Source organism: Eptesicus fuscus, chromosome 24 (genome assembly GCF_027574615.1).
Source record: "Eptesicus fuscus isolate TK198812 chromosome 24, DD_ASM_mEF_20220401, whole genome shotgun sequence".
Lineage (NCBI taxonomy): Eukaryota > Metazoa > Chordata > Mammalia > Chiroptera > Vespertilionidae > Eptesicus > Eptesicus fuscus.
Window position 1 is genome coordinate 14,014,682 of NC_072496.1, and position 71,470 is coordinate 14,086,151.

Genomic DNA, 71,470 nt, shown 5'->3' on the forward strand with positions numbered 1-71,470 from the left:
TATGGTCAATTTGCATCTTTCTCTTTTATTAGAGTGTATATCATCTCATATCATATTACATTATATTAACTGAAAAGGCCCATTAGTGAAACAATGGCCAACACAGTAGCAATGAGCATCTTTACTACAAATTATTATTTTGACATAACATTTCCCACTGAAACAAACCAAGGCTTCTTGATGATTCCTGGTTTGGGGCAGGACATGTACACACTGACCTCTGTCATATCATCTTGTCATATCAGATCACAGTGAAGCGATGGAAGACCACTAGTCCCGTAAGAAGAATGCAGGAGCCAACTGCAAGAGGCATCCATTGCCACAGATGGGGCGATTTCTGCCTAAGTCCAAGGGTTGAAATTGTTTAAGTCCATAGGCTCACAATTATATGTTTTTTAAGTTTAAATAATCACATTTGGGGGATGTAAGGAAGCAACTTGAAACACTGGTATATAAAGTAAAAGAATCAAGCATTTTTCTTGCCTTTCCTACATCAGTTGTACCACCAGGAAACCAACTGCTAAAGGGAGGCATCTCTATGAAAACATTACCACTAATAATTGGAAAGGTGGTAGCATTAGAATAGTACCAGTTTGCATCTCCCAGTGAATGAATGGATGTAGGTATTAAGCATCCACGGTTGCTTACATAACGAAAGGGAGTCCACCAGAGGTTCGCGCCTCCTGTTCAAGGTCACGTCACCACCTATGGCCTTGCCAAGGAGGTGGAGTCTGACTCCCCAAGCCTCAGCTGCCCCCCAGCTGCCACGTGGAAGGAAACCCAGCCGCGCTGACCTGCACCAGGAGCGTGTTCCCAGCAACAGCCCAGCGGCAGGAAACGTCCCAAGTCAAGGACTCGGGTTTCTCAAGAGGTCAGTGGTGAGGCTGAGAAAGGGGTCAAGGAGGAACTTGAAGATTTAGAGACTTAACATCAAAAATTTTAAATGGACAACGACAGAGTCCCAGGGTGTTTGCTTGGGAGAAAAAAACCATAAAGACGCACAAGCAAGTGGCTATCTTCGTGGTCACTCGGAGGGAAGGATGCGATTGAAAGGAAGCACAGGAAAGGCCTTCTCGGTGCAGAAAAATTCTGTCTTGATGTGGGTGGGAGTTCTATGCCTTATAACTACATATTAATAAGTTAATGCTAATATGAGGCTAAATAAAATTAGATTAATTTTGATTTAATAACTTAATATTAAATATTATATATGCCTTATAATTCATTAAGTTATACACCCATTTTGGTGAGATTTTCTGTGTCTGCATTTCGTCTTTCAATAAAAAGTTTTAGAATAATATACATAAATTGGATGGCAGAAATTTGTAGAATCTCTTCATAGCAACACACATACACAGGGAGTTTTTGTAGCTGCTTTTACACTTAACCTTCACGGTTGGTGATGTAATGGTAATTACTTGGATTGGCCACGAGGGCGAGCTCTGTGCTGCCACAGGCCCTGTGCACACTGATGAAAAGGGGATTTTAATGTTTATGTAACCATGAGTATTAGGATAAAACAAGCAAGTGTTCATTGTCCTTTGATCACAATCTACGTAAGGGAGTGTCAGCTCTGGCAATTTTTATTTGTAAATACTGACAAAACTGTAGCTTTCTCCTCCTTTAAAATGTCCTACTTTATTTAATAAGTTACTATGATAAAACCCCAGAAACCATCATAACAAAATATTAAGAACATGTGGTGAAAAGTTTTCTAATAAGTTGTCTAGCATGGATGGACCAGGAAAATATTATACTTAGTGAAATAAGCCAAACTGAGAAAGACAGATATCACATGATCTCACTTATTTGTGGAATCTAATGAATTAACCAACAAAATAAGACCCGAAGCAGCGAGGCATGGAACAGACTGACATACCTGGATGTGGGGTTAGGGGGATGAGAAGAGATAAACCAAAGAACATATATACTTACTAGTGTCCCAGCGCATGGATTACGTGCACATAGAAAGGAAATTAATTAGAGGAAATATTTTTATATCGCTGTTCGCCCTTTCTCTATAATAGAAGTGTCAACCAAATTCACGATTGACAATGACAGATGGAAACACACACGTGCGATTGGCACCAGCGAGAGCTTTATAGGTATTGCACACACGCACAAGTCAACTTAGCCATATATATATATATATATATATATATATATAGATACTAGGGGCCCAGTGCACGAATTCATGCACCTTGAAAGGAACTGTGGGCTGCGAGGCTGCGGTGGGTACATGAGCAGGTCTCGGCCCATCCTCTGCGCCCCCACCCGACCCCTCCCGCCATGGCTCCCGGTCCTCTGTCTGCCGGCAGCCCCACTTCCGCCACCGCCGCTCCCACGCACTGGCGGGGTCCACCAGGTTTGCACCCACTGACAGCGCGGAGAGATTGGGGCTAGTGCTGTCAGCAGGTGCGAGCTGGCAGCTGCTGCCCCAATCACCCCTCAGGAGCAGGCGGAGGTGAAGCCCTGAGGAGCGATTGGGGCCGGCGCGGGGCCAGGTGTGAGCAGCAGCTCTGGCACTGGCAGCGGGTGCGAGCGCCAGGCGGGGCTACAGTGTGCGGGAGCAAAGAATTTTCAGTAACCACCAGAGGCTCGCCCCATGACAAGAACCGGTGTCCCACCTTGGTCTGGTGCCCCAGCTCACCTGCTCCACCATCCCGCCGTGGCCGACGCCCACCATGTTCCACGTTCTGCCACCTGCTGCTGACCCCCGCCATGTCCAGCCTTTCATTACATAGGACATGCATAGCCCACGGACACGGCAACAGGGTGGTGAAGACCTGGGGAGGAGGGTGGGCAGGGCTGGGAGGAGGGAGGAATAGGAGATACCTGTAATATTATCAACAATAAAAAATGTTTTGCCAAAACCGGTTTGGCTCAGTGGATAGAGCGTCGGCCTGTGGACTCAAGGGTCCCAGGTTCGATTCCGGTCAAGGGCATGTACCTTGGTTGCGAGCACATCCCCAGTAGGGGGTGTGCAAGAGGCAGCTGATTGATATTTCTCTCTCATCGATGTTTCTAACTCTCTATTTCTCTCCCTTCCTCTCTGTAAAAAATCAATAAGATATATATTAAAAAAAATGTTTTCTAATAGTTTACCGATAGCCCACTGGTGGTGGAGATACAAACACCTCCTCCCCTCATTAACAGCACAGCGTGGGGCCAATGAAGATGGACAGGTGGTCCTTGACGGGCCAGGGCCTTAGGACAGCGGCGAGGCGAGTTGTGAGCCTAATCCAAGAGCCCTCTTCCTTACGTGCACGTGAGAAGGCAGCTGCTCACAGAATTCCCTCCAGGAGCCCAGGCTGAGCTTGGCAGGCCCGCGTCTTAGGTTTGAAGGAGCAGCTCTCCTGGGACAGCTGCTGGTCTTTTTCCAAAGGGGGAGAGCAGGTGGTACAGCCTCCCTCTGTGAATCAATCCGGCCCTCGGAGGCTTTGTGTTGCTGGGGAAATAAAAAGCGTCTGAATTGTTCACAGGCTGAGCCCTGGCTGGTGGCTCAGTTGGTTGGAGCACCGTCCCAGAAACCAAAAGGTTGTGGGTTCAATTCCTGGTCAGGGCACATATCTAGGTTGCAGGTTCATGCACATGGGAGGAAACCAACTGATGTTTCCCTTTCAGGTCGATGTTTCTCTCTCTCTCTGTCTGTCCCCCCTTCCTCTCTCTCTCAAATCAATAAACATATCCTCGGGTGAGGATTTTTAAAAAGAAAAGCTTATGTATTGTTCACAGGCTAAGAAAAAGAGGTATTCTGAGTTTTAGCCTTTTTCTGCAAGAATGCAATGGATAGTACAACAATAAATCTTAACCTTTGACCCTAACTGTTATGTCATTTTGCCATGCCTCTCCAGCCATCCCAACAGTGTAATACAGTGTCCATGGGCATGTAAGTATAAATTTATAATGTATACATTTCTTTTTAAATATATTTTTATTGATTTCAGAGAGGAAGGAAGGGAGAGAGAAGGAGAGGGAGAGAAACGTCAATGAGGAGAGAGAATCATTGATTGTTTGCCTCCTGCACCCTCCACACGAGATCAAGCTCACAACCTGGGCATGTGCCCTGACTGGGAATTGAATCGTTCATAGATGGACGCTCAGCCACTGAGCTACACCAGCCAGGCTGATGTTTCTGTACTAATAAAAGCCTAGTGGTCCTAGTGCCCTCATGCAATGCCCTCACATCGCCACCAGATGGCTGCCCTCACGTTGTCACAAGATGGCCGCCACAAGGTGGCCGGCAGGGGAGGGCAGTTGGGGACGATCAGGCCAGCAGGGGAGCAGTTAGGCATCAATCAGGCGGCAGGGGAGCAGTTAGGGAGTGACCAGGCTGGCAGGCAGGCAGGCAGGCGAGCGGTTAGGAGCCAGCAGTCCCGGATTGTGAGAGGGATGTCTGACTGCCTGTTTAGGCCTGATCCCACCAAGTGGTCCCAGATTGGAGAGGGTACAGACCAGGCTGAGGGACAGCTCCCCCCGCCCCCATCCCCGTGCACGAATTTCATGCACCGGGCCTCTAGTACATTTATCGTAAGAATGAGTCGTTCTGGTTGCTGGTTGAGATCTCACTTTGGTTCATTAGAGATGCCTTGGGCTCTGGTATCCTTTCTGCGGTGATGACTGCCTCTTGGTGGCAGACAGCTGGGAGGCTGATGGACAGTGACAGCTGCAGAAGGTCCTTCTGGGTGGACACCAGGGCTTTCCCCTGATCCCTGGTGTTTTCTCAGGATCCCATGCCTTGCTCCAGAGCCGAAATCCAGCCTCTCATTCTAGGGCTTTCCCAGGTGCCTCAGAAGCACGCTCAGTCCAGGCCCTGCCCCTAGTCTAGGCGCCCCACCCTCCGCTGCCAGCCTCAGGCCCCAGCCGGCCCCCCCTGCACCCAGAATGCGTCCTCTGCACTGCTCTTCCGATGCATATGCAGCGGTTAAGCAAATGGGCTCTGGCCTTGGCGAGAACGGAGTTAGAATCCTGGTTCGGCCTTAGGCAAATTAGTTAACCTCCCTAAGCCCTGGTTGCCTTTCCCATTAAGGGTAACAATACTCACTTAACACGGATGTTTGACAAAGCAAACACTCCCCTGTAACCAGCATCCAATTAACTCGAACAGCTGGCACCCAGCCACAGACCCCACCACTTTTGGCCACAGGTTTAGTTGGTCTGTTTTTTTTAAATATATTTCTTTATTGATTTCAGAGAGGAAGGGAGAGGGAGGAGAGATAGAAACATCAATGATGAGAGAGAATCATTGATCGGCTGCCTCCTGCACGCCCCCCATTGGGGATTGAGCCCGCAACCCAGGCATGTGCCCTTGACCAGAATCGAACCTGGGACCCTTCAGTCCGCAGGCTGACGCTCTATCCACTGAGCCAAGCCGGCTAGGGCTAGTCGGTCTGTTTTTGAACCTGAAATAAATGCTAACATACAGCATTTTTATTTTCATTTCTGTTTTTTCCCCCTCATCCTTCTCTTTCTGAGATTCACCCAAGTCGTCACATTGGCAGTAATCCTTTCATTCTCATGCTGCTAGTTGAGCACGTGGGGGCATTCATTTCCAGTTTGGTCTAGTACCAAGACAGCTGTTAGGAACATGCCAGATGTAGTGTCAAGCAGTAAAAAAACAAACAAGCTAATACATCTCTCCTGAACTGGGGTGGAACAAACTTCTAGACTTGTATATTACAGTACAGAATTCTTACTGACAGGTAACGTGGCAGGCTGGAAAAGAACCAGGGTTTTAGAAAAGACACACTTATCCCTGAATTCTGAACCTTTCATGTCCTAATAGTGTGGCTTGGGTGGTTACTTGACCTTTCTGAGAGTCAATTTCTTCATGGGCAAAATCATAATAAAAATGTCTCCTGCATTTGGCGGTAGAGAGGGTCACCTGAGACGGTGTCTGCAAAGACCCTGGCAGCGTGCCTAGGGCACATGAAGGTGAGTTTGCACACGCCCTGGCCACATTTTAGCGGCAGGAGGAGAGCAGGTTTAAAGGGAGGAACCTTTTCTCTCGTGGATGCGTTTACTCAGCGTATTTATTCAAACGTATCTCCTGGAAATGTTTTTATTACAAAATTAACAAAAGGCAGAGAAATGTTTATATTTTCGAAATGTGTGACCAACTGAAGCAAATGCTTCTAACTGCATATCCAGTTGGTGGCACATCCACAGAGAGAGACTAAAACACAGCATTGACCCCACACCCCTGGCGGGTGGACTCTAAGGACAAAAAGTAGATAGATAGATAGATAGATAGATAGATAGATAGATAGATAGATAGATAGATAGATAGATAGAATCATTATATTGATATCTTTTTAAAAATATATTTTATTGATTTTTTACAGAGAGGAAGGGGGAGGGATAGTTAGGAACATCGATGAGAGAGAAATATCAATCTGCTGCCTCCTGCACACCCCCAACTGGGGATGTGCCCGCAACCAAGGTACATGCCCTTGATCAGAATTGAACCTGGGACCTTCCAGCCCGCAGGCCAACGCTCTATCCACTGAGCCAAACCGGTTAGTGCTGTATTAATATCTTAGGAACCAAGATTTTCAGCATAAAAGAGACAGGAGTTTAAACTTCAGAAAAGTTAAGTAAAAATCCTCCAAGCCAAGCATGTCAAACTCAAAGGCTAACGCGAGCCATATAAATGAGGCATGTGACCCGTGGGCCGCGAGTTTGACATGCTTGCTCCAACCCATTACTACGTACTATTGTACAGTAGGCAGTAACTAAGGCCAAGAAGTGCTGACACCTAATAGCAATGGGCATCACTAGTGCCCAGGTGTAAATGTTCTAATTTGAATAAAATATAAATTCATGATGTAACATTTTTCTTTCCGCCTCTACCCACTGAGCGAGCCTAGGAGCAGTGGCACCCCGTCGCTTCTTGATTTCCAAATATTATACCCACAAAGAAAAAAAAACAACAGCTCTTTGGAGAAATAGTTGAGTCCAGGTCCACAGCACAAAATGTACAAGATGTTCCAGGGACACCTTTTGTGTCAGAAAGTAAGGAAATTGATGCCTGGCTGGTGTGGCTCCGTTGGTTGGTTGCTGTCCTGTGCACCAAAGGTTGCCGGTTCAATTCCCGGTCAGGGCACATGCCCAGGTTTCATTCAGGCTTGGTCCCTGATTGATGTTTCACTTTCACATTGATGTTTCTCTTTCTCCCTCTTCCTTCTTTCTAAAAATCAATTAAAAAGAAATCAATCAGCAAAATCCAACGTGTTTTTCCAATCCATAATCTTCTCATAGGTTTATCTTTGCTCTGATTTATAATTATGTCAGATTTATAATTATACTATTGTTGGGATTAGCCCCCAGTAGAATATGGATATTTGCGAAGAATATATGGCCCTTCTGTGGCTCAAAACAAGAATTCCCTTCTATTTTATTGGCTTTTCAAATATGCTCAGTTCATTACACAATGTTTAGTCTTTTTAAAAAAAATATATTTTTATTGAATTCAGAAAGGAAGGGAGAGGGAGAGATAGAAACATTGATGAGAGAGGATCATCGATTGGCTGCCTCCTGCTCGCCCCTCACTGGGGATCAAGCCTGCAACCCAGGCATGTGCCCTGACGGGGAATCCAACTGTAACCTCCAGGTTCATAGGTCAACCACTGAGCCACACCAGCCAGGCCACAATGTTTATAGTAATCTTTAATATTGTGTAGGAGAAGATAAGCACCATGCTCTAAATCAAGTATAAGCTTCTTTTTTAAACAATGAGATTCTAGTCATGTTTCACAATAAGGTCTAATACAAAGCACTAAGCAAATACATTATTAATGAGCTAGGATTTCCTTATATTAGTTACTGTAGAAGAGTCTATGGCAGTGATGGCGAACCTATGACACGCATGTCAGCACTGACACGCGTAGCCATTTCTGATGACACGCGGCCGCATGCTGAGGATGAAACATTTGCTGCTCCTGAGGATGAAACATTTGCAACTAGTCTTGGAGTTAGTTTTTTCCTCAAAGTGACACACTACCCGAGTTATGCTCAGTTTTTTGGCGAAGTTTGACACACCAAGCTCAAAAGGTTGCCCATCACTGGACTATGGTATAAGGTCAACTGAATAGTTTTAAAAGAGTTATGCTTTTTTTTTTATATAAGGGAGAAAAGATTCCCAAACTGGTAAAATTCTGCAGCATCTCAGCACAAGTATTTGAGGACCTGCTTGAAAGCGGTGGCCCATGGCATGCAACCCCCAGAAGCCATTGGAATGAGGTTCTGTCATAGGATGCATTTTGCTTCCTTTTTAATTAAGTTTATTGCCTTGGCTGATGTTCAGTGGTTAGAGCATCGGCCTGTGCCCCGGAGGGTTGCAGGTTTGATTCCCAGTCAGGAGTTAGATCCCCAAGTTCCTGTTGGGGAGCCTGCAGGAGGCAACCAATCAATGTCTCTTTCACATCAATGTTTCTCTCTCTTTCCCTCCCCACTCCCTCTCTCTCTAAAAATCAATGGGAAAAAATATCCTTGGGTAAGGATTAACAAAAAATAAATTTTTTGGGTGACATTGGTTAATAAGATTATACATGTTTCAGTGTGCAACTCTATGATCCATCATCTATTGCATTGTGTGCCCATCACCCAAAGTCTCATCTCCTTCTGTCACCGTATTTTTTACTCTTTTTACCCTCTTCAACTTCCTCCTCACCACTTCCCCTCTGGTAACCACCATACTGTTGTGTCTAGGAGTTGTTTTTTTAACCCACAAGTGAAATCATATGGTCCTTGTCCTTTCCCATCTGACTTATTTTGCTTAGCATTATGCTCTCAAGATCCATCCTTGCTGTGCTAAATGGTAGTATTTCATCTTATGACTGACTAGTATTCCATTGTATACATGTACCACATCTTCTTTATCCAATCATCCTCTGAAGGACACTTGTTTCCATATCTCCATTACTATTAATAATGCTATAATAAACATAAGGGTGCATACATCTTTATAAACTAGAGGCCCAGTGCACGAAATTCATGCACTCAGGGTGGGGGGGGGGTGTCCCTCAGCCCGGCCTGCGCCCTCTCACAGTCCGGGAGCCCTCAGGGGATGTCTAACTGACTGCTTAGGCCCTCCCCCTGGGGAGCTTGCCTAAGCCATCAGTCGGACATCCTTAGCACTTCCACAGAGGCGGGAGAGGCTCCTGCCACGGCTGCTGCGCTCGCCAGCCGTGAGCCCAGCTCAGGGCTTCTGGCTGAGCGGCACTCCCACTGTGGGAGCACACTGACCACTCCCTCTGTGGGAGCACACAGCTCCCACATTGAGCATCTGCCCCCAGTGGTCAGTGTGTGTCATAGCAACCGCAACCAGCCGTTCCACCGTTCGGTCAATTTGCATATTAGCCTTTTATTATATAGGAAGGATACTACTATAAATTGGCTGTACCAATTTACATTCCCACCAGCAGTGTATGGGGAGTCCTTTTTCTCCACAACCTCTCCAACACCTGTTATTTATTGTCTTGTTGATAGCCATTCTAACAGGTATGAGGTGGTATTTTGTTTGTATTTCCCCGGTAGCTAATCAAGTTGAGCATTTCTTCATAAAGCTATTGCTCCTTTGTATGTCTTCTTTAAAAAAGTGTCTGTTGCCAAAACCGGTTTGGTTCAGTGGATAGAGCATCGGCCTGCAGACTGAAAGGTCCCGGGTTCGATTCTGGTCAAGGGCATGTACCTTGGTTGCGGGCACATCCCCGGTGGGGGGTGTGCAGGGGGCAGCTGATCAATGTTTCTCTCTCATCGATGTTTCTAACTCTCTATCCTCTCTCCCTTCCTCTCTGTAAAAAATCAATAATAATAATAAAAAAAAGTGTCTGTTCAGGCCCTCTGCCCATCAGAAGAAAAAACAAAAGATTCCTCCTTGTCTAGTAGTAGCTCAGCAAATGAGACTGACATAACTCAGCCAATGAAGAGTTCACTGTACTTTGAACTTCCAGTTTCCTCCAATGGGCTCTTTGTTTACAGCAGCCTTTCCCAAATCCATAAAAGAGCCTTCCTCTCCCTTGTGTCTCTGGACTACTGTGTAGTTGCTTCACCATCACACTGCACGTCGGAGTTGCAATTCCTTGTTGTTTCTGGGGAAAAACATATTTTGCTGGAGAAATATCTGGCTATTTGTTTAAAGTCAACAACTCCATAAACAAAATTAAATAAGTGAACTAGAAGACATTTACAAATATACTAGGTGTACCAGTTAATAATGCAGATTTTTTTCCATAGATGGAATTACACATATGTTGATATATATGCGATTTGATATGTATGCTATTTTGTTGTATTGCAACAAGCTTCAAAACTTCCTATGTCAAATTTGCTGAAGGTGTTAACATCATAGGTATTTTTACACTTAAAAATGTCAAATTTCATGCCAAAAAAAATGCATTTTGCAGGAAGTTATAATTCAGTACTTTATTTTGAAGAAAAGTGCTGCTGAATACTTCAGGAAGCTTATGGTGAACATGCTCCATCTCAAGATACTTGTGAACGCTGGTTTAAACGCTTTAAAAGTGATGATTTCGATGTGAAAGACAAAGTCCAGGTCTACCAAAAAGTTTGAAGACCAACAATTACAAGCATTATTGGATGAAGATGCGTGTCAAACTCAAAAACATCTTGCAGGAAGATTAAACATTGCTCAGCAAACAATTTACGATCATTTACAAGCAATGGGAAAGATTTTAAAGGAAGGAAAATGGGTGCCACATCAACTGAACGAAAGACAAATGGAAAACCGAAAAGTCATCAGTAAAATGTTGCTTCAATGGCACAAAAGAAAGTCTTTTTTGCATCGAATTGTGACTGGCGATGAAAAGTGGATTTATTTTGAGAATCCCAAATGCACAAAATCATGGGTTGATCCAGGTTAACCATCAACATTGACTGCAAGGCCAAATCGCTTCAGAAAGAAGACAATGCTCTGCGTTTGGTGAGATCAGGAAGGTGTGGTGTATTATGAGCTTCTAAAACCAGGTGAAACCGTTAATGCTGATCGCTACTGACAACAAATAATCAATTTGAACCACACTTTGATCGTGAAACTACCAGAATGTTCCAGAAGACATGGCAAAGTAATTTTGCTTCATGATGACGCACCATCACACACTTCAAAACCAGTTAAAGACACATTAAAAGATCTTGCCTGGGAAGTATTAACCCACCCGCTGTATTCACCAGACCTTGCTCCTTCAGATGACCACTTGTTCCGATCAATGGCACACGCACTTTTTGAGCAGCACTTCAAAACGTATGAAGAAGTGGAAAATGGGGTCTCTGAATGGTGTGCCTCAAAACAAGAAAAGTTCTATTGGGACAGTATCCACAAATTACCTGAAAGATGGGGAAATGTGTAGCTAGCGATGGACATTACTAAAGTTTCTCTTGAAATTATCGTGTTTTCTTTGATTACAAAATTCGCATTATTAACCGGTACACCTAGTGTTAAAAGTCGTAACTGTCAAGAGCTGCTATAAACTAAGAAAAAAATCACATAGCGCAGCCAGCATGGCTCAATGGCTGAGCATCAACCTATGAACCAGAAGGTCCCGGTTCGATGCGGGCTGGATCCCCAGTGGGGGGCATGCAAGAGGCAGCCAATCAATGATTCGCTCTCATCATTGATGTTTCTCTCTCTCACTCCCTCTCTAAAATAAAAATATTATTTTAAAAAATCACACACCCAACCAAATTTTTGACTATACAAAGCTATACAAAGTTAATGCTTAGCAAAGAATGACCAATAGACATTTGAAATAATAGTCAACCCTATAAGTAACCAGGAAAGTCTAAAGGCACTATTTTTCACCCATCAGATAAGTATGACAATATGAAGTGTTTAAAAAAGGTTGTGAGAAAACAAGGCACTCGCATCCATTATTAATGGAGAAGGTTAAATTGGTAGTATTTTTTGCAGGACAATTTAGCAGTATAGATTAAAATTTTTAATGTTCATACTCATTTGAATCAGGTCACTTCCAGAAATCTATCTTAGGGAAATACTTGAACATGTGCACAAAGATCCTCTCTAATAAAATGGTAATATGCAAATTAACATCACTCCACCACATAAGCCACGCCCACCAGCCAAGCCACACCCACCAGCCAATCAGGGCGAGTATGCAAATTAACCCCATCCAAGATGGCTACAGCCACAGAGAGCAAGGTTTCCTAGGTAACAGAGGAAGCCAAGCTTTCCATAGCAGTTGCAGGCCTAAGCCTCCACTCAAGCTACAAAGTTTCAATTATAGAAGGTAAACAAATTCAAACAAATGGCGGCAGAATGGAGCTTGAGAGAGCAGGCCAGGGTTGCCGCTGGCAACAGGGGAAGCAAAGCTTTCCACACACCCTGGCCGGGCCCACCTGCTTAAGGCAACAAAGTTTCAACTATAGAAGGTGAATTAACTGCCACAGAAATGGCTGCCACCCTGGAGGGAGCAGCAGGCTTGGCTCCGCTCCAGGCTACAAAGTTTCAATTGTAGAAGGAAAATAAATTCCAGATACCAGGGCCTCCACTTGGGTTGCCAGGGGGCGTGGCCGGCCTGCAAACCACCACAGGCCCCTCGCTCAGGCCACCCCACGCCCCAAGGGAACCCCACACTGATCCGGGACACCCTTCAGGGCAAACCAGCCGGCCCCCACCCGTGCACCAGGCCTCTATGCTCCTATCTAATAAAAGAGTAATATGCAGATTGACCATCACTCCAACACACAAGATGCCTGCCCCTATGTGGTCAAAGATCCTGCCCCCATGTGGATACAAGATGGCCACCACAAGATGGCCAGCAGGAGAGAGCAGTTGGGGGTGACCCAGGCCTGCAAGGGAGGGCAGTTGTGAGGGGACCAGGCCTGCAAGGGAGGGCAGTTGGAGGTGATCAACCCTGCAGGAGAGGGCAGTTAGGGGTGACCAGGCTGGCAGAGGAGGGAAGTTGGGGGCAAACAGGCTGGCAGGGGAGCAGTTAAGCACCAACCAGGCTGGCAGCGGAGTGGTTAGGGGGTGATCAGGCTGGCAGGCAGAAGAGGTTAGGGGCAATCAGGAAGGCAGGCAGGCAAGCAGTTGGGAGCCAGCAGTCCTGGATTGTGAGAGGGATGTCCGACTGCCCGTTTAGGCCCGATCCCACCAGGATCGGGCCTAAACCGGCAGTCGGACATCCCTCCAGGAGTCCCAGATTGGAGGGTACAGGCTGGGCTGAGGGACAACCCCCCGCCGTGCACGAATTTCGTGCACCGGGCTTCTAGTATATACATGAAGATGCTCACTGAAGTGTTGTGTGTTTTTTATTGGTGGGGAGGGGGGGCTTATTGAAAACAATGAAACTTTCTATGTCAGTCAGAAAGAAACAAAGGGTTGCTGAGCAGCCTTTAAAATGAATGAGTAAATTTATTGGTTACTTACATGAAAAAATTTCCAAGATATACCATAGTGTTAAATGGTAAAAAGTAAATTCTTGATTGCGAATTACATAGTGTAGCCATTTTGATTGTGTATATCACATAACTGTGTGCATATATATGTATGGGGTCAGGTATGACACAGAGACTTTCACATTTACCCAATATTCCAGTGTTTTGATGAAGAAAAAGAAGAAAACAGTTTAGAAAGAGACATCAAGCTACTAGTTGTGTTTACCTTAAAGAGGGGAGAAAAGGGCGAAAGTGAAAGAGATTTTTACTTTTCCCTCTATAAACTGTGAAAATTGGGAAAACCAAACACACAATCATTTTGCAATTTTTGTGAAATTAAAGTTAACACAAAAGATAACATGAGAACACTTTAAAAATAAATGCAATGGACCTCAACTACGTTTACCCCAGCCATTTTCAAAGTCACAATAAACAACAACGTAGGATGGCATTATGGCTTTTTAACCTGGTAGTTTTCCAGTTCTCCTCCGTTTACAACATCATTAGGAAATACTTCCAAAGAATCCCTCACTCCTCTGTGGAATATTACTGCCTTAAACATTACCTCCCAGACCACGAGTTCCAGAGCCCCAAACCGGCAGGGCACCGTGGGTGGGGGGGCTTTGTGTCTATTAGAGCAGTATGTAAGGTGACTGCAGCAGTCCGATTTCCACAGAGGCTAGGCATTTAAAAAAAAAAAATAACTGTCACCTATAATTCATAAGATGCATATTCCACTGGGAAGGCAGAGAGGTTCGAAACGATCATGCAATAAGAAAAGGTCCCGTGGCCGGTAGCTGGGAGCCAGTCTCGGCTGATCTCACCCGGACCGCGTGCCAGCGGCCTGACATCCCCCCCCCCCCCCCCCCGCAGCAGCCTGACCCCCGGCAGTAGGATGACCCCCGGCGGCGGCCTGATCCCCGGCGGCAGCAGCCTGACTCCCCCGCCCCCCCCCCCCCCCCCGGCAGCATGACTTTGCACAATGTCAGCTCCGAACCCGACTCCTTCCCGGGCCCTGGGACACAGGGAGGCCACGCGTGCCGTGCAAGGAGGCCACAGGTCATCGGGAGGACACTGCCTCGGGGTGGACAGAAAACCCCGAAAAGGCCGCTGCACTGCGCCCAGCGCCGGGAACTGGGGGACCCATCTTACACCGCGCAGCACGCGCCCCCCCCCCCCCACGGACCGCGCCGACACGCGGGACTTTTGGTTTCACGTTAATGCGCAGCCATGGGGGCGGGGGGTGACGGGGACCACCGGCTAACATTCGACATGCAGGCTGCAGGCCTTTTTCTACCTAAACCCCAAGTCCTTCAGCGCCCCGAGAGGGCGCGCTCAGTGACGAGCCACTCCCTCCATTTTGTCCCCAGAGTGTTGAGGGGAAAGAGGGGGGGTAGGCGGGGGCGAGGCCGCCGCAGCCGGCGCTCGGGGCCCGGGCTGCACCCGCTGCCAGGGGGCTGAGGGGTTTGAGGGGGGGGGGGGGGGCCGGAAGGACAAAGGACACGTCGGGGCCGCGGGCCACGGCCTGTGCGAGCCCACTTCCGGGCGGGGGCCGCGCGCGGGACAAAGCGGCGGCGACGAGCGCTCCCCCCCCCCCCGCGGCGCGCGCCCGGGGGCCGAGCACGCGGAGCACGAGCGCCGGCGACGGTTAGAAATGGCGGTTGGGGCGGAAGGCGGGGGCTGGGCGGGGAGAGGCGCGGTCTCGAGGTGCCCCCCGCGCCCCGCCGCAGCCCGGGTGCGGCGTCGCTTCCCGAGCCCTCCCCTCCCGCGGTGCCGGCCGGCAGGGCGGGGGGAGCCCCTCTGGGAGAAGGGGTGGCCCGTTCGATGAACAAAGGAGAGATGGCCCGGGCCAGCGCAGCCACTGCAGAGCAGCAGAAACGTTCCCTAAGATGGCGGCCGGCGCGGGGGGGCGGGGCGTCCGCTCGCGAAGGCCCTCAGCAGGGAGGGGCGGGGCTTCCGCTGGCGCGGCCCTCGGCGGGGCGGGGCTTCCGCTCGTGAAGGCCCTGGGCGGGGCGGCGGTGCAGGCGCCGACTGGTCCCCATGGCCGCCACGCCGGAGCCCAAGGAGCCGGGGCAGGAGAAGGTAACCTGGGGGGCGGGGGCGAGCGGGGCGCGGGCGGGCGCCTCTTAAGGACGCGGCCTCTGGAGCTGGGACACCTGAGGCCGGAGCACGTGTCGTTGGCTTCCCTGCCGTCCGGGTGGGATCTATTACTGGGCCCCACTCCCTGACATTTTTGTCTGCATTGCCGGGACAAGGGTGCACCCCGCAGGAGGAGGGGGCCGGTACTAGCGAGCACTGCGGGGCACTGTGACAGGCCGACCGGCCTTGGCGGGGAGTTTGCCGACCGGCCTTGCGCTGTAATTTACTAGTCCAGGTGGGTTTAAAAGGTCCCCGAGGACGGGGTCTTGCCTTGGATGCTGCACACTCAACATGGAGGCGTCCGTAAATCCCGAGGAGTGGGAAGCTGGTTCGATTCCCGCGGGTTTCTATGCAGAGGAGGAGGAGATTGGGATTTTCCCGCTAACCTTGATTTTTCTCGGAGCACTGCAGGGTGATTGCATGTAACCCGCAGCTCCCGAGCTGGTGCTCGCTATCCTGCTCTGCCCGCATCCACCGTGGCTGCCAGGGTGCGCTCCCTGTAAACTTACAGTCCAGGCTCGGCAACACTCTGCTTCCACCTGGGCCTGATCGTGCAAAGCCCCCACCTCGCCGCTAACTGTCCAGCCTGGCCGCTTCCTTCCTCCAGATGTCCTAAAGCTAAACGAGGCTCTGGTCTCCCAGCTCCCCGAAGGGCTGCGGAGCTTCTGTCCACACCATTCATTTGTGCCGGAAGTTAATCATTTGTCTCCTCTTTCTCTTGGGCTTAATATCCACTGCGTATCATGGCTCAATCATGAACACAGATTGAAGACCCGCGGTGCATCATAATTGCTCCTAATCTGTAGTTAGGATGGTCTCTGACCAGCTTGGAAATTTTGCGAAGTTCTTGTTTCTCTGGGGACTTTTCCACCCATATTTATTTGGCCAAGACAGCCAATCATCAAAAGGTTAATATGAACAAAAGTTGGATAAAGTCTTTCCATATTTAATAACAAATTGTCAATTTATACAACTCTTGGTGCCTTTTGTTTTTAATGTATATTATTTGGAATATGTTTAGTGTAACAATGTACCCGTTTGTGACTCCCATATTTAATATACGCAATTCTCTATTTTTGTGAGAACACTGAGCTCTTGAATGGAGCTTTAATCCCTTCTGTATCGGATTGTTCACTTTGATAGAAGAGAACCGCTGTCAGGTAATGGTCAGGGTGGTTTAATTCACTGAGAAGTGATAAAAGAATTCAATGAAAGAAAAAATTAACGACCTATTTAATTGGCCCAGCATTAGTAAAACAAAATACTGTAAAGTCCAGTAAATTGTTTATGAAACACTAGTACCTACCAAAGCTCATCAAAAAGTATAAAATATAAGCTATGTCTGAATTACGTAGCTGCCCAGGGTAATATCAGAAAAACCAGCACTTAAAAAAATTTTATTTTCAATTATTTCTACTACAATCAGAGAGTGATCTTCAAGAGTCGGCCAAGATAAAAATGAGGAAGGGCCCTGGCCTGCAGACCAAAGTGTCCCGAGTTCAATTCTGGTCAAGGGCATGTACCTTGGTTGCAGGCTCCTCCCCAGCCCAGGCCCTGATCGGATCTGAGCTGTTTCTGTCTCCCCCTCTCTCTAAAAGATCAGTGGGAAAATATCCTTGGGTGAGGATTAAAAATAAAGAGAGAAAGGTATCAAGCTAGCATACCTGATAGAACTAGCCCTTAAAAACTTTTCTTCTGCTCACATTCTTTGCTTGAGAAATTTTAAAATACGAAATTTGGGCTCTGGCTGCTGTGGCTCAGTTGGTTAGCCAGTTCATCCTTTGTAACAAGAGAACAATATGGACACTGAGGCAGATACATTTGGCAATGGGAAATGAGCTGGGTTAATTTGATCTGACCTATTTCCTATAAATTATTAAATTGGCGTTCTGGCTTAGAAATCTTGAACTTCCCTTGGTTCTATCAAGGTCAGCTGGTAATGTTGCTTTTATAAATCTCAAAATATGCCTACAAAATATTATCTGAAAATTCTTTAGTTTAAGGGCTAAATTCATTACTGACAAGTGAAACTGAAGAATAATTAGGGAATAGAGAAATGTTAATTTCTATTTCTGAGAATCTTACAATTCATATGCTAAAGACTAGTTCTTACTTGCTTTTGGAAATTAACAGTAATCAATACTCTGAACCAGCGATTTTCGATCTTTTTTCATCTATGGCACACATTACTAAAATTGTGGCACTCCAAAATGCATTTTTTGCTGACCAAAAAAATTAAGGTATAATTGATTCATTCACACCAGATGTCTGTTATTCACTGTTGTCATTTTAAAAATTTGACAATCTAATGGATAAGGTCAGTGCCCCTGACTAGTCAGATTTGGTCATGTTTTTAATTTTTTTTCCAAGTATATTTTATTGATTTCAGAGAGGGAGAGATAGAAACATCAATGATGAGAATCACCAATTGGCTGCCTCCCACCCCCCCCCCCCCACTGGGATTGAGCCCACAGCCTGGGCCTATGCCCTCAATCGGAATCAAACCCGGAAGCAGCCGATCAATGATTCTCATCTTAGATTTTGTTCACTTACCCAGTTTTCATAAAAGTTGCAGATACACAATCATGTATTTTAGTCCTATTACTCCCTAATGTGTGGCCTCTGGAAAATGACTCATGTGAGCCTTGTTTTTTTCCATCCATAACAGACAAAGGGTTAAAGGGTGCAATGGAAATGACGAGGTCTGGGGGGCAGGGGTCCAGGCCGACTTCCATTCTGTCAGCACCCTACAGCCCTCTCTGTAAAGACCCTGAGCTGTTTCAGAGATCTCAGAGGTCATGAGAACTAAACACAGGGCTGTCAAGGGCAGGACATTGATACCCCCCCCCCCCCCCCAGCTCTGTACTGAAACTTTTAGGCCAGCATTGGTTTCCCAACCTTGGCCTACTGGCATCACAACAGGTTACGTTGTAGAATGTTTAGCAGCAGAATCCTGGGCCTCTAGCCACATGCTGGTTCTAGAAGGGACCATTTTAAATAGGGTATGTAATTTCTAGAGGATGTTTGTCTTTAAAGAGACCCAAAGTCTTCTAAACATTCTTATGGCCTATCCCAGATCTGACCTTTGAAAATATCTTCTAAAAAATCAGGATAGTTACCTGGCTGGCTTAAATAACACAATTTTATATTTGGCAAGTATATTTTATATACTGGTAAAGGGTTGGGGTGGATAGCATTTTTCACAAGAGCCCCCAAAAATGTGTCTGCAGATCCTGGTCTATCCTGGGGGGTGAGGGGGTGTCACCCCATGGCTCCATTATGAAAGGGAATCCAGACTTGAAAAGCCTCTCGGAGGCCTTACAGAAACTTATGTGATCTTCGGTGGAGGTGTCCTGCTTGTCATGTTGTGTGGACAACCCAATGGCTCTACTTCTCCACCCAAACAGGAAAGCCACACCTCTTAGGGCTGACACTGACCACGCTCTCTAGCCTCCTTCCCCTGGGGAGATAGGCTGGGTTGGAGGTGGCATGCAGAGCCCAACTTTCCCTACCTGCAGAGCAGCTCACACCCTCACCTCCAACCACATGTTCCACTGGGCTTTTGAGCTGATAGAGAAACTGAATTTTTTATTTATTTTTTGCTAAGTGAAATGAAAAACCTAGAAGCACAATTCAAATAGGTATATTAATTTGTATTAAAGAGCTTTCAAAATCAAAGTGCAGTATTAATGAACACCTGCTGTGTGCATGAAGTAATCTGTGTTAGGGGGAAGGGTTAGCAGGGAGAGACCAAAGGAAAAATGGAATAGAATGATCCAAGAGGGTATGTAATTTTTGCTTTATTATGAACCAGGTCACACATTTTGTCTTCTGGCAGAAGCTTAAGCCAAAGCAGCAAACAGGAGAAAAATACAACCAAGAATATGTTCTTGTTTCAACCTTTCACCTGACTTCCTCCCCCACTTCTTGTGGCCTGTCTTTCCCTTACATTACACCTCGTCCTAGAGAGCCCTCCACCCCTCTGGCCTCCCACAAGTCACTTAATGGACAAGCAGCTTTCTTTTAAAAGCTACATTACTGAAAACCTGCATAAGTTTTCCACTTTTTTATTGAATAGAAATGCCACAATGAAACACAGATTAGACTTTTTTCTTGAACATCTGTCCTGCCCTCCATTGAGGGCCACAAGATAAATACAATCAAGTGCAATTTCCTATCAGGCAAGGAAACAGATCAGGAGTTATAATGCCTAATGTTTATCTTTAAATATTCTTAAAAAATATATTTTTATTGATTTCAGAGAGGAAGAGACATCAATGATGAGAATCATTGATTGGCTGCCTCCTGCACACCCCACACTGGGGATCAAGCCCGCAACCTGGACATATACCCTGCCTGGTAATCAAACCGGTGACCTCTGGGTTCCTGGGTCAATGCTCAACAACCGAGCTACACCCGGCTGGGCTAAATATTTATTCTTATAAACAATTGATGTTTACCTCATCATTAGAATTGTACTAGTCCCACTTATGCTTCCCAAATTTTATACAGTTGTGTAAAGAGCTCATAAAATGTGCTTATTTCCAAACTATTTAATTAGCAAAATTATTACCTAACATCAAAATTAAATGGATTTAGGTATGTTATTCTACTAGGGGTTTTCTGGTTAATTAAATTAGCAAGGTTTCCCACTAAGATTCAGCTTGTTCAGACTGAAGACCAAAAGCAGGATATTAAAAGTAAATGGATCAATTCCTGGTCATATTCTTTGCCAAACCACTGTGATCTACAATATTTTCTTGTTCAATCTAGGTTCTTTTTTATTTTATCTTAGCCCTTTAAGCTCCTAGGAATTTTAGATGTCGAGAACATTCCCTGTGCACGGGACTCAGTATTATATGGTTCATTAGGATCTGTTGTGGCTGGCCTTGGACATTTTTTGTTAACTAGTGAGTATCTATTTTTCTCTATATAAACCACACATCTATGTGTGGCAAACAATTATTTTCTAGATGAAGTAATATGTCACATATAGTAATTATAATGGCTGTGCTTTTTGACAGGTAGAATTAGAAGATCATGCGATGTTGGAGTAGGAGGATTTATTGTCGTGACTTTAGGATATTGGTATGTGCACTAAGCATTCAAGAGGACCCATGATTATAGGTTTATCCAATTCCAACGCACATGCTCTTTCCAGAGCAATTTCCCATTGGGAGATTTCCACCCTCAGTTATTTAGAAAGCATTTTTTAAAAAATATTTTATTGATTTTTTACAGAGAGGAAGAGAGAGGGATAGTTAGAAACATCGATCAGCTGCCTCCTGCACACCCCCTACTGGGGATGTGCCCGCAACCAAGGTACATGCCCTTGACCGGGATCGAACCTGGGACCCTACAGTCCGCAGGCCGACGCTCTATCCACTGAGCCAAACCGATTTTGGCAGCATTTTTATTTTTAAGGAAAGGACTTTTTAATGGAAATTTCTTAAGAAATGATATTGCTAGAATGTCTTAATCCTTTCAGTATGTGCATGCACTCCTATTTTATACCATTTCTTGAATAAGTAGATGACTGCATAATATGCTATTAATGCCAAGTTATGGCTTATACTTCAGTTATGAAGGCCTCCACCCTGTACCTTATACCCTAATTCCCATTTCATCCCTGCTCCCAGCATATCTGATGTTATGAAGAACTGATATAGCATGGATGACTATCAACTCTGTTTTCATCAGCAAAAAAAGCCAGACCCAAAGTACTGGTTCCATTTGATGAGGTTCTACAAGTAAAATTAAGCTAAGGTGACAGAAATCCTCATCCTATATGAGAGGAATATGCTAACTATCTGTCACACCGAGAGGTGTAATGACTGACCAAGTAATGACTGGATCACAGATCTGCAGGAGGGTGGTGCAGCGGGCGGAGAGCTACAGGAGGGTGGCAGCGACCTACTGGTGCACGGATTCGTGCACAGGGCTACTAGTTTTACATAAAACATAGTGTTCATAGGTATTGTTGACACCAAACCACCGAAAAGAGGTCTCCAGATTAGAGTGGTTATATTTTCAATCTCAGGGTACTCATCTGTAAGCATTCCTGAATTTTATTACTATAAAATGTCAAATGTTTCTATAGGAACTTTATATTAACAACTTCGTATTCTTCTCTTCCAAGGCTCCATTGTAGGTATAATTATGCAAAGCTAAGAATCCAGGAAAGAATCACCAGAGAAGGAATTAAAAATAGGATTTTATATGAAAGTACCCACCTTGATCCTGAAAGAAAACAAACCAGCAGCAGCAGCAGCAGCACCTGAACAGTCTCGAGCATAGAACCCAAATACAACTGATGTCAGTGTGAACCAAGATGAGATCAACTATGTAAAACACTGCATGTACCATAATGTTTTTAATCAAGTAAATAAAGCATGTGTAAGCTGTAGTCTCTTTTTCACTTGTAGGAACGTTTTATTAACTTATTCTGGCCCTGTTATCTACTACCAGTATAGCTTAATAGTGGACTTGGCATACAAAATAAACAGTGTTCAGCAAGCTTTAAAAAGTTCCTTTGCAGTGAGTGTAAATGATGTCCATTTTAAAAATAAAATCCCAGTTGGATTTTAAAACTTGCCTTAAAAACAATCCTATTACTGTACAGTTAAAAACAAGGGAATACTTCCTGGTTTCTTTTTAAAAAAATACATATTTTTATTAATTCGAGAGAGAGGAAGGGGGAGAGAAACAATGATGAGAATCTTTGATTGGCTGTCTCCTGCACGCACCCTACTAGGGATCAAGCCCACAACCCTGGCATGTGCCCTGACCTCCTGGTTCATGGTTCCACATTCAAGCATTGAGCCACACCAGCCGGGCACGTCCTCATTTCTTAAACCAATGGTAGTATGAGACTTAAAGCTAATGGATTGGATCACTTTGCAAATTCTATTCTTCCATGTCTCACACAGCAGGTAAAGATTGCTTTTTAACTATTCTAAATATTGTTTTGGAAGTATGCATGGTTTTAAGTTTTATGTAGAACTTAAATATGCACAAAATATTTTCCAAACTTGTTTGATGCAAAGGAAAAAGAACTGCCAGATTACACAGTATTATTACACTGATAAAAGTTAAGACATTTATGATTCATTCTTCTGCCATATATATATATATTTTTTTAAGCAGCCAATGGACAACTCAACCCACAGCATTTATTTATTCAGGAAAAAATTCTTCCTCTCCAAAGCAGTGACTTTTTTTGTTTTAAAATCAACATAAAAAAAAAAATCTGTTAAGTACATGCTAGGTCTTCCTGGTTAAGAAATGATAAATTTGTGGCTATTACTACGAGGGTTAGGATGCCTAGGCTATGTGATTTACCAAATGCCATAATGGCTAGACTAGTGAATGACATTGTCACACACCTGTCTTAATGTTTATTGATCCTAATCATCTTGACAGCCACCAAAGGAAGGACTTGGCATTGATTAGGGCAGGGTATCAGAAAGGAAAATGCATTGGCAAGGTCTTGCCCACTCTTATTGACACAACAATGAATGCAGTCTACGTTATTCATATTACAACAACCAAATACTATGTTTTTAAGAAGCCATGACATGGCACTCATTTAAGAGATTGCACGAGTTGGGAAAAAATTGAGTACTCATCAAAGCTGATATTTAACAAGCTATCTGTGCAGGCCACTTGTGTCCTTAGCTTCAGTTTACAAATATATGTAACATATAAAACGAGGCAATTGGATTAAATAACTAAGGCTTCTAGCTCTAGCATTCTATGGTTACATCTTACCCCCGGTGAGAGAGAAGCCTCTCTTGGCTGGTGAAAATTTCCAGGACCCTCACCAACAACAAGGTTGTTTTCATTTTCACAGCAGGATGCTTTATAAATTGGAGACCTGGAGAAAAACAGGGAGATGTCACTATGTATTTTTTTCTTTAGTAAGATGTTAGGAGATGTATTACTGAATTATCAGACTATGTCTAACAGACTCCAGGCCCTTTATCACGTTGCTCTGGACACATTTGATAAGGCCTCCATTATAGATCTTGACACTTCCACTTCTAGCCTTTCCGGTCCATTTCCACTCTGCCATCCCACTTCCAGTCCAATCACCTCTATCTACCGTGGGCCACCATGACCTGAATTCATACTCCTCAAACTTTTTAATTTCACTGCAAGTATCTTCTACTTCCTCTCTGTAACCTTTCTTATCCTCCTGGTCACTAACCTCTGGGGATTAGGATCACCTTCCCATTTCGGTTCTCATACCCGTTCCATCTGTTACAGTAGGTGGCACTTCCATTGACCTGTGCTGCAAGTTGAGCCCAAGTTATCTTGTCAAGAACCCTTGCCCATGTTTATCTTCACATTCCAACCAAGTGTCACAAAACAGTCACCACTTGTTACAGTGAATTACTAAATGTTCACTAGCAAATGGACAGAAACCAGGTTCCCTTCTCATCCAAGCGCACACTTCAGATTTTAGTCTGAAAGAGTAACTTACCTTCCATTCTCACCTGGAGCCTCCAACTGCAACGCATCTGTCAGTGTCCCAGCAAATCCGAATTGTCACACGAGGTGACATAGCAGTAGGTACCAGCTAAATAGCTGATTGAAATAGAATTGTGGTCATTAGTAGTTTTTACAACTTCTTGTGGCTTATCTATCATACCTACTTTAACTTTCCAGTGCTTTATGCATTTCCCCCTTCCCTCGCCCCTCCCCTTTGCTTTGACTACTTGATTTTACATTTTAATAAAAGGACCTCAGGGAATTAAAATTAACTTCAAGCTTCTCTCTGGACTTGTAATTGATATTGACCAAGTTAGGCAACAAGAAATGTTGACTATCCCTAGTTCCATTATTTGATTTGCAAGCATCTCTTTAGTCTACGTACCTCGACTCCATCGCTGGTTTCCCTTTGCTTCGATTACATAATGCGAGGAGGTCTATATAATAAATTCAGGACTCCTGTTTATGCACTTTTCAGCACAGAGCTAGGGATCAAATAGGGTTTGAATCCTTCTATTCCTAGATAAAAATCTGTTGCAGATGGGGGTCAAGACACCCCTTTAAAAGTCATGTTAATATATATACTATGCTTTGGGTAAGCAGAAAACCTTAATGAGGAAAGTAGGAAAATTAAAACGATTGCTATGAGTGATTTTAATGGTCCTCCAGAATAAAGGATTTTTGGAAGCAACTTAAAATACTGTCCAGTGGTCATCAAATCAGGTCAGTGTAATATACCAATATCCTTTACCACCTAAATACTGTTATCTTATACATTTATTTTGTGCATTAAGTTCCATCTCTAAATTTTCTCTTAAAAAGGAAGCTTTAGGGACAAAAAACTTATGAAGGCATTTCTCAAAGTATTACATTTTCAAAAGGTTGTAACATGAGCACTACAAATATGCTGTAAAGTCTTTTCAACCACTGCGCCTTTGCCTTCCTCTTCATTTTCTAGAATGATGACTTTCTCCCCAAGTATTTCTATTGTGAGAAAGCGATCAGTGACACTGAGCAAGGACCGCTCACTTTAAGCTGAGCTACGGGCTCTTCAGAAGCCATTAGATTGTTTTTAGTTGACAGACTAGAACTCTTGTTTCATTGAACAAAACCCTGAGCTACATTTCAAATCAGTATAGCACCCAAGTCCACTCATTTCACCAAAATACAGTATTTTGGAATACGCAGCAGGAAAAAGAAATGTCCTCTAAGCTCCTTAAGCTTTAAACACATCAGGGAAGAGACATTAATACTCTGGACTGGCAAAGCTCCCTGAGCCTTATTCCTTCCTTACAACTTAAATTTACTTCCTAGAATATCATTTGGTTATCCAAAAGGATCTCAATCACTTTTTTGTTTTTTTATACTTATGCATTTAGTATAGATGCAGGAAGTTTTGGGGAAACTAAGAACACAGGTATTCTTTTTTATTTTTTGCATCAGAATACTACATTTAAAGTATACAAGGATGGAGGACATTGTAACAAATGTCTTGCAAAAAGTGAAACAATGAATTCAAACAATCAGAAGATTCTAACATTGAAGAGGACTGGGCTCTATTTGCATATACTGCAAATATCTATGCAAGGGGACCGCCCACTTAAGGTATGGGAAGGAGAAATCAAACTTTGTTTTTCTGTTACAGAACCTACCCATCTGCTTACCAAGTTTCCCCCATTCCCTCCATCTTTTTAAAATAAGGGGAATTTTAACTAAGGTGTTCCTAGAAACTCAATGTAACAAGTGTTAAACGTACAAGCAGCAATTGATTTGGAATACCTATTGGAATCACTGGAACAGATTTAGTTGGGCCCTTTTACTCCTCCACACAGCACTTTCACATGGACAGACTAAGGAAAAGGAGATGAAATTTAAATCAGCACATTTTTTTATTACTTAAAAGAAAAAAATAGTGAAGTTGGAACCTTTTATATTGTACTTAACCAGGACTCCTGTATCTCCCTTAACTGTTATGAAACACCTTAATAGCTACCTTAAGAAAGTAATCTCTGTTAGCTGCCACTTACATAAGCCCCAATCATTCTGAAGTATTGGTTTTATCTCATCTTCTCTCTAGATGCCTTAACATTTTAAAGCTTGTGTCCCTCAACTTAGATGTCTATACTGTTTTTACCTAAAAATTTTCTGGCTGGTAGTAATTTGTGGCAATGCCTCTCAAGTGCTTGGCCAGCATAGGTTTACTGGACAAAACTAATTTTACCTCCTGGGCGATGGCGGACTGTTAAAGGAACGGCAGGAAAGAACATGCCACAAATAGCTGTGTGTATCAGCTAGATGCTATGTCAGCCTCTCTAGCCTATAATCCCTGCATTCCTCCAGTTTGCAGACACTCGAGCTGGACACTCAGGAGTGACTGCTGTGCCACAGGAGCAGCCACAATAAGGGGCTGAACCTTGCTTGCATTTCTCGATTTGTCTCGAATGTCATCACCTCACTACCTGACTAGAGTATAGCTGCTCATACCCACAGATTCAGCTTTGTCAAAAGTAAAACCCCTGTTCCTTGTCAAGTTGCAAGTTACTGGTGACTCTTGGCATAGAAAGGGAGGAAATAATATTCCTAAGTAATAATGAGGTAATTACAGATTAAACACATGGTCATGTTCCTTGTCCAACCTAATCAAGCAGTGATTACGGATGTTCTGGGCCAGTGGTCGGCAAACTCATTAGTCAACAGAGCCAAATATCAACAGTACAACGATTGAAATTTCTTTTGAGAGCCAAATTTTTTATACTTAAAACTTCTTCTAACGCCACTTCTTCAAAATACTCGCCCAGGCCGTGGTATTTTGTGGAAGAGCCACACTCAAGGGGCCAGAGAGCTGCATGTGGCTCGCGAGCTGCAGTTTGCCGACCATGGTTCTGGGCTATCAGCTACCTGCACCATTCATTCCTCTAATACTGGATCTGCAATCGCCTAAAACCACCTATCTACATAATGCTGAAAAAAAAAATGAACTTATCTGGCTTTCCACATGGACAGCACTTTCCAACTTAATCACACAAGATATTTACATTCTTTGAGTAATTATAGGTTAACATTTCTCACCTATTTCCAATCTACTAGCCCTTATAGTTCGTTGGGCAAATTAAAGATATTCAACCACCTATATTTATCGTCAATTGGATAGGATGTGAGAGTATATCCTTAGTGTAAGTGCATAGTCATCTTTGTTAGCCATTCCCAACTACCTAAAGGTTTTCATGTACCTGTGGTAATAGTATTAGGTAAAAAACACACCCTGGAGATTAGAGTAACCTAAAAAAAAAAAAAACAAAAAAACACCTCAAATGCTAAACTGGCTAACCCTACCATCTGCATGTTTTGGTGTGGAAGTGGAGTAATGACTGGGCCAGTAAGAAAATTCCAATTTTAAAAATTACCCAAAGGAAAAGGCTCCTCTCCATATCAAAAGGGTATTAGTAGTTTGACTATTTTTAGATTAAATGTAGGCAATTAATGATTTGAAGAGACTGTAGTTTACGTAACTAATAAATGCAAATTGCTGTTTAGAGAGTTGAGGCATTGAGGGATTTTTATTCAAAGCACTAACAGCCCCTTTAAAACTTAATGGATTGCCAGGCCATAACCTACTCTTGCTTTTATTAACTATTTACTAAAATGTTAAAACTTAAACCCAGTTTTTCTCAAAGCCCCAGAAATAACAACAAATTCAAAACATTTCAAGAATTTTAGGAATAAAATGGCTTTTGAGTATCATGTTCATCTTTCTAGAATATTCCGATGACTATTCTGGAGGGCTGGACAGTAGAGAAGTTCCATCCATTTTTTCAATGACATCCTAGTTACGTGCAAAAAGGAAACTATGGAAATTTATGTTGTTTTTAAGATGTGTGAGAGAAACTAACTTAAAGGATGGAAATGTATACTTTCTTTAGCATAATCTTAACTGGATCTGGTTTGCCTTTTTACAAACATCAAATATACTCCTGTAAACTGACGATCAGATCTTTATCTGAGATGTCAATACTACTACCTAAAAAGTACTAAAATAGCCGAAACCGGTTTGGCTCAGTGGATAGAGCGTCGGCCTGCGAACTCAAGGGGTCCCAGGTTAGATTCTGGTCAAGGGCATGTACCTTGGTTGCGGGCACATCCCCAGTAGGGGGTGTGCAAGAGGCAGCTGATCAATGTTTCTCTATCATCGATGTTTCTAACTCTCTATCCCTCTCTTCCTCTCTGTAAAAAATCAATAAAACATATTAAAAAAAAAAAAGTACTAAAATATTTCATCTTTTTCATTTGTGCAATGGGACCCATTATAAAAATGATCCTACGATTAAAAGCCAATTTACACTTAATTCCCACAACTGAGGCAGGTATTAAATACAGAATAGACTGTTCATGAATGTAAACTCCCCAAAAGTAGGTGAAAAACATACTACCTTTCCTGGAAAACTTTCAAGTATTTTTTCTAAAAGTCTTTAAGATGCTTTAAATACCTTGTTGCTAGTGCTTAGGACATCTAGTTTCATATTTCTCATTTTCAGACAGGATGTACCCTAGGCAAATGAGAGCTTATTGTTTTGTGGGTTTACTATGGCTTCTGTTTGCCATTTTAAGATTTCACCTTGCTGTCTGTCTGTCAGAAGCTGGTCACAGCCTCTACGTCAGAGCCCTCCATCAAAGGCTAGATCCAGTAACAAGATGTAACCCACCAGCAAGAGAGAACTTTCTAAGTCATGTCAGTTCACAGTACTTCATTTTTATCTTGCAACTTTTTCTTTTCTGATTAACCTTTTTATGTTGTTAATGGCTTTAATACTATGGTAGTTGACCAATCTGATCCAACTCTTGACTCAGCATCTGCAGAACTTTCTAGTGAACTGCAGAACTTCCTAGTGAAAAGCACCCAATAGCAATCTCACAGTGAGTGTTCCCTAGGTGTAGTTGGGACATTTGTTCAGCACTGTACCTCTTGTGTTTTTGTTTTGCTTTCCAGGAGAGGTAGGCAAGGGGAGGAGTGGATAAAACAAGTTTCTCTTTCACAGATCTTACTCTGCTAAACTTGGCCTTTCTCTCCCTTTTGCTTGCTATTTAGTGCTCTCCCTTCCCTGTTCTGAATGGTTTATATACTTTCTAAGATTATTTCTTTTAATATAACCATAGACATTACTAATTCTGATCTTGAGACTCCTTAAGTCTATCAAATAGTGCCTGTCATTTGGCCATTACTCTTCCACTGCAATTATTAGAATATGGAGTTCTTAGTAAGCAATATTGAACTACAAGGTATATTCAAAATTTTTTAAAGGCACCTAGACATTTAGATTACCTAAGCATTCATTAGCAACAAAGTTTGAATTTTGCCCCCTGGGTTTAAATTAAGTCTATGCAATCCTAGTAATAATGTATACTGCAAAGTAGCTCATGCTAGTCACTGCCAGCAGCTCGCTAATTGCTGAAAGGACAAAAGCCCTTGAGACACTGCCTTGTGCTGTTAAGTATTCTTATGGTGATTGTAAGATTAGTCCTGTTCCACAAAGTTATCAACTGAAGCTACCTACACCAACATCTAAAACTCAACTCCAGCTCAGCTTGTAGAAAAAAAACCTAGTTTAAGGTAAAAATCTGATTTGAAGTGGCTAAAACAAATCTAAGCAATCAAATATAGACAAACCTAAACTTACCAGAAGCAACCTAAAATACCAACGAAACACTAGACTGAAGCTTTAGTTCTACAGTTTGACTCCTGATTCCTCACTTCACATTAGTGAGGGTCCTTTACAAGATTAAGTGTTCTGTGCAAACCCAATAAAATTACAGTTAGGGGATCTCATGTTATCACATAGCTACAGTTAAGTTAGCAGTGTTGTGTAGTAGTGAAATCAATGACTGGCTTGCATGATGGCTTCTAAAAGCATCTGTTCCCAGAGTTTCATGTATTACGTATGTATATAAAATATCAGTTGAGGACAGCCATTAGCGTTTTGTAAGATGATAAACTGAGTGTTAACTTCTCCCAGCCATTACCTTTTCCCCTCATTAAATGTTAAGTCATCTGTGGGGGAGGGGAAGGGAATTCAACTTTACTTCATAATTCAGATCAATTGTCAATATACATTTAAGTTTTTAAAACCTAAATGTTCCAAGTACAGAGTAAAGAATAAGCTGTCCAGAGAGCGCACACTTAGGTTTTCTCCTCTTGGGAGTTTTAAAAAGGGATTTTGAACCTTGATGGCGAGAATCCCAAAACGAGAGTAAAATGAATTCTTTTTATTGCAAACAAACGTCTAAATTAATTTCTCCACCCACTTTCTTTAGAAAGAAAAAAGAAATCAGCAGGCTAAGGAGATACCCATTCAAGAACTGACATGATTAAAAATTAAGATATAAATGGGTGACTCACAATTGCATTAGCTTACAAAGATGGTGGAGTTAACTACTACAAGCACACTAGTTATACAGTATTTTGTGGGAGAAGGGCATACAGACATAGCTAACTTCATATAGATCCCATTAGACAACTGGATTTACAACAAGTTTTTTTAATAAGAAATGGGCAAAGCCAGCTTTCTTTTCAGAATCAAAATGCAGAACAAATGGAAAATTATGGTATTTAACCTTCACAAGTTTGAGCCTCCACAAATAATACAACCAAGTTTTACATTTTTAACAGCCCTTCTACATACACTCCATCTTCTCTATCTTGGTTCCAAGTTTTATCTTTATTCAATTATGCCAATTCCAATGTTATTTAAAAAGAAAAAGCCTTCCCAGTTATTGTCAGAAACTACTATTTAGCATACCCCCTCCACTACTCAGCAAACTACAGAGAGGATGGAGTGTAATATGAGCAGTACAGAGTCTTATGCAATTCATGAGGACCGCTTAGTCCTTACATGAATCTGGTTGCTAACATTTCTATTATATTGTGACAATGACTCCCGACTGTTATCTCTGAGAAATGGGGGGAGTAAATTCTTAATAAAAGACACCAGGTACAAAGCAACATTTTACTTTTGTTGTGATAAAAAAAAAAGTCACATTTTACAGATAAAATGTAGAACCCTGAAATACTGACACATTCTCTTATCGTGCACAATGCTGAGGTTCTCTTACGATTCACTTTAAAACTGCAATTAAAAATGTACAAAAAAGAAAAGAAAAAAAATCAACCCACAAAGCTTCTAAAAAAGGAACCCGCAGGCACTTCCTCTTGTGGAATGTTTAAAAAGTTAGCCTACTAAAGAAAACAGTCGACTTCTTGTGAAGGTTTTGGAGAAATATGTATCAGTTCGTTTTATTTGGGTATTCAATAATATCCTTGGTGATAATGCTGACTCCATGGCTTCTGACCCCAGAATTGCTGTAAGAGAAAATTTGTTTTTAAAGAAAAAACATCAATAAGCCACTCAAACTGCTTTTAGGAAATGACAATGAATCTAATTCAGAGTAATTGCTGGAAACAAATTTATAACTGTCATACCTCTGATTTCTATCAAACCATGTTCAGTTAGTATTAATATCCCATTATTATCACCAATAAACACATTACAAAAGGAAACACATCAGGACTTGGTTAGTTTATACAATTAAAGCTAGTAGTAAAAAGAACCATATGTATTAAATACTAATTAAAAAAATACTAAGTTATACCAAACATCAACCTATTTTACCTTCAAAAGATTAAGATTATGGCTATGACTGCAACACAATTTACACCTTGCCCTGTAACACTTACAAACACTTCAATCCCTGGGTAAGATCTTTTTGAAGAATGATTCTTATGAAAAAATACAATTTAGTGTACTAAGCACATAAGAAATTACTTACACCCTGCTGCCACTGGTTGTAGCCCTGAGATTGATTTTTATAGCCACGATTGTTTCCTCGTCCTCTGAAGTTCTAAAGTGTAAAAAAAGTAAGAAAAATCTTTAAGAACTCAGAGCACAACAACTTCTTAGGTTTGTACATGGGAAGGATGAGAGGGCACAGAAATGTACCTGAAAATCAAATTTAATTAAGTGGACTAATTTTACTGCCATCACTAACTTTTCTTATGTCAGTGCATTTACACTGTGTTCCCACAATTCTTACAGAGGCTATGCAACACAAGCTTCCTCTTTTTAGACTAATGTATATACATAATTAGGGATCAGTGCATGCATGGATCATAAATCATTACCTGGTTGTAGTTCCCTCTGTTGGGCATTCCACCTCTGTTGTAGTTCCCTCCTCTGTTTGAATAGCCACCTCGGCTGCTAAAAACAGGGCCACGTGGGTACGGATACCCAATTCCACCACTTCCGCCTCCGCCGCCACCTCTCTGCGGCATGTTGCCCCTCCTGTTATAGCCACCACGATTCCCAGGAGCTAAAAAACAAGATACACGTTAGATTACAGGTGTTGTGCCTCCTTTACACATGTGACTTAAGAGTTCTTCTGGACCATTGCCTTTATTTTAGGGGAAAAATAAATGTTTAAAGGTGAAAGTAATGTTTAATTTAACCACTGATACAACCTATGTTTGTATCCTACCAAATCACATTAAAACTAGGAGCTATGATTAATATGAGGATCAGTTTTCCTATGTTAAATTCAGCTAAGTAACATGTAGACCCAAATTAGATTTTCACTTGTGTCAATCACCAATCAAATAAAGAGAATGCTGAATGTTAACTTGCCTCCTCCTCTGAAATTTCCACCACGCATATTGAATCCACCACGTCCTCTGTGGCCACCACCTCTGTTAAACTGGTTCTTGCCACTCTTATTTTTATTGCTCTTCTGTTTCTTTTCGGGGTGAAGAGCCTTTTTGCTCTCTTCCTTATATTGCTTCAAAAGTTTTTGGGCCTCCTCCTTCTGAAGTTCCACATAGGTTATCTCATCAAAGCACTCAGCAACCTCCGGCAGTGTAAAGTTTCCTACAAGGAATCAAGTCAGGAAAAAAAAAAAAGGAATAAAGTCAGATTAGCACAACACATTCACAATCCTTAAATCTCCAATTCTTGAATGGCTTCAAGTTTTTCAACACACACTACAATAACTATTACTGGTTTACTAACGCATTTTCCTACAGGTAGAAACAAGCCAAACATACTCATTCACAAAGAGTTAATGTGACTCCTGTGTAAGCTTACAGCTGTAAGTGACAGAAGGAGAGTTAATGTGACAACAGAATAAAGTTGCATGCCTTTCATTTTGAGAACTGCATGCTCTGGGAGGTCTTTGCCCTCCACTTCTGCTTTCTTCTGTGTTCTCTGCTTGTAGTCTTCATCCTTCGGGCAGACGACCACAGCTTTCCGCTGGAAGCCCGCGAACAGGCACATTTTTCTCCTCTGGGCAGCAGCAGACACGTTTGTCTTAAAAACAACAAGTTATTTATTAATTCTACACCAAACCCAATTTTCAGTTACTTTTCCAACTTCAAAGCTAGAGCTTACCTGATCCAGAATAAAATTCCGCTTCTTGCGAGCAGCGATCTCGATAAACTTCCCAAGACATTGTGGCGCTCTCTGCAGCAGTGTGTTCAGTTTTCCCGTATCTGCCATTTGCTTCTTAAAGCCTGCTACCTGTTTTTAAAAGTGAGAAGTTTCCTTTGAGCTTGTGCAGCTTAAGCTAAGCAGCAGCTTAAATCTCTCCTACATATGGAAAACAGGCAACATTTTATAATTTAAATATTCCCTTTTCCCACTATTGCTATAATAAAAAGGGTCACTAGCATGTACTAAGACCCCAAGCTATTCACAATCTTTGTAGCTATTGGATGGTGAGAACTTCAATTCTTTAGAAAAGACAATGAAGCCTAGAATTTGGAAAGCAGTTTACCTTACAGATAAAGAGCCCACATTTAAGCAACCAATTTCACTTTCCCCAAACTCCCCTCTCTCAAATACTATCAAAATGGAAAAGGATAGCAGGCAGGATTACTTAGAATACCTTCAGGTCTTTTTAAAATGCTGAGATCAACATTCTACTTACCATCATTTTATCCATTATGGTATTTGTTCCAAGAATGTTGTATTTACCAGGATTTTCTGCTGCATGTTTAGTAACCCAGGTAGTTTTCCCAGCTCCTGGCAAGCCGATCATCATAACCACCTACAATGGAAAGAAAAGTTATTTCACTGTCTAATCATTAGAAACCACCTAATAATTAAAAAATATACTTTAATGCACAAAACACACTTTAAGTATCTGACTTTTCATGGCACTGTAAAACTAAGTAATTTGTGGAAAATTTAACGCTCCACATAAAGAGAGAAGACAGCTACTTAGAGAAAAATTACAGGAATGGCATAAAGTAAATGTCATTTTTGCCCAAACAAGCAGTGCTCAAAAATGCTTTTGTAAAAAGGTCACTTACTTCACAATCTTTCTTCTCTTCAGGCCCTTTTGGACCTCTAACTCGGTCCTCCAAGGGAACATTCTGGATCAAAGTATAGTCTTCAGGTATTGGAAAATATGGCTTTTCCTTCTGACCAAAATTGAATTCAACAGCACAGTTGTGGCAGAGAACATGTGGGAAGAGTGGCCGATCAGCAAGAACTTCCTTACTGATTTTGAAGGCAACACCAAGGTCTTGTCCATTCTTTGCATAGGAGAGTTCTACTTCATCGCTTTCAAAGTTCTGTTAAGGGGGGTTGGAGGGGAGATTAAGTTTTAATTTGCTTCCTGTAAAACTTCTAAGAAACTTCAAAATTCAAATGAGTGAAGATTATCCTATGGAAAACCTATTTAGGTTCGATCTACATCCAAAAGCAGAAACAATACTGCCTTAGAAGGTAAGACTAGATTTTTAGGTCAACTTGATGTTAAGTACTTTTTATCAAAATGAGTTAGTAGTAAATGTTGATATTGACACAGCTTTTAAAAATTTTTTTCTGAGCATATAACTTGCCATTTACACATAAAAACTGAGCTATGACTTACAGCAAAACATGTAATCACATCATTTTCATCAAACTTCTCTCCATAGTCTTCAGTCTCACAGTTGCATGTTTTTATTCCTTTTAGAGAATACCCATAAGAAAATTCTTCTTCTCCTAAAAATAATAATGAACTACCATGAAGTTGATTTTTTTCAAAACAGCTCAATGACCCATATATTTTAGTATTCCTGATGTAAGGTTTTAAAAAAAATGAGCATATACTAAATATTCTTTCACATACACTGACTTTATACTAGATATATTGAGTTAAATAACTAGCTTGCAAATTGCATAACATGGATAACAGTCTATCTTAAGTATTACTGGTCATAAAACAAGTAAACATAAAAGAACAAAAACTAAAACTTAGCCTATGCCTACTACATGCTAATGTTATTAATCTCACTTAAAATATTAACAGAATTGGACAAAAACAAGCAAAATATTTGGAATGCCTTCTACTCTAACTACTAAAATCAGACCCTAAACACTCAGTGAGTACACAGTACTCAGAAACTTTACCAAGTAGCATTCCACTGGTGGTTAGAGACCAGCCAATCCGAACTTCATGGATGTCAATATCTTTTGTGTATAAATGCCTTACTGGGATCTTCTCTGTAACCTGAAAGTCAAATCATAAATGATTAAACTATAAGCCAAAAGATAAACCCTTAAAACCTGGCTTATTTCATTTCATGGGATAACTCTTCTCTGGCTACTAATACAAAAAGTCACCCACTCAAGAACTTAAAAAAAATTGATATAAGGGCTTATAACTTGAAAAGATTTGAGTATTTGGTTGAATCACGTTTAAAAGAACAGTTAATGTTTAAAAATTACATCTTCTCAATACTCAACCTACAACAATTAAAGCACATAGTTAACATTTTTTCCTCTGGAACAAAACCGAGTCTATTTTTAAACCCTTGGTGGGTCTTTTCAAGTGCCTGATTAAAAAAAGAGCGCACTTTTAATAAAAATGGGGCTGGCTGTGTACCACAAATTCTGATCAAACATGTTCAACTATTTTACAAAAGGTTTCTATCCCTCTTCTAATTCATAGAAATTCCAAAAATAAAGTTCTACTGATACCCAATAGCGCCAAGTAAATGGAAACTCACAAAGGTTCTTAAAAAACAAAACACAAAATTCTATTTACCTTCATTTCAAAGCAGACTTTGCCTTTTGACACACCGTAGGAAGCCCTTCCTCCAGCCCAAAGAAAAGCAAAACTCTCCATAGTAAGGGAAGAAGCACTGAGGCGATCTCTTGATATTTTAAAATGCAGATCACAATTATCTGTAATTATATCAATACCATATTATTTCTTTTCACATCAAAAGTAAATATATCGGCTATGTAGACAAAACTTGGTTATTAAATTTTTGCACGTATGTCTAACTGCTACATAGACACTTTTTTACATGCTTTTAAATTTTCAATTTTAAGCCCCACTCCCACCAAGTCACTCTTGTCAAATTATGTACTGAAGTGTAAACCACCTATAAAACTAAGAAGCACCAAGGTTTAACGTGTATTTTAAGTATATAAAATAATCAAGACAATGTGACATTAATACATACCTGCTCTGCTCTTTACCTTGATTTAGAGGCAAGCAGTAGAGGATAGCAGGAAATCAAAGTGAAGCATGCCAGAACCAGGTAGAATTTACCAGTGCCACAATAGGACTGACAGGAGGCCATGACCAAATATTTTTTAATAGGAGTATGAGCTGCTGATCCTGTACTTTCTATTTTTAAAACACCAGGGACTCTAGATCCTAAATTCTTTTCTAAAACTTGTGAAGGCAGCCTCATCTACAAAACACAAACCTGGTTGTCTAATGCTGTAACTTATCGGTCTCCTTTCCTTGTGCTTGCCTGTTCCACAACAATGGGGGTTACCCACTTCTGGGATTATCCAAATCCAGAATGCCTTTAACCTAGCTAGCTACCTTTGGGTCAGTGGCTCATTAACATGCACTTTTAAGGGAGAGCTGAAGTTAGAAAGCTGTTTCCTTAAAAAGTTTTTATTGGTGAGAAAAAATGAAATCTACAGTTTGGAATTCCCCTTACATTAAAGCTTTGTTCTTAAAATTCCTGACCATCATTGATAGAATGAACCCAATATTGCACTTAACAAATTGATATTCCTAGGTGACCAGTTACAAGTCTGTCTACTTTATAATAGTAGTGTTACCTTCTTGAATCATTGCCTCAATTATCTTGCCAATACCTAATACTTTAGACTTAAGAAACCGAAAATAACAAAACATTAATCTGACTACTTTTCCATGTAGTTTTCTTTTAAAAGACTTTACTATCTTAACTACCTGTAAAGGGTACTCAACAAGAAATCAAGAAAGAGTTTGACATTAACACTCTGACATATCTGAGTAAAACAATCTGTATTCAAAAACACTGGCATCTAAGCTTCAACTCCCCAGGCTCTACAGGGGCAGGTCAACACCTTACCTCTTATTTTTCAAGCAATTATTTCTACCCTTTGTTCTATCACTGCAAGAACTGTGTTCTGATCAAATACTAAATCAACAAATCTCTTCGTAAGTAAAAATTACAACTCTGACAGCCATGGCCATTTAGGTTTGCAAGACTAATACTTCCTCATACTCAATTGCAACCCAACTGGGTAAAGGAGCGGTATTTACAGCGCTGCCATTGATACCATTCGCTGGTGAAGAAAGCTAGTGGCCCAGTGATAGGCCGCTGCTGCTGCCCCAGGTCTTTGGAAGAAATCAACTTATGTTAAAGCAGCAGCTACTGAACTGGAATTGAGAACAAAAGAGCAGTTATTGATAAAGTAATATTACAATCTTTTAGAATAGGGAATACACTTGTGTGCTAATGGGAAAAGCCATTAATAAATATGTAACTAATCCAAATAGCTCACTTAAGTCCAAAAAAGATGATATTACTTTATTGAAGAAGCCTTACAAGTTTCCATTAGCTAGTCAAAAGTTGGCATTAATTTTACATTCCTACAAAGAACTTTCACGTAATATAAAAGTATTACCAAATTGCTAGAGCCTGTGTTAATTATCAATACAACTGATGCTATACTAAGTATTTAAAGTACCGGAAAAATCATCTTCCTGCCTTTAAAAACCTGTCTCCATTTCCCCGTTAAATCTTCTGCATTTAAGCTCAAACGTACTACATTTTAAGTTTTCCTAACGTTTTAAAACCGAAACCACGTTTGATAATCGGGGGGAGCAGCCGCTTCACTTACAAGTGTCAAGACAAACCACCGTGTCATCGAAGTGCTCATCTTCTTCTTCAACAGGTGGCTGAGGAGACTTGGCTCTGAAAGACAACATCGTCTCCTGATACAGCTTCCCCCACCAAGGAATCCAGAACGGGAGACAGGCAAGACTGGGGGAGCATCCTCTACCTGCTATACTTGTTCTCTTCAATGTACTCAAAGTATCCGCGGCCGTGATCTTCCCGAGGGCGTTTCACACCTCTCTTTTTATCTCCGCCTTTCTGCTCTGTTTTGCCGTCTCCTACAAACACACAACACCCCTATTTAGGGGGCCAAGCCACAAGGCAACACACACAGCTCTTGGGTTTTAAGGCTCGGAAAACAGCTCGGCATTTCCTTGTTCCTGGTTGCAAGCGTTTGTAATCGACGAATCAAACGCGAATTTAACAACAGTCAGTTTGAAACTGGATTGGAGTTAGTGACGCAGTCTAGAGGCACTGCAAGTATCGGCAGTCCTTTAGAAGATTCGAGAACCCTAACGAAAAATAGCGCCGCACAGGCCGAGCCCACGTGCACCCCCCAAAAAAAAAAAAGAGTTCAGGACAGGAGAGGGGACGCGCCCGCCCCGCCGCCCCTCCCCCGCCCGGGCCCGCGCGCCCCGCGGCCGCATTGTACTTACTTTCCGCCCCGCGCTCCCGGCGGCCCCGCCCGCCGGAAGTGACGTCACACCGAGCCCCCACGCTCCGCGCACAATACCGCGGCCCAGCGCCGCCAAAGCGCGCCCAACCCGGGCCCTCGGGACTCTCCCCTCCCCCCCCCCGAGACATGTGCCCGCACCGCGCGCACGCAGCGCGGCGGCGCCACCGCGGCCCGACGGGGCCCCCCCCACGCGCCCGGGGCACCCCCCGCCAGCGGCAGCTGCAGCTCCCCCGCCTCTCGAGCCACATAATGGAGGCGCTGCCACCCCCGTCGCACACACCGATCCCCAGGCCTCCCGGCTAATCCGGGATTCCCCGCGCCGCCCCCCCCCCCCGCCCCGGCCCTCCCTCCCTCCCTCCCGCCGCGCGACGTTACAACGCAGCACCCACCCGCCGCCGGCCCCGCGGCGACCGCCGCCCCCGCCCGCTCACCTCCCGACTGCTGCGGGCCCTGGCTGGCCCCGGGCGGCGCCACCGTGACCGCGAACAGCGAGGTGGGGCCGCTGCTCTTGCCCGCGGCCTCCTTGGCGGCCCCGCGCTGCTGCTGGGGCTGTTGCTGCGACGTCGCCGGCGGTTGAGCCTGCTGCTCCCCGTGCCCGTTCTCGTCGCCCGCGCCTTCCTCCTCGTCTCCGAGCTCATCCTCCCCCTCCTGGAAGCCCTGGTCGTCGCCGTTCTCGTCCTCCGAGGCGGCCTCCTCCTCCTCCATCGGGCCCGCGTCGGCCGCCCCCGCGGCGCCGTTCTCCTCCCCGATCTCCATCTGGTCGCCATCCAGGGCGGGGATCCCCTCCTCCTCTTCCTCCTCCTCCTCCTCCTCGTCGCCGCCGGCCGCGGCCTCCTGTTCGAGGCCTGCTCCCGAGCGCCCGGCGGAATCCCCGCCCAGGTCGAGGCTGCCGTTCCCGGGCTCCATGGCGGGGCGGCCGCCGGCCTCCTCGCTGTCCAGCGCGGCCTGGAGCCGCTCCATGAGGTCGGCCTTGAGGCCCTTGTCGGAGAGGCGCCGCTTCTTGAGCTCCTCCTTCAGCTCCGAGACCTTCAGCTTCTTTACATTAACAGGCGAGGAACTCATGGTGAGGGCCCCGTTCACGCTGGCGCTGCTCAGACTCGCTCCTCCTCGGCACTGGCTGCGGCTGCTCCTCGGCGCGGGCGGCGGCTGCGGCGGCTGCGGCTGCGGCTGGACGTGGGTTCCTGCTGCAGAGCGGACCCGCCTGGTGTCGAACGGCGCCAATTCCTTTCACGGAGTTCGCGAGGGAGACGCCGAGACTCGCTTGGCGCGAGCGAGCACGCAACGTCCTCTCGCCGCGGCGCCGCGCACGTAATATAGCGGCCCCGCCCCCCGCGCCGGGCGGGTCTGCGCGCAGGGCAGGCGCGCGCCCGACGCCCCGCCCCCCCGCGCGCCCCGACGCCCCGCCCCCCCGCGCGCGCGCCCGGCCCGGGTCCCGGCCCGGAGCGCGGCGGGTCCGCGCTGTGCGTGGCCCATTGGTCTCGAGCGGATGGAGGGAGAGCAAAGCGCCTTTCGCCTGAAGCCGACCCTCCGCGACCCGCGTCGGCCGTCCTGGTTCCCTGGTGGCGGCACCCGGACCGTCTCTGCCCTTCCGGCCCGGAGGCCGGCCGCTTCCACCCAAAGGCTTTCCATCCCCCCACTTGTCAATTTCAACTGCAACCCTCCGCCTTCCATCTTAGATTGGCCCCGTCCAGCTATTTGGTTCAAATTCCTTATTTTTTTTTAAAAAATATATATTTTTTTTCAGTTTTGATTTTGTGCAGCACAAATCGGCAGTTATTACACGCAGGGGGTTTCCTTACGCTTACTATTTGGTTTAATGTTGCCTAAGTCTTGCCGGCGAGTTGGATGTTAAACTGGGGAAGGGCGAGGGCAGAGCCCTTCTTTTGTCTCTCCCGCGCCCCTGCTGCGGGCGGGGGGGTGCGCTTGCCCTAGGGCCCCCCACCGTACTCCTCCGGCCTGGTTCTAATAGCCAAGGAAATGAAGCCTCAGAATTGCCTCTCTGGGTCTTTTTTTTTTTTTTTTTAATATATTTTATTGATTTTTTTAACAGAGAGGAAGGGAGAGGGAATGGAGAGCTAGAAACATCAATGAGATGTGCCCGCAACCAATGTACATGCCCTTGACGGGAACCGAACCTGGGACCCCCCCAGTCCGCAGACCCACGCTCCATCCACTGAGCCAAAGCGGTTTCAGCTCTCTGGGTCTTCCGCACCCACCAAAGAGACGCACCCCCTCCAAGACTCACTGGGCCCGGTTTAGGACCCCGCCATCCAGGGGTGTGAGGTCCCAGGAGCCAACAATGGGGATGAGACCCAGCCAAGCCATACCCTTTGATTCTATTCCTACTCCTGTAGGAATATTCATGCTGAAACTCTAGTAAAAGCTCATGAAAACTAAAGGGGCTGTGATTCTGTAAAAAAGAAAAATAGACTCGCTCTAGAAATGTGTGGGGTTGTGTTTTTGTTTTGTTTTGTTTTTTGGTGTCTTCGAAGTTTAATTTTTCTCCTTACTAAGGTGTGTTATGTTCTTGAGGTTGTAGATAGGGGTGCCAGAATTTAGATTTGGGATAGAGGTGACCATCTTAAAACCCAGAGAAATCTACCAGTGTTCCACTATCTCTGACTAAGGAGGTCAATTATACTGGGTACACTGGTGCTTAACTGGCACAATAACGCTGCCCCAATATTAATTTGAAATTTGGGAAAATACACATGTAAGCTCTCTCCCATAGGTTAGTATGATTTTACTGATTAATATATATATATATATATATATATATATACTTATATTTTGCCATGTAGTCATGAATAAAGATGAAATATTAACACTGAAGTGATTTTATTTTTTTATGAAATGATTTTAATTGAAATGAATGGACTATGTACAGTCCTGGTAATTCTCAGTTCAAGTTAATGGAGGTAGATGGCATAGCATCCAAAATAGGAACCTTGGATATAAAGTCCTGGGTATAATATCCTTTGGATATAATGTGACTTATAAACAAGTCACAAACTAGAATTTAAACTTTTCAAATTCTTTGCCCTTGTTCAAAAATGGGAAGAAAGCTAAGGATGCTTACCTGTTCACAAACTGGGGAATTAATGAATGAAGTATAGTTATTATGATGGTCCTTTTGAGTTTATGTGTTCTTATTTTTTTTAAATATATTTTTATTGATTTCAGAGAGGAAGGGAGAGAGAGAGAGAGAGAGAAGCATCAATGATGGAAGAGAATCATTCATTGGCTGCCTCCAGCACGCCCCCCCCCCCTCCCCGCCTACTGGGGATTGAGCCCACAACCCCGCATGTGCCCTTGACTGGAATGGAACCTGGGACCCTTCAGTCGGCAGGCTGACGCTCTATCCCCTGAGCCAAACCAGCTAGGGCAGTTTATGTGTTCATAGATAACTACCTATATTTATAAATATTAGTGATATGAAAACAATTTCCATTCAACGAAAAAATTAAACTATGAAAAAATAAAGTTTATCTAAATACCAATTTATAATGGTTCTTGGTAGATTAAGTCAGTTGTAATAATAAACATGAACTATAGAAAGTTCCATGGCTTTATCTCCAAGAGCTCTGCAGACTTTCTGAGCCTGAGGAAGCATGAAGATCTTCATTCTGCTCATGTTACAGCCCAGGGAGTTCCCACGCAAGGGCTCCTCCATTACACTGGGCTTTCTTAGGCAACATCTATACTAATAAAAGGGTTAATATGCTAATTAGGGCAGAAGTCTTCTGGATGACCTTCCAGACAAAGCCACAGCGGCTTTGAAGGGCCCAGGCTCAGGCCGGCAGTGGCAGCATCAGCGGGGTAAGGGGGCCAGGTTGCCTCCCGCAGAGGGAGGCCAGACTGCGGCTTAGGCCTCAGGCCAAGGCAGAGGCAGTTAGGGGTGATCAGGCCGTCAGGGGAGCAAGGTAGGGGTGATCAGGCTGGCAGGGTGGCAAGGTAGGGGTGATCAGGCTGGCAGGCAGAGGCAGTTAGAGGCAATCAGGCAGGCAGGCAGAAGGGTTAGGGGCAATCAGGCAGGTAGGCAGGCAGGCAAGCAGTTAGGAGCCAGCTGTCCTGGATTGTGAGAGGGATGTCCCAGATTGGAGGGTGCAGGCCGGGCTGAGGGACCTCCCCCTCCCCCCCCCCCATGCACGAATTTCGTGCACTGGGCCTCTAGTTTGAAAGAAAAAATATTCAAAGAGCCATCACCTTACTGTTTGCTCTTCTTATAAATGGGTGAAATCTGCTGTTTGATATTTCACCACTTGAAAGTTCACATAATGCCAATTTTACTCATTGGTTTTGCTTCTTATGTTTTCAATGCTACCATGAAGGAAATATTTAGACCATCCTGCACAAGCATGAGATGAACCTGATTATGACCGCATAAGCTCTCTCTTCCTACATGCATCCTCAGAGCTAGTCTAAGTTCCTTGAGGGCAGGGAGCCCATTTCCACCCCCGTGCAGTGTCTTGTCCTCGGAGAGACCTGTGGTGTGTGGGGAACAAGATGCTCAGTAATGAAAAATATCCTCCAAAGACGTGTGAAATGTATCACAACCCTGGTGTGCACTGAATAATTGTTCACTTTAACAGAGCTCTCCAAAAATCAAGTAGAGACTGTGATAATAAGTTTTATTTACCAGAGCTTCCTTGGCATAACACCTGCAGAATAAATAACAAGTGATTTCATACTCATCTTAAGAGCAGCCCAAGGCTGTAGTCTATTTCTCTAATGTCCCATGTCTCCTAACCCATTTCCTTATTCGATAGAGCACGAAGGTAGGGACTTTATATTCTCTATCAATCCTAGCAATATTGCCAAGTACCGGATGCTTGACGAATACTTTTTAGTTTATTTAGAAGGTGGTATTAAACTGTTAAGAAAGTCTTCTAGCTCCAGATATAAGCACCATCGAAAAGTGTCATCCAGGATCTACCAGTTGACTATGATCTAGATAAGCACATAATGATAACAAATTATAACCAGCCCTGCCTTAGCCAGTTTGGCTCAGTGGATAGAGCATCCGCCTGCGGACTGAAAGGTCCCAGGTTCAATTCTGGTCAAGGGCACGTGCCTGGGTTATGGGCTTGATCCCCAGTAGGGGACGTGCAGGAGGCAGCCGATTCATGAATCTCTCATCATTGATATTTCTATCTCTCTCTCCCTCTCCCTTCCTCTCTCAAATCAATAAAAATATATTTTTTAAAAAGGTTATAACCAGTGCTGTCCAACACAGTAGCTGCTAAGCCATATTTAAGTTAAAATTAAAGATTAAGTTCCTCACTCACACTACCCACACTTCAAATGCTCCATAGCCGTTGGTCTCATACTGAACAATGCAGAATAGAATGTTTTTATCATCCGAGTTCTTTGGGACAGTGCTTTTACAGACTGTTTTGAAATTGCAACTTACACCAAGGAAGGAACCCTCATCCATATATGACTCAACAGCCAGACTACACGGAAAGCTGGTCCCAAGAATTAGACTCTACCCTTTGTCCTAATGGGAAAAGCCATTACCTACTGTGAGCATTAGATAAACTCCAATTATTAGAGTAAAAGTGTGTGTGTTTATGTGTATTTATAGTATAGTTTTATAGACACACTAGGAGCCCATTGCAGGAAGATTCCAGCAAGCGGCTGCTGCAGCTGCACGCACCACCCGCCCCATCCCGCCCCATCCCGCCCACGCTTTCCCTCTGGCAGCCGCCTTGCTTTCCGCTTTCCCTCCCTCTTCCTTCTATGCTATCTTCAGTCTTCACTCCTCCCTCCCTCAGTGTATGCAAATTAACCACCATCTTTGTTGGGTTAATTTGCATACTCGCTCTGATTGGCTGTGGGTGTAGTGAAGGTACGATCAATTAGCATTTTTCTCTTTTATTAGTGTAGTTTTATAGACACATACAGTCAACTCCCAATTCATCTATGTCTCTACTTGACAAATATGTATATATACTTCGCTATATATTGTTTGTTTATTTTTGTTATTCCTCACCTGAGGATATTTTTCCATTAATTTTTAGAGAGTGTGGGAGGGAGCGGGAGAGACAGAGAGAGAGAGGAATATCGATGTGAGAGAGACACGTGGATTAGTTGCCTCCTGCATGTGCCCTGACCCTGGTGGGGGATCAAGCCTACAGCCGAGGTACATGCCCTTGAATGGACTCAAACCCTCACGACTTCGGTCTGTGGGCTGACGCTCTATTCACTGAGCCAAACTGGCCAGGGCTACTTAACCAATATTGATTGAACGCCTGCCATGCACCACGCACTGTACTCTGCAGGGAAAAGAGGTATGGATGGCCCCGTCCCAGGCATCCGGGAGCTTGCAATGCGGAGAAAAAGACAAACCGTAACCAGGATGCCACGGGGACACCAGCACCACCCCATGGGCAACCCGCCATTTTGACCATCTGCCGAGCCATTGTCTGTAAGGTTTCCATGGTGCAGGTTTGCACACATGCTTGCTCACCCACAAACACGCACACGGGCAGAAACAAAGCAGAGCGCAGCCTCACAGGCGCACTTAAGAAGCCAGTGTGTGACATGTGCAAGGAAACAGTAATTAGCTAAGGTGCTCTTATATCATATTCATTATTCTAAATACAGAGCCGCCAATCATTTGCAGACTTCTGACCTCTGACAAGTCCTTCATTAAAAGCTGTCTGGGCCTGGCCGGGGTTGGGCATTGACCTATGGACCAGGAGGTCACGGTTCGATTCCCGGAGAGGGCATATGCCCAGGTTTCGGGCTCGATCCCCAAATGTGGGGCGTGCAGGAGGCAGCCGATCCATGATTCTCTCTCATCATTAATGTTTCTATCTCTCTCTCTCCCTCTCCCTTCCTCTCTGAAACCAATAAAAATATATTTTTTAAAAAGCTGTCTGAAATATAAATCTTAGGGATATAAGGTACGACAGCGCTATACTATGTTGTATATTTGAAAGTTGTTAAGAGTGTACATCTCGCCAAACCGGTTTGGCTCAGTGGATAGAGCGTCGGCCTGCGGACTCAAGGGCCCCAGGTTCGATTCCGGTCAAGGGCATGTACCTTGGTTGCGGGCACATCCCCGGTGGGGGGTGTGCAGGAGGCAGCTGATCGATGTTTCTCTCTCATTGATGTTTCTAACTCTCTATCCCTCTCCCTTCCTCTCTGTAAAAAATCAATAAAATGTATTTAAAAAAAAAAAAAAGAGTGTACATCTCAAAGGTTCTCATCACACACAAAAATTACTGTAGTGATAATTTCACAATATATGCAAATCTCGAATCATCATGTTGTACACCTGAAACTAATATATCCTATGCCAATTATACCTTAATTTTTAAAAAGCTGTCAGGGGTTAGTGGGGAAAAGTTCAACCAAGGGCCTCCTGCACGGTCCTCATTGCCTAGACACTGTGTACACTCGGTATCTACACAGCCTCTCCTTCTGTTTCCGGCTTCCGCTTGGTTCCATCCAAGCACATTTTCCATGAGCCGTCTCTGAAGTCCGCTGTGTTTTGTCCCGATTCATTTATTTGTGATATTAGCTGACAGTGACGGAGTGCCTGCCATGCACCAGCCACTGTGCTAGGCTTTTTGTACCAAATAGCTCTAACCTTCATAGCCGTCTCATAAGGTAGGAATTATCTGTCTCAGTTTGTAAATATGGAAACTGAGGGTCAGAGGGGTTAAGGAAGTTGACCAGGCTCAATACGTGGTCAAGGTAAGATATCAAATCACAGTTGCCTGACTCCCATGCCAAGCTCTTTTTCCTGCACCAGTAAGTTGGAGTCATTAGAGTTTCAAAGTCAAAACCGACATGCGCTGTTCTAGCAAGATCTTACAGAATGTAGGGCAGGAGAAAGAGACAGGCGAACCAACAGTTGTATTCTTAGAGTAATATGTGCCATGACAGAGGCGTGTACTCAGTTTGGGAAATAGAGCCACGGGCTTCTCAGGGAGAGAGGCACTGAGCCGAGTGTTCTGACGTGAGCAGGGCTGAGAGAGGCAAGGCCATCCCACGCAGGAGGAACAGCCGCTGCCAAGGCATTGGTGAGCCCTGGCCAGTGAGCATCGTCCCGAGCACCGAATGGTCACCAGTTCGAGTCCTGGTCAGGGCACATACCCAGGTTGTGGGTTCGATCCCTGGTCAGGGTGCGGAGGCAACTGATTAAGGGTTTTTCCCACACCTCTCCCTCTCTCTCTCTTTCTCTCTCTCCCTCTTTCTCTCTCTCTCCCTTTCTTTAAAAAATGTGACCCAGGATTAGCTGTTATCCCATTTATTTCCCCCCTTCTTTGTGAACTGTACTTTTCAATTACAGTTGACATATAATGTTATATTACTTTCAGATGTAAACATAGTGATTAGACACTTACGTATCTTATAAATAAGCCAATACGCCCAACACCGATCTGACACCATATCTGGTTATTACAATATTCTTAACTATATTCTCTGTGCTGTACGTGACACCCCTGAGGCTTTCTCGTTTTTTAAAGGAGGTGGGAAATCTCCTTTTTTATATAAATTCTCCTACATTTCAGGGGTGATGGACACTATATAGGCCAAGATGACCGTGTCTTTGGCCATTTGTTTTTCCGTCCGGTGCAGCGGTTGCCAACCTTTCGGACCTCGCGGACCAGGACCACCAGTTGGCGACCGCTGGCCTGGAGGGTCTTGGCCCGGGGAACTGGCAGAAAGACGGTACAGGAGGCCATTGGGAGGGGAACAGATGGGAAGTGGTGAAGGCCACTCTGACCCAGGTCCAAGGGTCTGTTCAATCTGAGGGTAACAGGGCTGTGAAACACATCCCTGACGATTCCTAGGGTTTTCTTAAACCCCAGAGATGAGCCGAAACCAGTTTGGCTCAGTGGATAGAGCGTCGGCCTGCGGACTCAAGGGTCCCGGGTTCAATTCCGGTCAAGGGCATGTGCCTTGGTTGCAGGCACATCCCCAGTGGGGGTTGTGCAGGAGGCAGCTGATGGATGTTTCTCTCTCATCGATGTTTCTAACTCTCTATCCCTCTCTCTTCCTCTCTGTAAAAAATCAATAAAATATATTAAAAAAAAAACAAACAAAAAACCCAGAGATGTTCACTGGGCCTCTGACACGACCATCCAGTCTTGGCAAATATAACCATTTGGGTTAATTTTCTAAACATTAGGTTCTTTGCCTAGCCTGAGAGGTAACAGCATCCAGGACAAGGGACAAGGGGAGTGCATGAGCCCTCGGAGAGAGACAGGGCTCAACAAACAGCTCTGTTCCTCACCAGCCAGCAGGGAACGCAGGCAAAGTTACCTACCTCCTCTCTCAACGCCAGCCCCTTACCTTGTGAAATGATCGCGTCCTATCTATTCCTGAGGGGTAAGAATCACATATGTGAGAATCGTAAACCGCGAAATGCCATACAAATGTGTGGTATTCATGTAATTATTACTTATCAAACATAGGCTTTGGGGGCAGGGAGGAGGGAGAAAGTAACTACCTACTTATTTCAATCTGAAATTGAGAGGCAACAGTGTTTATGGAAAGCCTTTACAATGTTAACTCTGACAGCTCAGGGAATACACTCGTAGCATTGGCCAGGTCAGTAAGCTCCGCCTCCTGTGACTAGGAGCCCAGACCATGCCCGTTCACCTTCTCCCTGGAGTAGGAAAGCCATGTGCACAAACGGCCTCGAGAGATTTTTGACTCTTAGATGCTTATCGGTGGGCGAGGTCCACGCCACTATTATTGCCCACGGAAGGTACCTGAGGCCTTATTCGCATTACTTCCGCAGAAACGTTGTTATGATTATGAAGAGTAAAAACCCAATGGATCAGGCGCCAGAAAAGAGTGCAGCGCTTTAAAATGTGAAGACAAGCCCTAACCGGTTTGGCTCAGTGGATAGAGCGTCGGCCTGTGGACTCAAGGGTCCCAGGTTCGATTCCGGTCAAGGGCTTGTACCTTGGTTGTGGGCGCATACCCAGTGGGGAGTGTACAGGAGGCAGCTGATCGATGTTTCTCCCTTCATCTCTGTAAAAAAATCAATAAAAATATATTTAAAAAAACGATTTAAAAAAAATGTGAAGACAAGTTCATTGGCTGCCCAGCAGGGGAAACAGGTCTCTTCTTGGTGATGGCAATGAGTTTGCTCTGCCGTCCACTGTCACCAGGATTGCTCAGCAATCCGTGGGTTGACGGTCAGCTGACAGCTGCAAGGCCCCAGGGTGCAGAATGGGGTGTTGAAGCATCCATCTTATATGAAAACTGCTGTTTGAAATTTTAACCCTGCTAATTGGCTTCTGTAAATTCTTGCTTGCTAAGACTACTCCCACTTTAGAGGGGCCATTAAATCTTCCCCAGACAAGCTTATCAGTGCTGGCGCCAGGCCAGGCCTCTGGTTGAGGTCTCAAGGCCCAGCACATACGGGCTCTTTAAGAACTTACAAAAGGGGCCGGGAACACTCCATATTTGGGAGACAAAGAAGGAAAAATCATATAAATAGGGAGAATTCCTGCATGTCGGGGCCCAGAATTTGAGAGACATTTTCCTCTGGACCCTGGCGTAATAAATGTAACTCCATCTCTCTAAGTATTGCTTTGTTCTTCTTCGGTTTTCTGTAACAGTGTCACCTTGGAGGTGCTTACCTATCCATGTCTTCCCTCCAGAAATGGAACTTCTGCACCCGGCCTTTATGGCATAAGCACTCAAAGGAGTTGGAAACAACTTCACACTCAAATTATCCTATATAATAAAAGGCTAATATGCAAATTGTCCCCTAGACCGGGAGTTCGACTGGAAGTTTGACCAGGGGGCGGGGCCAGCCAACCGCCCGAGGCCCCTCCCCCTGGCCGGTCCCACCCCCCATCACACCCCTCCCCCGGTCAGGGTGGGCCAGCTGGACCCCCACCTGGGCATGAATTCATGCACCAGGCCTCTAGTAATGATAATATTGCCCAGGCAAGCTAATTAAGCACTTTGTAATCAGATTCTTTTTTAAAAACATATTTAATTGATTTTTAAAAAAATGTATTTTATTGATTTAAAAAAAAATGTATTTTATTGATTTTTTACAGAGAGGAAGGGAGAGGGATAGAGAGTTAAATACATCGATCAGCTGCCTCCTGCACACCCTCCTACTGGGGATGTGCCCGCAACCAAGGTTCATGCCCTTGACCGGAATCGAACCTGGGACCTTTCAGTCCCTAGGCCGAGGCTCTATCCACTGAGCCAAACCAATTAGGGCTAAACAGATTCTTAATTTACATTTGTCCAGAAGCAATTGGGGGAATTCAACTTCCTGCTCTCAGGAAAGACATGAATCTACAAGTTGAAAAAGGGGGGCCAGTTACGTTTTAGGGTCACATCTTACTGAAAGGCGATATGATTTCTTCCCATCCTAGGAGAAGCTGGCTGGGCTGCAAGACGGAACTCATTTCCAGTTTTTTCTTTCATCAGACCTTGAGTCGCATTTACTTCAAGGTGAATTCCTGGAACAGGAACTTCAACCATAAATACAGACACATTTTTCATTGTAAATACTCGTGGTTTTCCTATCACAGGTGTTTGTGCTTTCCACCATCTACATGACAATGAAATGCCGTAGGGAAGTGGGTCCGTCATTAACACTTCTCCTAGCAGTGGTCGGCAAACTCATTAGTCAGCAGAGCCAAGTATCAACAGGACAACGATTGAAATTTCTCTTGAGAGCCACATTTTTTAAACTTAAACTTCTTCTAACGCCACTTCTTCAACATAGACTCGCCCAGGCCATGGTATTTTGTGGAAGAGCCACACTCAAGGGGCCAAAGAGCCGCACGTGGCTCGCGAGCCGCGGTTGGCCGACCACGGTCCTAGAGGGATTGAACTCTGGAAGGCCCTGCTAAAAGCTCTTCGGCGGCTTCCCACTGCCCTGGACGTAGAGGCCCACGCTGGCCTCCAGGAGGCGGCTTCTGCTGCCCCTGCAGTCTTATCTCAGGTTTCCCACCCGTCTCCAGGGCCTGCCTGTGCTGGGAATACTCTGGGCTACCCCCACTCAAGCTTCAGGTCTCAAGGTAACCCTGACACCCTGACCCAGTTATGTCCTGCAGACTGTACCTCCCTAACACTATTGTTGGCAATTCACACCTACCTCCCAGGTGCATCGTCTGTGCAAACTGCCTGCTATTGGGGAGGGGGGAGGGGGCGGGGGATCATTCAGCAAACGTTAGCTCTTCATATGCTTGTTGTTACTGGTCTGCTCACCTCCCTCCCCAGACGGTGTCTCACTGAGGAGGAGAGAGCGCATCTGCCTTGTTCATTCATTCTGTAACCCAGACCTCCCACAACGAGGAGAATTAAGCTGAATCATAGGTGCTCACTACATAGTTGTTGAAGGAAGGAATATATGAAAATCTGTTGAATGGGGAGAATGGGGAGATTTTGTTTAATGGGTACAGAGTTCCTGTTTGGGATGATGGAAAACTTCTGGAGATGGATGGGGGTGATGGCTACACAATGACGTGAACATACTTAATGCCACTAAACTGCATATGTAAAAATGGTTAAACGGTCAATTTTATGTTATGTACTAGTATATTGTACCACAATCAAACATTTTGTTGAATGAATGCATAAGCAGTTAACCAGCTCCTATCCAACTCCAATATATCAATTCAGTAGATATTCATAGAGTGTCCACTCTGGGTAAAACATAAAGATGTACTTTTGGACTTATTTAATAGTCTGTAAATATAAAATATGATCAACGGTCAATCTCAGTCACCCTTTGTGTGTAACATGTGTTTTAACTAGATAAACAGGTCTTGTTTATCTTTATATCCCAAGAAGCTAGCACTCATGTGCTCAGTTAATATTTGTTAAATCAAAATAAGACAAATAGCCAAGACCGGTTTGGCTCAGTGGATAGAGCGTCGGCCTGCGGACTCAAGGGTCCCGGGTTTGATTCCGGTCAAGGGCATGTACCTTGGTTGCGGGTACATCCCCAGTAGGGGGTGTGCAAGAGGCAGCTGATCGATGTTTCTAGCTCTCTCTCCCTCTCCCTTCCTCTCTGTAAAAAATCAATAAAATATATTTAAAAAATATTTTAAAAAAATAAATAAATAAGACAAATAATAGAGTGTTTGTTTAGGGCTTTCTCCATTATATAACACTTCCACCAACAGTATCTCATGTTATCACAGAATCTCCTTCACTCTCACCCTTTCTTCTCTTTTCCCTTTCCTTCATGTTAACAGCCATTTCTTCTCAACTTTCTGTTGCCAGAATCAGCACAACTTCCTCAATTTCTTTTTCATGTTTTACCAAAATTTGCTACTTTATACCTTTGACAACATCCAAGTCCCAGAAAAGAGTTATACTTGTCCGTGAGGTGGAAGATTACTGGGGACAGGCCAGTTTAGCAGAAGATGGATGAGTCCCTGTCCTAGAATCCCGAGAACTCGCTACCTGTCACAAAACCTTCAGAGTATTCTACATGTCACTTCAGAAAGGAATCACATACCATTCATTTGTCCATTGGCTATAGTTTGAATGGTGGTCGTGTTTCCTCATTGCTTCCTTTATTTTCCACAGGAAAAAAAAAAAAAGCCAGCCTTTTTTATAATGTAAGAAAGTAGATGAGAAGATACTGTACAATAAAATATTAGGAAGCATTATAAAGAGAAGGGAACGTTGAAAGCATGAGGCTAATGAGAGGATAAAGAACAGTCCATTTTCAAGGCCTAGTGTCAAACAGGGCCAGGAGCAAAGTCTCCCACAGACCCTGGCTTTCAATGGAAAGGAGGAGAGAGGTGACAATAGTTGGATTTGAAGCCAGAGCTCTCATCTGACCTCCATATACATGTAGGCAGAGTTCTCGTTCCAGTATTCCTAACAGAGGCAACGTAGCAGAGTAGGTAAGAGCACAGACAACGAACAGGCCGCTAGAGACAGTCCCTTTTCCTTTACTTACCAGCTGTGTGAACTGAGGCAAGTTTCCTAATCTTTCTATGCTTCTGTTTCTCATTTATAAAGTGAGTATAATAAGAGATGCTCTTAAGAGTTTTCATGAGCATTAGATAAACTAATACTTGGAAAGCACTTAAAACAATGCAGGCTTGTATTAAGTATTATATCAAAGTTTGATAAATAAATAAAATTACAAATATAGCCCTAGCTGGTTTGGCTCAGTGGATAGAGCATCGGCCTGTGAACTTAAGGGTCCCAGGTTCGATTCCGGTCAAGGGCATGTACCTTGGTTGTGGGCACATCCCCAGTGGGGGGTGTGCAGGAGGCAGCTGATCGATGTTTCTCTCCCATCGATGTTTCTAACTCTCTATCCCTCTCCCTTCCTCTCTGTAAAAAAAAAATCAATAAAATATATATTTAAAAAATTACAAATATAGTTAATTTACATCTTAGCATCCTATAATTTACAAAACACTTTTTCGTGTACATCACCTCATCAAATTCTCCCCAACTCCGGGGTAGCTCTTGTTACCTTCATTTTATGCATGGGGGAATAAGATTTCTTAAGTGTTTTTGTTAAGTTAATAGCCTTGAGACAATGTTGATAAAGAAGAAAAATGAGCATTTTATATCTTTTCTTTCTTACCCTTTCTCCAAGGGAAAGAATCAGCTTCTTTTTTTCCTATTTCCACAGCAAAGAGAACGGTGATTCATCACTTAATTGTTATTTGATTGCCGTGATGATAAGTAGAATAGTTGTTATGATAATAAGCAGAATAGCTTTCATTGAGATAAAATATAGTTTGCATATTTGTATTTATAATATGTGGCATATTGCATGTCTCTCTTCTAAGAACACTTATCTATTGGTAAATCTTTTAATGCTAAGAAAATAATATTAATTTCACACATATTAGCATTAGTGGTGTATGTCACACTTATGCTCTAACTCCTAGGCTGAAATTCAGGCTATCAGCCTGTACAGGGGAGCTCACTGCACACTTTGGGTTGAGAGACTCTTCCCCTTCTTCTCCCCATACACACCCATACCTGGAGTTACATAAGAAGCTTGTTTTCTGCTCTGCAATTATTGGTGTTTCCTATTTTATTTTTTAAAAAATATATTTTTTATTGATTTCAGAGAGGAAGGGAGAGGAAGAGAGAGATAGAAACATCAATGATGAGAGAGAAGCATTGATTGGCTGCCTCCTGCATGCCCTCTATTGGGAATCGAGCCAGCAACCCAGGCATGTGCCCTTGACTGGAATTGAACCTGGGACCCTTCAGTCCCCAAGCCAACACTCTATCCATTGAGACAAACCAGCTAGGACAGTGTTTCCTATTTCCTATTCTCTGCAGGGGCCAAGGTTCTCAGGGTAGCAGGTTAGCAAGATAGCGTTCCTCCTCAGGCCCTGGGAGCTGCTAGACACTGCAGGGCGGTGTTTAACGTACAGTCTTGGGAGCTGGGAGCTGGACGGCCTGGTATTTATTTGGCTGTGTGACTTTAGGCAAGACACTCAATGTCTCTTCATTTCCTCACTCACAACACGGAGATAATGGCAGTATCCACTGTATTGGGTACTTAGGAAGATTACATAAGTTAATGAATGTTAAGCATTTAGAACAGGCACTACTCATGGCAAACATTCCGTAAATGTTAGCTATTAACATTATGTTCTATTTGTTTAACACCTCTCATCATCCTCTTGTCTAAGTCAATGGCTTTCAAACACTTCGCCTATAACCTTCAGTAAGAAATGCATTTTATATCACAATTCAGAAAATCCATATTGATATTACTAACACATAAAAAACGAAGTTGAAGTTTCAAGAAACACTGACACTTACTACATGCATTGCACTCTACGAAGTTATGTTCCCTTTTAAAGAAAAATACCGAGAGTGTTCTACTAAATTGATTTCACAGTCCACTAATGGGTTAGTTTGAAAGACTCTGCTCTTCGAGGGGCAGAATAATGCCTCCCTAACATGTCCACTCCCTAATTCCTGGAACCTGTGACTGTGTTACCTTAGGTTAGGTGGCAAAAGGAACCTCACAGATGTGATTACAGACTTTGAGAGGGGAAGCTTATATCAGATTACCCAGGAGGGCCCAGTCTAATCACAAGAGCCTTTACAAAGTGGAAACCCTTCCTGGGCTGGCCAGAGAAGGGGATGTGACCCCGGGAGGGTCGGAGATGCAGGGGGAGAAGGGCTCAGTCTGCCACCGCTGGCCTTGAACATGGAGGAAGGTGGCCATGAGCCTCTAGGAGCTGGACAAGGAAAGGAAATGGATTCTTCCTGGAGCCTCCAGAAAGGAGTGCAGCCCGGCAACACCTTGAACTTAGCCCATGTCAGGCCTCTGACCTCCAGAAATGGAAGATGATAAAGTTGTGTTAAGACACTAGGTTTGTGTCTGGCCGGCGTGGCTCGGTGGTTGAGGGTCGACCTATGAACCAGGAGTTCAATTCCCAGTTGGGGCACATGCCTGGGTTGTGGGCTCGATCCCCAGTGTGGGGGCATACAGGAGGCAGCTGATCAGTGATTCTCTCTCATCATGGATGCTCCTATCTTTTTATTCTTGGTATTAAATTATTATTATTATTTAATTTCTTTATTGATTAAGGTATTACATATGTGTCCTTACCCCCCCCAATGACCCCCCGAACTCCTCAACTCATGCCCTCACTCCCCTGTTGTCTGTGTCCATTGGTTAGGCTAATATGCATGCATGCAAGTCCTTTGGTTGATCTGCTTCTAAGCTCTCTCTCTGAAATCAATAAAAAATATTTTTTAAAAAGACACTAGGTTTGTGACAACTTGTTTTCACAGCAATAGGAAACAAATACGGGATCTAAGCCGGGAACCTTAACGTCACCTTTGAACGCTCTCTCCTCTTAGCCCCACGTATTTTGATAAATCACCTATTTCTTTTGCTTATAACTTCGAGGATCTCCGGAATAATCCATAAAATTTCCCAGTTTCCACGGCCATTGCCCTCATTCAGGGCCTCTTAATCTCGCTCTTGGACTATAAAACCTCCTCATCTTTCCCTTCTTCTGGGACTCAGCCTGCTCCACAACGCCCTCTTTCCGGCTTTCGGAGTTAACTTCCTGAACTACCAATAGTATTACCGCCTGGACGCCTGACGCCTCATCATGCCTACAGAATGAAATCTGAGGTCTTAAGAGTGCTATTCAAAGCTCTTCAGAAGATCCAGTTCAAATCTATACGGACACATTTTCCTGCTGCAATTTTCCCTATTCTGGCCCCTCTGGAGATCATATTCAGAAAGTTATTTTACCATTTCACTTTATTATAGTTGGTTGTTTATTTTATTTTTTAAATTTTACCCTAAAAAAATTGCTTTTGGGGCACCAAAGAGGGCACCAAGGAGGAGCCCAGCCTGCCAGCCAGCCAGCTCCTTCTGCATCCCAGCGAAGGCCTCAGGCCTGTCATTTATATTCTGCCTCCCCGGTCTCAACGTGTTTCACTTTTTAATTAGGGCATCAGTGGCCCAGAGAACTCTCTTTCCCATGCCTGGGAAAAATAAACAAATCCACCAGGCAGTGCATTCTTCATTTGCATCTTTTATTTTAATAAACCTCATTAAAAATTTGTACCAACCTATGCATTTGAAAGGCCCTGCTGGGACTAACATCAACATGTGAACCATAGAGAAATGGGGGTGTTGCTTCCCTCCTGCCTCTGCAGGCAGGAGCCTGAGATGCTTCTTAGCGATCCCACAGGCGATGAGGGTGGTTGCTTCTCCAATGAAAACCGGAGTCCGAAGTCTTGACCCTGCCCCGAAGGCTTCTCAGGTAATGTGCCCTTTTCTCCATATCCCCTGCGGTGTAGCCAACAAAGTGACATCAGATCCATACTTCAATTTCAGCACCGCTCGAGGAAATTTCGGATTAGAAACTACTTACTGTGGTGAAACAGTGTCCTAGTCGGCTGAACCAGCAGAGATTTATTTTCTCACAGCTCTGGAGGCTGGAAGTCCAAGATCAACGTGCCGGCAGGGCTGGTTTCTTCTGCAGCATCTCTCCTTGGCTTGCAAGTGGCCGTCTTCTCGCTGTGTCCTCACGGAGTCTGTATCTGTGCACCCACATCTGGTGTCTCTCCCAGGGTCCACACTTCCTTTTCTTAGGACACCAGTCAGATTGGATTAGGGCCCACCCTAAAGGATTTAAAATATATGTATTTATATTGATTTCAGAGAGGAAGGGAGAATATTCATGCCTGCCACAGCCTTGCACAGAGTCCTTGTTCTAACAAATTGCTTCTAGGTGCACCTCGGACCTCTGCTATGGCCCTCTGGATACGGTGTTTCCTTTTCCAGTCTCATGGCTGGGCTCTGTACTGTAGCCCTTGTTTGGTCTCCAGAGGAATGGTTGTGTGTTTTTTTTCGTGTGGAAAGACCTACCCCAGGTCCTTTGGTTATAACTGCTTCCCGTGTCACAGCTGCCCTGTCACGAAGTCACAAAGCCTGTGCTCTTTCCAACGTGTTTCGTTTTGTTTTTTTCAGAGGGGGAGAGAGAGAAACATCAATGATGAGAGAGGATCATTTAAAAAAAAAAATTTTTATTGATTTTTTAAAGAGAGAAGAGAGAGGGATAGAGAGTTAGAAACATCGATGAGAGAGAAACATCGATCAGCTGCCTCTTGCACACCCCCTACTGGGGATGTGCCCGCAACCAAGGTACATGCCCTTGACCGGAATCGAACCTGGGACCCTTGAGTCCGCAGGCCGACGACACTCTATCCACTGAGCCAAACCGGTTTCGGCGAGAGAGGATCATTGATCAGCTGCCTCTGGCACGCCCCACGCTGGTCAAACCCACAACCCGGGCATGTGCCCTTGACCAGAATCGAACCGGGGACCCTTCAGTCCACAGGCCGACACTCCATCCACTGAGCCAAACCGGCGAGGGCTCTCTCCTAAGTTTTTGACTTGTACTCTTTTGAAGACGAGCCTAAGCCCTTATATTTGCAATGGAATTTCTGAGGTACTGTGTTGTGTTCCTTTATGCCCTTGTTTTCTTTGAAAGCAGCTTCTAGAATGTTTAGAATCAACTCTTTGCTCTATGTAGTCACTGAAATCTTACTCACCTCTGCACAGTTCACATCCGGATTCCCAGATACATGATCTTGCCAATTAGAAAATCAGAAACATCATTTCCAGGGAAGTGAGCAGCACTGACTTCCATGAAACATTTTAAGTAAATAATTTGGGGGTCATAGCTCTTCTTCCTCCTGCTTCTATCTGTATAGTTGCAACTGGCATTCTTGCTTCAGAGACCAGGTTCAAACTTGACCAACATACGTGGCCGAGCAGGTTGTGATCTGGGTGTAGCGGTAGCTTCTCAGGAGTGTCGGTGGCCAAATGATGCAACGTCCTGAATGGGAACAGATGTGGGGACTGATAACTCATGCCTTGAGCAATCACAGGCCCAAGTTCAATGTCCTGTCCTGGAAAATTTGGTGGTTTGTGCAGGTAGATGTTTAGAAAATGAGCAAGGGTAGCATTACTAATCTAGACAGAGCCTTATTTATAATAACTTTGTTTCTGTTTTGTGTTTTAGTCAGGCAATTGTGTGTGTGTTAAGTAGACATTGAAAAGTCCAAGTGCACTCTAGCTGGTTTGGCTCAGTGGATAGAGTGTTAGCCTGCGGACTGAAGGGTCCTGGGTTCGATTCCGATGAAGGGCACATGCCTGGGTTGCAGGCTCGATCCCTAATAGGGGGCGTGCAGGAGGCAGCCGATCAATGATTCTCATCATTGATGTTTCTCTCTCTCTCCCTCTCCCTTCCTCTCTGAAATCAATAAAAAAATATTTTTTTTAAAAAAAGAAAAGTCCAAGTGCAAGGCACAATCATCCTGAAGGACAGTGTTACGCCAACTCCAGGGTCTACCAACCGAAAAACCAAATTCATCTCTCGGGCGCCTGAGGCATCATGTTATGCGGCAGGGGGTCTTGACTTTGATCTTGCTTAGCTGAGATGTGATCATTTGCTTTCAAAGTTCATACTAATATTCAGGCTAAGAGATAAGGCTATCAATGCTAAGGTTGGAGAGCCAGCCCATTTGTGAGCTGTTGTAGTTGAGCTAGGCTATGGGCCGTTAATATAAATGAGAGCGACTCTCCTTCGTCATCCGGTTAGCGGTAAAGAGCTCGGGTTCACGTCCCGGCCCCGTCTCAAGCATCCTCTCCACCTCGTTGAAAACATTGCCCTCATTTGCTAAAGGATGATAAGGGTATCCTCAACACTTAATTTGTATTTTTACAAAAATAATACATGCATATTGTTTAAATCATCGAAGGCTTGTCTCTCTCTCTCTCACACACTTTCTCTCTCTCTCTCACACACACACACACACACAGCAATTCGCTGCCTATGACAGACTGTATTTTCCAAAGATGGCCAGAGCGATCGCTCCCACCCCACAGTGCTCTTCTTTAAGGAGACCTTGACATTCCTCCCATGGAATGGTGGGATCTGTGTCTCCTCCCCTCTAACCTGAGTGGCCTCTGTGACTGCTCTGACTGACAGAGTGTATGCTATGTGATGCTGTACTAGCCAGGGTTCTCCAGAGAAACAGACCAAAAAGGTTCTCTATAGGAATATAGAGATTTTAAAAAATATATATGTATTTTTATTGATTTCAGAAAGGAAGAGAGAGGGAGAGATAGTAACATCAATGGTGAGAATCATTGATCCGCTGCCTCCTGCACGCCCCTTACTGAGGATTGAGCCTGCAACCCGGGCATGTGCCCTGACCGAGAATCAAACCATGACCTCCTGGTTCATAGGCTGATGCTCAACCACTGGGCCACATCGGTCGGGCGAGATAGAGCTTTATTATACGGTATCGGTTCATCCAATTAAAGAAGCTGAGAAGTCCCACATGGGGCCCTCTGCAAACTAGAGATTCAGGAAGGCTGATGGTGCAAGTGTGTAGTTTGAAGCCTTGAGAACCAGGTACACCGAGGACAGGAGAAGAAAAACGTCTCCGTTCACGTGGTCAGAGAGTAAATTCATCCTTCCTCTGCCTTTTTGTTCTAGTCAGACTCTCAGTGAATTAGATCAGGGGTCCTCAAACTTTTTAAACAGGGGGCCAGTTCACTGTCCCTCAGACCGTTGGAGGGCCGGACTATAGTTTAAAAAAAAACCTATGAACAAATTCCTATGCACACTGCACATATCTTATTTTGAAGTAAAAAAAAACCCAAAACGGGCCGAAACCGGTTTGGCTCAGTGGATAGAGCATCAGCCTGGGGACTCAAGGGTCCCAGGTTCGATTCCGGTCAAGGACATGTACCTTGGTTGCGGGCACATCCCCAGTAGGGGGTGTGCAAGAGGCAGCTGATCGATGTTTCTCTCTCATCGATGTTTCTAACTCTCTATCCCTCTCTCTTCCTCTCTGTAAAAAATCAATAAAATATATTCAAAAAAAACAAAACAAAAAAACACAAAATGGCAAAAACACCCACATGTGGCCCGAGGGCCGTAGTTTGAGGACGCCTGAATTGGATGATGCCCGCCCTGCCCCCCCCCGCCCCCTCCCCCCACACACACATTGGGAAGGGCAATCTACTTCACTCAGTCTACTGACTCAAATGCTAATCTCTTCCAGAAACCCCCTCGCAAACATAGGCAGAAACCATGTTTAACAGAACAGCTGGACATTCCATGACTATACAAATTGACACAGAAAATTAACTGTCAAAGACGCTATTTGACATCATGTTCTCTTGAGACACCCACCTCTGGAACCCTGATGTCCACTGTCTTGATGTCACCATGCTGTGTCCATAAGCCTATCTGGAGAGACCTCACAGAGAATCCCTGAGACTACATGAAGAGAGAGAGAGAGAGAGAGAGAGAGGCCTGGCCAGGCCCCAGATGCTCTAGCCCCAGATCTAGCTGCATTTCCTGTATCTGATAGCAACATCTTTTAAAATATATATATATTATTGATTTTTGTGCCTGCAACCAAGGTACATGCCCTTGACTGGAATCGAACCTGGGACCCTTGCGTCTGCAGGCCGATGCTCTATCCACTGAACCAAACCGGTTAGGGCTGATAGCAACATCTTGAGAGACCTTCACTCAAAACTGCCAGGTACAGCCCTCCCTGAAATCCTGATCCACAGAAACCGTGAGTGATAATGCACAAAATGATTGTTATTGTGCAAAGCCATCAAATTTGGGGGTGATTTTTTACACAAGGATCGAACCTGATCACTTCTCAACCCTGCTTATCTTTCAGTCTCATTCTTCTGAGAGCAGCCTCTTTCCATGCCTTTAGTTGTTTCTCCTCCCATTCACAACTCCCTAAAAATTAAATGTTTATACTGCTATCAATCTCAGACACATTACACTTTGACTTCCTATTTTGGAAGATGAAGGTATCATGCTCTGATGTTACCCTACCTTCCCAATGCTACTTCCTCAATTACCCAAACATCCTATATAATAATGAGGTGATATGCAAATTGACCCTCATGCCCTCGCACAAGATGGCCGCCCCATGTGGTCAAAGACGGCCGGCAGGGGAGGGTAGTTGTGGGAGATCAGGTCAGCAGGGGAGGGCAGTTAGGGGCGACCAGGCCTGCAGGGGAAGGCAGTTGGGGGCAATTGGGCCAGCAGGGGAGCAGTTAGGCGTCAATCAGGCTGGCAGGGGAATGGTTAGGGGGTGATCAGGCTGGCAGGCAGGCAGGCAAGCGGTTGGGAGCCAGCAGTTCTGGATTGTGAGAGGGATCCCAGATTGGAGAGGGTGCAGGTTGGGCTGAGGGACTCCCCCTGCCCCCCAGTGCATGAATTTAGTGCACCAGGCCTCTAGTAATTATATAAAAATGTTGGTTAAGCCAATATTTATTTTTTGCCTTATTGTTACTACTACATAAGTCTTATTTACTGTTGAGTCAATTTATGCATAATCATTGCATTCTCTTCCTTATGCTACTTAATTTCTCCTTTGCTCAATTTCCCATGTCATTATCACTCTTTCTCCCCACGCTCTCCACCTGAATTGCAAAGGCCCTGACTAAGATTTTCCCCAGGGTCAGACATCACATAGACTACTATCCGTGTCCTTTTCCCCCTGGGCTGCACCCTGCTGGAGCCTCTGGCCCCTGTTCCTGATGGGCTGGCACTCTCTAGGTGCAACTTCTGTCCTGGGGCTTCCTTACGCCTGTCTCCTGTGATGGATTCCGTTGTTCCTGACTCTGGTATCCTAGGCTTTCTTGGGTTACTCCCTCATTTCCATGGAGCACATCCTCTAGTGGCTTTCTTCGAAAGGATGAGCCACACATGAAACTGTTGAGATCTTGCCTGGCTGAAAATGGCTTGATTCTACACTCTCATTGGATTAATAGTTGGGTGAGGTGGAGCACTCCAGGTTGAAAACACTCTTTCTCAAAAATTTGAAGGCATGGCTTCATTGTCTTCCAGTTTCCAGTGCTGTTCTTGGGAATTCCACTGCCAGTCTGATTCCAGGGTCTTTGTTCTGAGACTTATCTTTTTGTTGTTCTTCTATAGGAACTGTTAGTGTCTTCTTGTTACCTTCGGTGTTCTGAAATATTACAAAGATATGACTTAGTGTAGGTTTCTTCTTCATTTATTTTTTTCTGGATGGACCCTTTGAATCTAGAGGCATCCTGTCCTGGGACATCTGTTACTTCTTTGATAATTTTCTCCTCTCTGTGTTCTATTTCTTAAATTCCTATTAGTTGACTATTGGACTACCTGGATGAATCCTTTAGTTATAGAAATCTTCTCTTATTGCTCCATCTCTCTATATTATGGGAAATTTCCTCATTTAAAAAAAATTGCTACCACTTTATCTTCCCTCTCTGAGGATGCCAATTCATTTCTGAAGGTTTTTCCCCATTTCGTGTGTTGCCTTTGTTTTCCCTAATTTTTTTTTCTATTTATTTGCTTGTTCGTTTTAGTTCCTGTCTTTCATATGGGAGTCTTCACCCAAATGCCCAGTAATTCTTACATGACCACCTCAGTGAAACAGGGCGCACACTGAAACGCTGAAATAAAACATGACTGAACCTTGGTAACGAGCTTTGCTGTAGGGCGATAGGACTACCCATTCCCGGACAGTATTTCAGCTGAACGATTTCTCCAAGGAAGAGTCATTCTCCGGCCTCGGATGGGTGAGGCTATTACACACCTGGGTACAGCCCTGTGGGAGCAGGTGGGGATGGGGCCTGGATGCACTTTCCCATGACTCCCTCTGGCTCTCAGCCCAGGGCCTCACTCCTGGCCTTTCAGTATGTCAGCTCTTCCTGAGTCTGCACCTCTGGACTCCTGGGACCAGGGTGGGGTAGGAGTTCCCACCTGGCAACATGGAGGAGCGAAGGGGACATAATGGGAAACCTTATACAGATGTTGGACCGATTCCTTTGTTCCCAGCCCCACTTCAGGCAGATGCTGGCCTCTCCGGGTCCTGGGCCTCCCTGGGTCTGCAGAGCACATCAGCCCCTCCTCTGGGTGCTGATTGGGTGCCGCCCTCCCTTCCTATGTGAGTCTCCACGCTTCATCCGATTCCCATACTCACTAACCTATTGCTGCCTCTCAGTCATGGTTCTCTTTGACCCTTTAGGTTTTTGCTTTTTTTTTTATTTTTTTTTTATCATTTACTGGAGCTTCATGAGACAAAGGAAACGAACACTTGTGTTGACTGTGCCCTGTTTCACTGGCAATCTCCCTACCAACTTTGTAAGATTTTGGTCAGTTCCAAATAGGATCACCCATGCAAAAGTGCTTTGCAAAGGCTAAGATGTCATACAAATGGGATTCGTCATCACTTGTTTTTTTAAGACACCTTGATAGATTTTTCCGTTGTGACGTCCTCTCGCGCCTTTTGACAAAATAATCCCCTCAGCCATGGCAGCCATCCATCTGGCAATCACTCTTAAAGTCTCAAGATGAAAAATCAATGAACTGCTCCCAATGATATGTTAGACACAGTGCGTTGGAAATACACAGTAATTTGTTACCTGAAGGAAATGTGTCATTCTTGGAATTTTGGCAAAAGTCCTTTAGATGCTTCAGCTCAACGGGCCCACCCACGGTCCCCAGGTGGAGGCTGTGTGCCCCTGTCCCTCAGGCTCCCTGGGCACAGCCCTCTCAGCACTTCCCACTCTGCTGAAGTTGCTTGCTTCATTCTTTGTTTCAGCCTTCAGGTGGGGGTTGTGCCTCACCCATGTCTCTACTGCCAGCACCCAACACAGTGCCTGGCACACAAGTGTTTGATGAAGTGAGTGTAGAAGTGACCTCCTACACGCAAATATTATTCGGTCTTTGGGGGAAATACTTCCACTTTAAATATCAAGAAAACAGAGTTCTGACGTTCTTCTTGCCCTATGAAGACAAAGGGAAAATTGTGGATCGTCGGACAGATTGCTTTGTCTTTTCGTGCCACGGGAAAGGACAGAGAAGTAAAGCCACGGTTCTGGCAGCCCAGGACACGAGTGCTGAACACAAGGCAGGAGGCAGCGGGGATCCTGGCAGCAGGGATGTTCCAGGAGAAACACCTGCTCTGCTGGCAGCGGGGAAAGAAAGACCCAGAATAGCACAGGCACGCCCACTCGCTCGCAGCACCCAGGAACTCCCCTTACCGCAGGCTAGAGTGGAATGTCAGGAGGGAGGCCTGGTGGAGCTGACGTGAAAAACGTACCCGTGAAAAGGACTTGAATTTCCCCTTCGGTGGGAAGAGCGTGAAATCAACACCTCTTTCGTAGAGGCAGGCAGGGCTGCTCCCGGCTCGCAGGGTAGGCATGGCCAGCTTGCAGGAAGTGCACAAGCCTGCAGGTGACTCAGGTAAGACGAGCCACCCGTGAAGCATGGGGCCAGGAGCCCAGGGAGGAGGCTCTCTAAACCACACAGGGATGAAACCACTGAGCAATACACTGACCCTCTGTTGGGGGCAGCTCCTGGTGAGCACTGCACTCTGAGTTCTAGGGGCGGGGGCGGGGTGGGGGGTGGGGCCTTGGATGGCATTGGAGGAATCGAGAGAAGCAACCAAAACAAGTAAGTGAGAAGGCCCACACATAAGAAAACAAGGGGCCGAAACCGGTTTGGCTCAGTGGATAGAGCGTCGGCCTGCGGACTGAAAGGTCCCAGGTTCGATTCCGGTCAAGGGCATGTACATTGGCTGCGGGCACATCCCCGGTAGGGGGTGTGCAGGAGGCAGCTGGTCGATGATTCTCTCTCATCGATGTTTCTAGCTCTCTATCCCTCTCCCTTCCTCTCTGTAAAAAATCAATAAAATATATTTGAAAATGAAGAAAACAAGGGGCCAGAATCAAAACTGGGCCATGAAGACCATGCTATGAATCAACTGGACTGACTCTCCTGTCTCCTCTCCATCTGTGTCCTAAATAGCCCCTTCAGCCCTAGCCGTTTTGGCTCAGTGGACAGAGCGTGGGCCTGCGGACCAAAGGGTCCCAGGTTCGATTCCAGTCAAGGGCACATGCCTTGATTGCAGGCTCCACCCTGGTCCGGGTTCGTGCAGGAGGCAACCAATCGATGTGTTTCTCTCACATCGATATTTCTCTCTGTCTTCCCCCCCCCCCCCCCCTTCCATTCTCTCTAAAAATCAATGGAAAAATGTCCTCAGATGAGGATTTAAAAAATTAAAACAAACAACAACAAGAAAAACACAAAATAGTCCCTTCAGATGATCCTTAAGGAAAGGGTCCTATGGTCCCAGAAGTTTGGGGAGCGCAGTGAACAGTAAACCCCTTTAGGGACTCACATGAACATCAGCATCTGGAGGGCCCTGAGGGATTCTTCCTGAAAGGACAGATAACAAAAACTGCTCTTCTTTGCTAACCCAGGGCTTTCCAAACCTTTCCCCTCAACAATCCAACCCTACAGTTTCCAGGTGGTCTCCTACGTCAGCTTTTACTCAGAGACCATCCCTTTTGTATCCTCTGACGATGGGCCCTTTGCTCAAGTCAGGAGGAGCGCAGTGAAGAATGAAGTGGTTGATTCCTTCTTCCATTCGTCCCTCCAAATGTCTAGGCAGAAAAGTACTACCGAGCAACAGCTGTGTCCAAGGCACATATCATGTAATAAATGGACGAGTAGCTGGGGTGACGAGTCACGGCAGTACCATCGTGTGGAAATTCAACCCGATGGCCAGGCAGAAGGATTTCAAAAAGCGACCACTTGCACGAGGTTGGAACAGAGGCCTGCACTGTGAATTATTTGCCAAGATCATTCCCTGGGAGAGAAAAAAGGAACCTGCCAAGCTTTTCATATTTGTGTCAAGCTCTTTTCATACTTGAAGGGTAATTTGGGGGAATTTGCATACTGCTGGGTGGCTAACCTCTGTCCCACATAACACTTAGATATATTTTTCAAATTGAATAGGATCTTAATTTCCAGTGATGGGTTTTGGAAATGCAGAATTAGCACAGTACTTTGAGTGAATAACAGGTCTGAAGAAACGATGCCATCTGCACCTCCCTGCCTTCACTGTGCACTGAAGTTACTAGTAACCGCTCCAGTTCTAACCTGCAAAGGAGAAAAAGACACACCAGCCCAGTCATTTGGAAATTGTTTTTGCTATGACTGCTCTTGTTTATTTGTTTGCTTTTTAACCTAAGCAGGTTGTTTTTACTTCTCTGTTCCTCAATTTCTGCATCTGTAATACAGGGATGGCCAAGGACAGTGAGTAATAAGGGTTATTGAGACTACATGAGTTTACACGTATATAAAGGGCTTAGAGATCAATGGCTATTACATGGTGAATGCTTACCAAATGCTAGCTATTATTAGCAGTACTAGAGGCCCGGCACACAAAATTCGTACATGGGTACAGTCCTAATTTAGGCTTGGCCTGCATTCAGGGCCATCTTCCCTGGCTGCCGGCAGCCAGACCCCCCCCCCCCCCCCCCCCCCCCTTCACGCCAGCACCCACCCCCGGTTCCCCATTCCCCATTGGGCATCAGAGCCTGCCAGCCAGGGGGAGGGACTGAGAGGTTGGCCAGCAGGCCCTGATTGGGCAATCGGGGCCTGCAGGCTTGGGGCAGCTCCTGCGTTGAGCGTCTGCCCCCTGGTGGTCAGTGCGTATCATAGCGACCATTCGTTCTGCCGTTGGGTCTATTTGCATATTACCCTTTTATTATATAGGAGGATTATCATTGTTAAAATACATATGAACTGACACTTAGTTCATATCTACCTACAATATTTAGTGCTTTTGTTAATACAATGCTAGTTTTTAAATTATTGGGTGAAGATATATTATTTTTCTTGGTGATTACCAAATTCTTTGGGTATAAAGAGAATTTTGAGATATTTCAATGAATTAGATTTGTCAGGATAAAAACTGAAACATGAGAGGATTAAGGTGATAAAATATAAGTAAAGCACAGAGTCTCTGTGAAGATAAATTTACAGGGAAAACTATATTGTCTTCTAGATCGAGGACAGCATGAAAGAAGGTAGAAATAGCTGCAGGCTATAAAAGTGGGTTGCAAGCTGAGCCAGGTAGAAATGACAGTGACTGGGGTGTGTAAGTACTATCAAAGAAGCAGGGATAAGCCTGGTTGTGTAGTTCGGTTGGTTAGAACATCGGCTCAATACACCAAGGGTGCAGGTTCAATCCCCGGTCAGGGCATGTACGAGAATCAATGAATGAATGCATAAATGAGAGGAACAACAAATCTCTCTATCTCTTTCAAATCAATAAATGAAAAAAAAAATTAAAAAAGAAACAGAGATGAATGTGCATAATCATGACATACAGGAAGTGGTGTTTGGGTAGTTTTTATCATTTCTATGGGAGATTTAGGTACTGAATCAAGAATGTGGTGAAATAAAAAGAAAAAAAAATGAAGACGATGGGTAGAAGGAATCAAATGTCTTTGGAGACAGCACTGCTCTAGCGGAGAGAGCATGGCAACCACAGGAGGAGGCCTTTCCGTGCCTCAGTTTACCAACTAGAAAACGAAAATGAAATGGAGGCAATGTTGCTCTACACTGCAAAGTTGGAAATAGAACAGGAGTAAATGTCAAAGTTCCTTATAAGAGATATTTGTGAACATTGTCATATATCTCGTGTTGTCATGTATTTTCTTTTTCAGATTAATTTTGGAATCACTCTGCTAATTTCTAATGAAATTCTTTTGGCCTTATTGTTGATCCTTAGTTAAATGTGCAGGTTAATTTGGGGAGCATAAACAATTTTAACGTTAGCTCTTTCCTAATGGGAACGGGACATGCCTCTCCATTTTTTCTAATCTCTTGTGTGCTACAGGAGAAATTTTGACTTGTCTTCCTAACAGCTCCTTACATTTCTTATTTTGTTTATACCTAGACATTTTACATTTTCTGGCTGCTTTATTGATTGATTGATTTTTTTAATTGATTTTAGAGAGAGGAAGGGAGAAGGAGAGAGAGAGAGAGAGTGAGAGAGAGAGAGAGACAGAGAGAGACAGAGAGAGAGAGAACGCACATCTCAATTGGTTGCCTCTGTAACCTGGGCATGTGCCCTGACCAAGGATCAAACCAGCGACCTTTTCGTGCACAGGATGGTGCTCAACCACTGGCCAGGGCGGTTGCTATTTTAAATTGGACATTTTTCCATTATGTCTGTAACTGGCTTATGGGGAAACTATTTTTAAGATTGATTTTATAACCAGTCACTTCGCTGAATTGTCTTATTCTTCCCGATAGTATTGCAGTTGATTCTCTTGGAGTTTCCAACTACACAGACATAGCAAGTGCAAAAAGGGAGGAAAAAAAGATATTAACCTATTCTTTTCCAATAATTAAACTCATTTTTTTTCCCATTATCTCTTAGAATGGCTAAAACTACCAGAACAACATTGAATAACCGTGGTGACAGAGTACACACCTTTCATGTTTGCTTCAGATATTTAAGGGAATGTCTGTAGTGTTTACCATTAAATATGTCAGTTGTCGACTTCAAATAGAAAAATTGTATCGCATGAAAGAAGATTCCTTTGATTTTTTTCCCTTACTACTGGTTTTCCAGTTGATTACTTATTAGAGTTCCTCTTGCTCAGAGTACTTTTCATAAGGCCCCACATAGGAGACTAAATGAGAATTTTGGTCGAAAGCCTTTAGATTCATCCCGATTTAAAACACATTAGTGGATTCATGGATTAGTAGTCATCATTTGCATCATCATCAGGACCTGAAATGTGAAGCCCCTTCTCAATCAATATGGTGAAAATTACATTAAATTCAGAAGAAGAAATATTATACATAAGTGCCATGTTTTTTGTGTTGTTTTTTTTTTTTTTGTAAGTATATTTTTATTAATTTCAGAGAGGAAAGGAGAGGGACAGAGAGATAGAAACATAAATGATGAGAGAGAATCATTGATCAGCCCACACTGGGGATCAAGCCCGCAACCTGGGCATGTGCCCTGACTGGGAAGCCAACAGTGACCTCCTGGTTCATAGGTCGACGTTCAACCACCGAGCCACGCCGGCCAGGCGTGAGCCATGTTTTAGTAGATGCTCCAGAGAAGTGCTTCTCAAAGTGGGGTCCACCACTCACTTGAGGTACCTGTTAGAGGTACAGACTGATGAACTGTACCCCAGGCTCACTGAAGGAGAGGTTGTGGGGATGGAAAAGGGGAGTTGCATTTGCAATGAGCCCCCCACGTGATTCTTATGTACCTTACGGTCGAAAACAAGGCCACAGAGGAAAAAAAGAGCAAGCTAAACATACAGAGCTTCAAAAACGAGAGGCGTTGAGTGCATTTGAACTTAAGCAGCACAGAGTGGCACGGCTAAATCCGTCAGGCTATGGTGAATACCCTGGTTGTGAGCATGACGAGGCAGCTCAGCCACAACCCACCGCAGTCACTGTTTGTCTAGCCTTCATTCTGGCCATTTCTAGAAATTCCTTTAACCACTGATTTTTCCCGGAGGGCCGCGGAGGCTCCAGGACAGGAACGAAGAGGGGGCTGAGCTGCTGGAACTCTCTTCTTCGGCTTCAATCAGATAAGCCCCGCTCTCTCTGCTACGTATTTTAGGGTTCCGAGCAACATTTTAAGAATAAAAGCTTGACAATGACTGATTGATAGCCTTCAGCAGCATCTTAATTTTACTATAGAGTCAGGTCATTTTATGCTGGTGCACATGGTTAAGACAAGGCTTGATTTGAGCAAGTTTGACAAAGTCCCTTTTATATTTTCCTTACTTTATGTATCTGTCTCGGAACATGAAATCTCTTCTCTATTGGGGACCCTAACTTTGCATGTAATGTGTAAAATGCTTCTACAGCCCTAGCCAGTTTGGCTCAGTGGATAGAGCGTCGGCCTGCAGACTGAGGAGCCCCGGGTTCAATTCTGGTCAAGGGCACATGCCTGGGTGGCAGGTTGGATCCCCAGTTGGGGGTGTGCAGGAGGCAGCCAATCAGTGGTTCACTCTCATCACTGATGTTTCTGTCTCTCTCTCCCCCTCTCCTTTCCTCTCTGAAATCAATAAAAATACATATTTTAAAAAAATGCTTCTACAAATCTGAGAACATTTATAGCTGTTTATTATAATTATTATTAATTAGGAATTCTCTAAAACTTGTACTTTTATTTTTAATGTCCTAATTTTTCTATTACAATTGACATACATATTGGTTTCAGGCGTATAACAGTGATTAGGTGTTTAAAACTTGTATTTTTTAAATATATATTTTATTGATTCTTTATAGAGAGGAAGGGAGAAGGATAGAAAGTTAGAAACATCAATAAGAGAGAAACATCGATCAGTTGCCTCTTGCACACCTCCTACCGGGGATGTGCCCACAACCAAGGTACACGCCCTTGACTGAAATCGAACCTGGGACCTTTCAGTCCACAGGCTGACGCTCTATCCACTGAGCCAAACAGGTTAGGGCTAAAACTTCTATTTTTTTTTTTTTAAACATATTTTATTGATTTTTTACAGAGAAGAAGGGAGAGGGATAGAGAGTTAGAAACATCGATGAGAGAGAAACATTGATCAGCTGCCTCCTGCACACCCCCTACTGGGGATGTGCCCACAACCAAGGTACACGCCCTTGACTGGAATCCAACCTGGGACCTTTCAGTCCACAGGCCGACGCTCTATCCACTGAGCCAAACAGGTTAGGGCTAAAACTTCTATTTTTAATGCAAAACCACAATAGGATAAGTGAAAATTAATATAGGCTCTGCCCCAGTGAAGTGGGCCGGGACTAGGGCGGGAACTGGAGTTTCCGGCTGGAACACCCTGATCATCTTCTGTTTTGGTCAGTGTCCTTCCATCCTCTGGGTCTCAATCCCTTTTTTGATACATTGAAGACGTGAGCATGAGATTGCCAAGATTCTCCCAGCTCTAAGAGTTGATGACTACTTTACATGTCAAAGAATCCAACGTAGATTAGTGCACATTGTCATAAACAAGAACATTTGTTTCTGGCCAATTATTAGGCATAGAGTAATGTCCTGTACTGGTATACATTAAGACTAATTTATTCTAAAATTAATTAATTCAGCACAATAGTATTTACTTATCTGTAATTAAAAGCAGATTATTTTGAGGTTTTAAAAGAATCTTCTAAGCTAATAATTATGCTTTTTTTTTTTTCAAACATGGCATGATAAATGAACGTTTTATGTTCCATTAAGATAACCAGTTCATTGTGGAC

The 71,470-nt window shown here is 44.2% G+C and overlaps 2 protein-coding genes and 1 long non-coding RNA gene across 5 annotated transcripts; 1 reads left to right on the forward strand and 2 right to left on the reverse strand.

The window, feature by feature from the left end:
• Positions 1–15,066: 15,066 nt before the first annotated feature.
• LOC103301085 (cytochrome c oxidase assembly protein COX20, mitochondrial) lies at positions 15,067–21,958 on the forward strand. Of its 3 annotated transcripts, XR_008555353.1 has the most exons (5): positions 15,067–15,495; positions 20,348–20,462; positions 20,581–20,640; positions 21,192–21,318; positions 21,692–21,751. XR_008555353.1 is itself a non-coding variant. In XM_054712962.1 (4 exons), exons 1-3 carry the CDS (start codon positions 15,454–15,456, stop codon positions 20,607–20,609), a joined length of 186 nt encoding a protein of 61 aa, XP_054568937.1. In that variant the 5' UTR covers positions 15,067–15,453; the 3' UTR covers positions 20,610–20,640; positions 21,692–21,778. The 3 variants fall into 3 exon arrangements, 2 of the variants coding, with proteins under 2 accessions (XP_054568937.1, XP_008156224.2); XM_054712962.1 differs by lacking the exon at positions 21,192–21,318 and having other exon boundaries at positions 21,692–21,778; XM_008158002.3 differs by lacking the exon at positions 21,192–21,318 and having other exon boundaries at positions 15,380–15,495; positions 20,577–20,640; positions 21,692–21,958.
• A 241-nt stretch (positions 21,959–22,199) lies between these two features.
• Positions 22,200–28,123, reverse strand: LOC114228481 (uncharacterized). The gene is made up of 3 exons (XR_008555354.1): positions 25,825–28,123; positions 24,038–24,141; positions 22,200–23,428 (listed from the first exon to the last, which is right to left on the reverse strand). It is a non-coding gene; the product is annotated as an uncharacterized LOC114228481 (long non-coding RNA).
• A 2,432-nt stretch (positions 28,124–30,555) lies between these two features.
• On the reverse strand, positions 30,556–40,130 carry HNRNPU (heterogeneous nuclear ribonucleoprotein U). Its single transcript, XM_054712910.1, has 14 exons — positions 39,314–40,130; positions 38,373–38,484; positions 38,211–38,284; positions 36,121–36,260; positions 35,484–35,583; positions 34,963–35,075; positions 34,397–34,660; positions 34,012–34,131; positions 33,474–33,602; positions 33,224–33,392; positions 32,715–32,954; positions 32,216–32,403; positions 31,864–31,935; positions 30,556–31,396 (listed from the first exon to the last, which is right to left on the reverse strand). Exons 1-14 carry the CDS (start codon positions 39,942–39,944, stop codon positions 31,343–31,345), a joined length of 2,406 nt encoding a protein of 801 aa, XP_054568885.1. The 5' UTR covers positions 39,945–40,130; the 3' UTR covers positions 30,556–31,342.
• Between the last annotated feature and the right edge of the window lie 31,340 nt (positions 40,131–71,470).

Excerpts from the sequence above, each read along its gene's own strand:
- HNRNPU (XM_054712910.1), bottom strand. The coding sequence starts at position 39,944 with ATGAGTTCCTCGCCTGTTAATGTAAAGAAGCTGAAGGTCTCGGAGCTG. Across the intron at positions 35,584-36,120 it reads AAGTCTGCTTTGAAATGAAG|GTTACAGAGAAGATCCCAGT; the intron begins GTAAATAGAATT and ends TTTGACTTTCAG. Across the intron at positions 33,393-33,473 it reads GGAATTTTATTCTGGATCAG|ACAAACGTGTCTGCTGCTGC; the intron begins GTAAGCTCTAGC and ends GTTGTTTTTAAG.
- LOC103301085 (XM_008158002.3), top strand. The coding sequence starts at position 15,454 with ATGGCCGCCACGCCGGAGCCCAAGGAGCCGGGGCAGGAGAAG. Across the intron at positions 20,463-20,576 it reads TGGACATTTTTTGTTAACTA|GTAGAATTAGAAGATCATGC; the intron begins GTGAGTATCTAT and ends GCTTTTTGACAG. Across the intron at positions 20,641-21,691 it reads GTCGTGACTTTAGGATATTG|GCTCCATTGTAGGTATAATT; the intron begins GTATGTGCACTA and ends TTCTCTTCCAAG.